Source organism: Lycium ferocissimum, chromosome 9 (assembly GCF_029784015.1).
Source record: "Lycium ferocissimum isolate CSIRO_LF1 chromosome 9, AGI_CSIRO_Lferr_CH_V1, whole genome shotgun sequence".
In the NCBI taxonomy this organism is placed as follows: domain Eukaryota; kingdom Viridiplantae; phylum Streptophyta; class Magnoliopsida; order Solanales; family Solanaceae; genus Lycium; species Lycium ferocissimum.
Genome location: NC_081350.1, coordinates 55472462 through 55544550, shown reverse-complemented (window position 1 = coordinate 55544550; position 72089 = coordinate 55472462). Strand labels below are relative to the sequence as shown.

Genomic DNA, 72089 nt, shown 5'->3' with positions numbered 1-72089 from the left:
AAAGTACTCCTAATTGGTATAGGTTTTCCTCTACTTTATCCACCATTTCATTCCAACTTGTTACTCACAAGCTTCTAAGCATATGTTGGCAGAAAGCAATGGAGGAAGAACTTTTAGGTCTTAAAGAAAATAACACACGGGACATTGTTTCATGTCCTTCAAATATCCGGCCAATTGGATGTAAATGGGTTTATTCAATTAAACGTCATTCTGATGGAACTCTTGATCGGTACAAAGCTCGCTTGGTTGTCCTTGATAACAAACAGGAGTATGGTGTAGATTATGAGGAGAGTTTTGCACTAGTAGCAAAAATGACTACAGTGCAAACTATTATTTCCATTCTTTGCATCACAAAATTGGCCTCTTCATCAAATGGATGTCAAAAATGTTTTTCTCCATGGTGATTTGAAAGAAGATATTTATATGAAACCTCCCTCTGGTTTGTTTTCATCACCTACATAGTTGAAGCGATCTTTGTATGGATTAAAACAAGCTCCCAGAGCTTGGTTTGACAAGTTTCGATCTACTTTGCTTCAATTCTCTTTTGAACAAAGTAAATATGACTCTTCTTTGTTTCTTCGAAAAATATCTACAGGTTGTGTTCTACTTTTGGTATATGTAGATGACATTATTATCATAAGAACTGATTCTTGATTAATCACTAGCCTTCAGCAGCAACTTAAGGATTCTTTTCATATGAACGATCTTGGTACTCTAAAATATTTATTGGGGTTGGAAGTTCATTATAATTCTTTAGGTGTGTTCTTAAACTAGCACAAATATACTCAGGATTTGATTGCTTTGGCTGGTCTTCAAGAATCTCCCTCTGTTCATACTCCATTGTAATTGAATGTAAAGTATCATCCGATGAAGGAGATCTTCTTCTTGATCTAACTTTGTTTCGACAATTAGTTGGGAGCCTAAATTATCTCACTTTACTTGTCCAGATATCTCTTTTGCAGTTCAATAAGTCAGCCAATTTATGCAGACCCCTCGTTATCGACATTTGGTGGTTATTCGTCGCATCATTTGATATCTTTCAGGAACATCTACTCGTGGATTATTTTTTCTTAGTGGTTCTTCCATTCAGTTTAACGCGTTTAGTGATTCTGATTGGGCAGGATATTCTGATACTAGCTGCTCTGTCATGGGATGGTGCATGTTTCTCGGAGATTCTTTGATATCTTAGAAGAGCAAGAGCAAGATCGTGTTTCAAAATCTTCAATGGAGTCTGAATATCGAGCAATGTCTACTGCTTGCTCCGAGATTATTTGGCTTCGTGGTTGACTTGCAAAAATAGGATTTCCTCTATCTAATCCTACTCCTTTCCACGCTGACAACACAAGTGTCATTTAGATTGCAACCAATCCATTTTATCACGAAAAGACCAAGCATATTGAAGTATACTGTCATTTTATCAGAGAAGCTGTAGGTAGAAGAGTTATTACTCTTCCTCATGTATCCAGTTATCTTCAAATAGCTGATGTGTTTACAAAATCCATGGCACGACAACGTTATCGGTTTCTAGTAGGCAAATTGAGATAGTCATTCTTCAATTTCTCTTGTGCTTTCTCAGTACTTGACATATAGTAGCCCAGACACGAACAACAAAATGAAGTCTAATGGATGAATCATTGTAAACTTCTTTTGCTAAAGTTGTTTTACCAATGCCCCCCTATCCCGACTATTGGGATGACATTGAGCTCACTAGATGAACCACCATATTGTGTCAGTTCTGCCAGCATCCTTTTCCTTTGATCATTAATGTCTCACTATATTCGGGGTATGTGTTCCTGAACTTGAATCTTGAATCAAGTCCTTTGATACTTGTTTGACTTTATCTTGTCTCTTTGGTAACTCATTCTATACACGATCAATCTCCTCCGCTACCTATTTTAGGCTATCAGAAAGTCTTTTATGTGACTTTTCTTTTCTACATGTCATCTTTCGCCATTACAGATTCTGTTAGTCGCACTTGAATTGTGTGTTCAATAACATTTACAACTTCTTGTATCTGTGCTTCCAAATCTGTCATTTTCCCAGAATTGTAGGTTTCCTCAGAGTTCTTGAGAAATACTTCCAAGAGCATGATTTTTTTGTGAAGAGCAAGAAATTCTTCCCTGTGGTCAGAAGCTAGAGATTTCATTGGTGACTTTGCTGCCAAGACCGATTCCATTGTTCTCATAAGAGAAGCAACACTAGCATAAGCCATATCTATTTGTTTACTCGGAAAATAGTTCAATTGAATTTGTGTTCGTGGTTAAGGACACGTGGATCAAAATGACCAGTAAATTAGTACAGTGTGCAAATAAATTAGACTGAAATGAAATAAAGTAAAGCAAGGTTAAGGATAGCCTGAGCCTCGGTTGAACCCGGTACTAGTTCCTCCGGTAACTTAGCAAAATAGAAAAGAGCTTTGAAATGGAGCAATTTTATATGGAAGCTATGTATTCTCTTGAATTTCATGTCTTTACAATTGGAATGACATTCCCTATTTATACGAAGAGCTAGGGACACATGTTCCATGTATTATGCCCGTGCCCATAATAAACATTAATTAAGTAATAATAATAATAAGAATAAAGAGGACCTTTAAGACTAATAAAACCAGAAGATAACGTTCCCCCCAATCCGTAACGGCCAATCGTTGACCTCTCCTTCGGACCTATTCCAACAACCTTCCGGACCAAGCGGTACCTCAAGTACAAAGAAATTTCTTCCGGTGACACTAAGTGCTGACTCATCCTTTAAGCCATGTGGCTTACTGGTATTGGTCCAGCTATGTTGTATGAATTTAACCGAATACAGATATTCCCCCCCACTTTTTGGGATTCGAACAGTCGTGATTGGGAAGCGGAAGAGGTTTGAACCTGGACCGATTGCGTGGGAAATGATGACGTCCAATCACCTCAATCGGCGCGCCAATCACCCAAAATGTCACTATTCATAGAAAGCGGCATCGATTAATGCTTCATGATGACGGACAACTCTTTATTTCTAAGGATACTCCATGGTCCGCACTTATCCTTTCACCATCGGGTTCTCTCTACCAGTTCCTCGTTTGATCGAGACCTTCTATCGAAGGTATCTAGGCCAACTTGCCCCTAACTATGGAGAAATGTTTAATGCATACAGAACCTTGCTGACCGTGCCGGACTTGCCTTTACCATTGACCACTTGACGCCACTTTATTCCCGATGTCTGTTCCGAGGCGGAATGGTCCACTTGTTCTCTCGGGGCTCCCGCAGGCTGATAACCAGTGATGAGGATGACTTCGACTGGGGTTGGTGTGATCGATTCATTATGATTCGAACAGATCTTCTCCACTGTGCTTCCCGGGATCCGTTACCGAAAGCCTGGAACCATACTTGTAAGACCGAATTCGCCCTTCTTTCCTTACCCGTACTTTTTATAGGCGTCGATAGATAACTTGCTTCTATTTTACAGCCGCCCTTGTAGCTCCTGACTACGTGCATGGAATGTTTGATTGGGTGATGGACCTACTACGTGCTACTTCAAGGTTAACCAGGACTTGGAAAAGCCTCACTCCTTTTCTGACGAACTTTTTTTTAATCTTGTAAAGGCATCCCCACAAGGCGATCGTCTGCCTAGAAAATCCCCTCAAAATGAAACCGTTTCTTCCAACATCATGACAACCACCACCGGAAACTCAGGCGACCGGAAGCACAAGGAACGTAACCCTTCGCAACCTTCTGGGACTTCGGCGGAAGGGATAGGTTCCCGAGTGAGGACCCGATTCCACCTTCTTAAAGCATGGAGGAAAGTGCAGGCCAGCCACAGCGTGGTGAATATTGATGATAAGGATGGGAATCCCCCTGCCCCTGAAGGAGCGGAGCCTTTTGAATTTGATCGGAAGCAGGCGAGTCCTAATCACTTGGAAATTTGCCTTAACACCAGTGATCTCGTTGAGAGCTCTGCTCAGCCTGGGTCTGTTGGTAAAAACTTGAAAACAATACTGGCATAACTTGCGTAGAAAATCCCTCAATCCATGCTATCGCCATGACTGCCATAGTTAAAGCAGGGAAGATGTCAAAAGAAAACTTAATGGTCGCGAAGAGCCGACAACTTCGCCATGAGGTAGAGACACTTCGGATAAGGTGACGTGAGTCACAATCCTTAAAGCATTCCCTGCGGTTTAGTTGTGACGAATTGAAGCAAAAACTGGACGAGAGAGAGGGAGGCCCCTTTAGGCCAAGGACTCTGACTATCAAAACCTCTAGGTAAAGGTCCATCACTTGGAGAATGATTTGAAAACTGCTCGGGAGCAACTGAAGTGCTCCGAGGCTTCTCGAGCCCAACTCTGAGAGTGATGGGCGAGGCTGCAGTAGCGTCAAGTTGCCGAACAGCAGAAAGCCAGCTTGGTTCGTGACCTTACCATTTTGAAGTCTTGCAGGGACGCCTTTCAAGAAGCTTTGGACAATAAACTGGATCTCTCCGAAGCCTTGTTGGACCCTGATGTGGACTTTGTGGCTGCTGAATCTACAATGGCGAACTTTTGATCATCTGAGGACATAAGCTCCGATATCGAGGAACTGGGGACCCTCCCCCCTGATGGGGGCGATCTGCCCACCTCTTAACCTTAAGGATTACTAATTTCTTGGTCAGTGTGCCCATGTTTAATATTTTTTGTTACATCCCGTATTTTCATGCGTTGGAAAGCATGCGAGTTAAATGACATTAGTAATGAAAATGAGGTTATCCCCCAAGCCTATAAGTGGTTAGAGCGATGATACAAATGTGTCGTAAGGATTAGAAGTTAAACAAATCGAAGAGATTAAGTTTCGTTGAGGTTTGAAATTTACTTGAATGAAATACGATCCAAGCTATAATATCCCGTATTTTTGGACTAGGAAATTGAACCTTCCAACATGAGCAAATTTACTCGAGCCGGGAGGATTTGGTCATATTTAAGCATGAAAATCAAAAACTCGGTGTATACAAGGAATGAAGTCTCGAAATGATTTAAGACGAAAAAGTGTGACAACGATGATTGCAAATAATATTTTATATGTAAGCAATTTGAGATAAGGAATTAACTAAAGTGGAAGACAAGGGATTTAACTGTTGGATAACTATAGTGGGGGACTAGACTTTAATTATGAAATTAGTGGATAATATCCATCATGAAGTCTTCCACGTGTAATTCTTATAAGAGACCAGCATATGACTTATTGGTGTGGGTATATATATCTTGTTATGGCCAATTTGGAGCCATGTCTTTATTACACATAGATAAAGGATATTCTACACTTAAATTCACTTTTGAAATATTTCACCTTGTCCAAACAAGTGTTAGCGGCTTGTAAAGCTCCATTGTTGCCTTGATTGAGTTCTTACAACTTGAACAAGCAACTATATTTGATATTTCCATTGATGGAAATTTGGGCAGAACATATCTCTTCTTACAAAACGTGAAATTTCGATTTCTCGACAGCAACGTATCTCATTCCTTAATGGGACGGGTATAATTCTTATCACGGAGCAGCATGGCGGTCTTTACCACTACTTCGATCTTGTTGTTCCGTTTCATCGTGTTGTTAAATCCGGGCTTTCTTCCAAGTGAAGTAAGATTGAAGAAGAGTAGTCTTTGGCGTATAAGGTAAGAACTATTCTCTCCTGGTATATTTAAATTCATTCAGGCCATATCTAAATTGTAAGATGAGAACTACGGAATTAATGGCGAGAAATCGTATAAGTTGTTATTGTTGTTTATTATCGTGTGGACTGATTTGGAGTATATTCTTGAGTTGTTGTGGATGGAATTCTTGAAATATAGCATGTGAATATTGTTGTTGTTGTTGTTGATGATGATGTTTTGTATATTGTGGGCTGTTTTGGAGTTGCATTGGAATAAGAATTGTAGGGAAAATGTTGCCCGAATTTCGATAAAGTTTCATTTGTACTTGAATTGGATAATAAGAGGTGTATATGGTCTAATTGTAACCTATATTATCATGGTTGTAGATTTGTGAGTTCGGGAAGTAAATGTTGGACATTTAGACAGACTTCGGGATATGATAAGGTTATCCTTTCTTTCATTTTGGCATGACCCATGATAGAACGAAACGTAAACGAATGTTGCTCCATAATGATTCTACTCTTAGAATGTTAGAGAAGTTTACTCTTTGACATTATTATGATTGAGCTTCCAAGCATATTGTTTCTTAAGTTCCTAAGTCCCGAAGGGGCATGTACGAGGTTTCATATTTCTATACATTTCTTGATTAATTCCAAGTCCCGAAGGGACGTATGATTATGATAACTAGAGAGTCACTCCGAAGGGAGTTCCGAGTTTTATAAGCTTTGTCATGCGTTATACATATATACATATTTATATACTTATGTATCATGATTTTATGGGGAAGGGGAAAGGGCTATGGCGTTATATACGTAAACCACCTGATAAGTAGGTATATGGTGATTACGATGCCCGAAGGGGCCTATATGATATGATGCCCGACAGGGCAAAGCTCGAAGGAGGGAATGGGTAAAGGTACATATACATATACATATATAAATGTTATCAAAAGTACATTATGCATATTCATGGTCCTTAGCGACAATCACATTTACAAGTTGACTCTTACATTCTTCTTATCATTGGAGTATTGATATGTTATTTCATTTCTACCTTACATACTCGGTACATTATTCGTATTGATGTCCCTTTGCCTGGGGGCGCTGTGTTTCATGCCACACAGGTGTACACAGATGAGTAAAGGACTCTTGCTGTAGGATGTTCCCGAGATATCAGCTGAATTGGTGAACTCTATTTCTATTCGGAGTATTGCCGAGTCGGAGTGCGTATGTTTATATATATGTGTCATATGCATTATGGGTACGTCGGGGCCCTGTCCCGACTTATGTTATGGTATCTTGGTCCATGTTAGAGACTTTGCAGACAGTGTCTTGTATATAGTGTGTCGAGATGTCAACAGTGTCTATAGCAGTCATGTAGATCTACACATTCATGTGGATTCTTCACGAATAGTTTTACTAAGTTTATGATAAATTGATAGCAAGTATGAAATGAATGGTTTATGGGCTCACGTAAGGGAAATAGAAAAGGAATGAATAGCATGGTGAGGCTTGGTCAGGCAGGGCATCGGGTGTCGGTCGCGGCCCTCCGCTTTGGGTCGTGACATTTTTCTTTTAATTTCAGACAAACACTTTTACTTGGATTGGTCTTTTATGAAGTCGGGCCTACCGGCTTACTTTTTTTGCTCTTTCCCTTCGGGTCCTACTAGCTTCGGGAGAATTGTAATGCAATGTACTTATCTTTATGACTTGTTTTTTAGCTCATGCATTTTTCATTTCCCTGGCTTAAACTTAGTAATCCTTGTTTCGAAGGACAAAGTGATCGATCCTGAGATTCTAATGTCTCATAGTAACCCTGAAATCTCAAAGATACTAGCTATTTGGTTCTTTTTTTTTGTCGACCTAAACTGCCAATTCGCACCAAGGCTTTTTAGAACCGATTTCGGTTATCATGTCGGACAAATTTTCGTTTGGTTGCTATTATGTCTGAACTTTAACCTTCTTTCCTTTTTCCTTTAATAATTCGAAAGAGGTTTTATTAATAAGAGAGGGCCCTTATTTCTCGATGCTTTAGAAAAGGACGTCTCCAATTTATTTCGGCACAAATTTTCGGTATGACATAAATTGCATCTGTTTAAGGTACTTGATTTCTATGGCATTTTTCAAAAGAAGGAAAATTTTATTGATTCCCGTAACTTTTTCTTGAGTTACAAAACATAAGCATGGCTTCCATTTAGTGTGGTCAGTCCGATTACATGTTTATTTCCGCTCGGGCAGTCCTCGGCTACAATTATAGTCTTAAATATTCTGAATTTTTGCTTTTTGGCCTTTTGCTCATGGCCAAGCCTTAATGCATATATACAGCCCCCCAGTGTTTGGGAGCAAAGAATGAGGTTCCAAGCACCGGTGGATGCCTCTGGGAAAATGTTCGAATAATCAAACTGTGTTGCCTCATTAAAAACCTTGCCGGGAAATCCAATTGGGACAAAAATCGAACGAAGGAATAAAAAGTGCAACACCACCGGTAACGGTCTCTTCAGTTAGACATAATACCTTTTAAGGAAGCTAACATTCTAATTTGCTTGGGACCTTGTTTCCGTCACTATCTTCTAGCTGGTACGACTCTTGCCTGTAATACCGGTTACTTTGGGGGCCTTCTTAATTTGGATCGAGCTTTTCGAGATTGGCATCTCGATTATTGTGTCACCTTTTAAAGTACCAAGTCCCTAACTTTAATTGTCGAAGGTTAGCTAGATGGTTGTAGTAACGTTCTATCCGCTGCTGTTGGGCGATCATCAAAACATACGCCAAATCTCTATGTTCTTCTAGAAAATCCAATTGCACCAACATTTCCTCTGTGTTGGGTTGCTCTTGCGCTCGATCGTACCTTGGACTGGGAGTACCGACTTCTAATGAATCAATGCCTTTTCCCCATATACTGGGGAGAACGCAGTCTCACTAATGCTGGATCTCATCGTTGTTCTATATGCCCAAAGCACCTCCAGGAGTTTTTACGGACAAGCTCCCTTGGCGTCCTCCAACTTCCTTTTCAGATTCCACCTGAACATTCCCACTAGGGTGATATAGAGTTGAGGTTATGCATTGGACGTTCAAATCCTCAAGAAACCTTGTAACCTTGGACCCAATAAATTGTGGACCATTATCACAAGTTATCTCCTTTAGGATGTCGAACCAACAGATTATGTCTTTGCCAAATGAAGTCGATCACCTTCTTTTCTCGGACGTTCTTGTATGCTGCAGCCTCGATCCATTTAGAAAAATAGTTGGTTACAATCAGTTGAAACGCACCTGACTAGGTCCTGCCGACAGCGGTCTGACTATGTCAATGCCCCACTTCATGAACGGCTAAGGGGAAATCACCGGATGCAGCTCCTCACCTGGTTGATGTAGCATTTAGGCATACCACTTACTTTGTCGCACTTGTAGACGAATGCCTTCGCATCCTGCTCCATTTTAGTCCATTAATAATTAGCCCGGAGCAACTTCTTAGTGAGTGATTCCGCGCCCAAATGACTGCCGTAAATGCCTTCATGAAACTCTTACATCACATAGTCAGACTCTTCAAGCCCTATATGTCTCGCCATTGGACCAAAGAAACATCTCCGATGGAGCAAATCGTCCACAACGCAATATCGAGCTCCCTTAGCTTGTAGGGCCCATGACACTTTTGAATCCTCCGATAACTTTCAGTGATTGAGATAGTCCAGGAATTCATTCCTCTAATCCCAAACCAGGCTTGTAGAGTTGACTTCATCATAACCTGTCTGGTCCAATGCCGAGTGTAGTAATTGGACCACTGATTCAAAACTCGAGCGTGATGACTCCGTTGAAGAGCCCAAGTTGGTGAGTGTGTCAGCTTCCACATTCTTTTCTCTAGGCACGTACACCACAGTCCATTCTTGAAACCGGGTAAGCAACTTTAGCACCTTCTTTAGGTACCGCAGCATGCGCTTCTCTTTGGCCTCGAAACACTTTGTGTACTTGATTTAAGACCAACAGGGAGTCACACTTCACCTCGATGACTTCGGCACCTAGTCTCCGGGCTAGCTCGAGACCTGTAATAAAACCTTTGTACTCTGCTTCATTGTTAATCAGGGGCACGCTATTAATTGTTTGCCTCAAGATTCCCCCGCAGGGGTGTGAAGGACCACACCCAGCCCCGTTCCCTTTACGTTGGACGCTCTATTAGTATAGAGTGTCTACACTTTGGATGTAGCCCGGTACTAAGGAGGCTTTCTTTTCTGCTTGGGGAGCTACACCCGGATTAAAATCAGCCATAAAATTCGTGAGGACTTGAGATTTAATCGCAGTATAGGGCTTATATTCAATATCAAATACATTTAACTCGACCGCCCATTTCTCCAACCACCCTGACAATTCAGGCTTGTAAAGGGTATTCCTTAAAGGGAACGTGATCACTACGATAATTGGGTGACATTATAAATACGACCGAAGCTTTCGCTAAGCCATTACTAAAGCGAAGGCTAGTCTTTCCAAGAGAGGGTACCGTGTTTTGGCCCTATACATAAATCAACTTCCATAATAGATAGAAAATTGCGCACCTTGCTCTTCTCGTACCAGGACAGCACTTACCGCTACCTCAGAGACGGCTAGATAAACCAATAAAAGCTCATCGTCTTTCGGCTTGGACATAAGCGGAGGAGAAGACAGGTATGCCTTAAGATCTCGAAGTGCCTGCCAACACTCCGACGTCCACTCGAAGTTGTTCTTCTTTTTTAGCAAAGTGAAGAACTTATGGCACTGCTCTGAAGACTAAGATATAAACTTGCTGAGTGTGGCTATGCAGCCGGTTATCCGCTGCACCGCCTTCACATCTTTCAATGTATTTGGGATGTCTTTTATAGCTTTTATCTTCTGCGGGTTTATTTCCATCCATCTTTGAGAGACAAGAAAACCCAGGAACTTCCCGGATCCGACTTTGAATGCACATTTCTCTGGATTCAACTTCATGTTATACTGCCTCAGGACCTCAAACGTTTCCTGCAAATAACTTAGATGGTTCCCAGTATGGAGACTCCTAACTAGCATATCATCAATATATACTTCCATAATTTTGCCTATTTGTTACTCAAACATTTTGTTTACAAGCCTGTGGTAAGTGGCTCCAACATCCTTCAACCCAAAGGGCATTACATTGTAACGATAAGTACCGAAATTAGTGATGAAAGAAGTTTTCTCTTGGTCCTCCGGGTGCATCCTTATTTGGTTATACCTGGAGTAAGAATCAAGAAAACTCATTACTTAATGACTGGTCGTGGCATCAATCATTTCATCGATGCTCGAAAGTGGAAATGAATCCTTTGGATACGCTTTATTAAGGTCTTTAAAATCTATACACATTCTAAATTTGTTGCCCTTTTTTGGTACTACGACTGCGTTTATAAACCAATCCGGATATTTTACTTCTCGGATAGATCCTATATTTAACAAATGAGATACCTCTTCTTTGACAACCCTGTTTTGGACTTCAGTAATGGGCCGCTTCTTCTGGTGCACCGGTGGAAAATTGAGGTCCAGACCAAGCTTGTCTGTTGTCACGTCCAAGGGTATACCTGTCATATCCTTATGGAACCAGGAATAACAGTCACGGTTGTCTCTCAAATAATTAAGTATTACCTTCCTAAGCTCGGAGGTCAGCTCCGTGCGCAGGTATACCTTTCGTTCGGGTTGATTCGAATGTAAGGCTACCTGTTCGGTGGAATGTGAGTGGTCGGGAGGCTGGAAGTATCTTGGGACTCCGTACTCATCTTCAACTTCTTCCGATCCCACATCGTTCTTGTTTTCCGACGGAATCTATTAGACTATAACTAATGTGGATTCCGGATCCTGTAATTGCTATTGAACATGTACGGCTGGACTTTTAACTGCTGCAGGTACCTCGATTGCAAACCTCTCACTCAATGTCGGCTGCTTGCCCCGGATCTTCCTGATCCCCTCTGAGGTAGGGAATTTGAGAAGCAAATGTAATGTTGAAGGGACAACCTTCATGTCGTGAAGCCAAGGCCTCCCAAAGATTGAGTTATATAACATATCGCCATCGATTACATAGAACGTTTTTACTTTGATGACCCTTCCGGCTTCCACTGGTAAGTCGATCTCACTTTTAGTAGTTTCACTAGACATATTGAAGCCAGCAAGGGTCCTTGCTGCCGGTATGATTTTCTCCAGTAGACCCATCTCCTCTACTACTTTCCAGCGGAGAATATTAGCTGAGCTCCCCGGATCTACCATCACACGCTTTACCCGATCGCAGCCAATAAACACAGTGATAACCAAGGCGTCATTATGAGGTAAAGTAATGCTCGCAGCATCCTTATCAAAGAAAGTAATCAAATCCTCCTCTGGGACGACCCGAGTCCTTCTGTCCCACGTTATCGAGATCTTCATCTTCCTGGAAGCAGTGAAGTTGGTCCCAACAATCATGGATCCACCAAAAATCATGTTAATGGCATACGGTGGAGTGCCGGCTGCACCTTTCTCTTCGTCTGATCCGACTCTACTATAGTTATTTTTCGCTCTATCACTGAGATACACCTAAAGATGACCCCTGGCGAGCATCTTAGCCACTTCCTCCCAGAGGTGTCTGCAATCTGTGGTCTTATGCCTTGGCGTTGTATGGAACTCACACCAAACTGCCTGATCTGGAGTAATAGGATTCGACCACAACGGTCTAGGAGGGCGTGATGCCGGAAGAGACTTCAGTAGGAATACAATTTAGGCTTCGCTATCCCAGATGGATTATTCTTGGGTTGCAACCCGCGACCGTTCTTCCCAAGGTTCTTCTACTTATTCACATGTGATGTGTCTAACGATCGGTAGACTGACCTGCCACTAGTCATTTCCGGAGGTAGGTATCGTTGTAAACAATTCTTTGTCGAATTTTGATCTGGCTCGAAGACTTTGTCCGTCTTGATAGGGGGATTTACCGAGAAAGCCCCTGTAAGTTGTCCTCGACCCGGATATTTGACTCATATCTATTGTGCACATCCTCTCAGGTAGTGGCTTGGAACTCCAGGAGGTTGTAACACCTCAGACCTTTAACTTAAGCTTTGACCATGATTCTAGACTTAGAAAATCAGATAAAGAATGTAGGAATTGGAAATTTCTTTACAGTTGTTAGATGGGGATTTACGCCCCAGAATACGGACCATATTTTAGTATACGACCCATATTTCAAATTGTAATTGGGTATCTAAATCACTGTACATTCTGGAAATTAGCTCATGAAATTTTATAGTTAAATACGGACCGTATTTTGAAATATGGCCCGTATTTGATGGTCGTATTTGGGAAGGAGTTTATGCAGTGTTTCTGTCCATTGAGCATGCTTAATTACGGTCTAGGTTTATGGATCGTAATTCAGAATACGGACCGTATTTTGGTCTGTATTTCTCATCCTGCACCAGAACCTATAAATACCTGGTTTTAGTTCTAATTTTATTTTTACTAGTTCCTAAAACCCTAGCACGACCTATTTCTCCTCTCCAACCCCAAGAACTCTAAGATAAGCAAGCTTTACCCATTCCAATCAAATTCTATCATGTATTTAGATAATCTAAGATAGAATTCATTGTTCTTAACCTAGGGTTTTCATGAAAACCCACAGATAAGATTTGAGACACAGGCTTTTGGGTTCTTCTCAGATTTCAGACTTTTGGATAGAGGATTGTGAAGCAAATAAGGTATGCGAGGCTAACTATCTACGTTAGGGAATGTTCATGATTCTCCCTACACCTCATTCTTCATACTTATCAGTAAATTGACTTATAATATAGTTTATCCCTAGTTTCTTGAATAAGTTGTAAAACTGTTATCTTCTAGGCTTATAGTTTCAGAATTCGTTCATGGTGATTAATCTGAATAACATGAACTCAGTATGTAATTAATATAGATTTGTGAATTGTATCTCATGAGTCTCAGTATGAACACTTAGAATTATTATGAACGGCTTACTCGCCATCTTCATAATCGCATCATGTGTTATCGCTATATCTCGCCTCGGCCGCTTGTTATCAACACCAGATAGGCATCGTGCCCAGCGATATGGACCTAAGGTCACGCTTATGTATACGTATACTTAGGCATCACGCTACGATTTTCGCATGCATATTATTATTATTAGACCTAAGGTCAGACAAGAAATGTGCATATTCATTATTAAGGACAAGGAGTATCCATATCTTTACTTCTCCGCTTCAATCCAGCCACGCATTTCCTTCGCCCGCTCACCTTATTATTTCATTCAGCTTGCTTTACATACCAAGATAATTCCAAGTGTCGACGTCCCACGCGCGGGGCCTGCATCTCATGACGTATACTAATATTGTGGTTCGGGACGCGCCCTCGCTAGAGGCTTTCGGTTTAGCTAGTCAAAGGTGAGTCCCGAGTTCTCCGAGGCCCTACCTTTATCTTTATATCTCGGGCCGGGCCAGCGTACGCATTTAGTATTAAGCTAGCGCTCGGGGCCTTGTCCCGATAGTCACGAATATTGCCTTAGTTTTATAGGAGGCCGAGACATACAACCGCCGATATTTCGTATTTTTGTTGGATTACCGAGTTAGCCCTTTGGCTACTACTATTCCGCATTGCAGATTTTTAGTATTTCTTTCGTCACGCTTATATTTCGCCCGCTATTCTTACCGATTAGTACGTGTTTATCATACTTAGATATCACTATACCAATACGTCGATCCGGTACCACCAAGCTAGTTCTCTCGGTCACATGCAGACAGGCACCGAGTGTTGTGTTACGCCCAGGCCATGGTTCGGGGCGTGATAGAGGTTCTCTTTGAGCTAGTGGGAAGCATCCGAACTTAAGGGGTTTAATCCATTAGTGAAACCTTCGGCCTGCCACTCATCCTAAGATAGTTACAAAGTACGACGTTCCTTCTGGAATCGTGTAACAAAGTCTCCGAGGTGCTCAGATTCTCCCTACGCGACGCAAAAGATGTCCAGCTATCTTGTTTTCCCCTTTCTGGCACTGGCGTGAGCTTTGATGAACGCATCGGCCAACATGGAAAAGAAGGTACCTGAATCAGCTCGAAGCAGTGAGTACCATGTCATAGCCCTCCTAGCTAGGGTCTCACCGAATTTTTTGATTAGGACTAATTCGATCTTCTTCTCTTTTAAGTCGTTGCCTTTCACCTCTTTGGCTTCAGGTTTGTACGCTTGTTGAATATACTTCCTTGCGCCAGGGCCTTCTATGACCGGGGGAGCCCGGGGATTTTGGCTCAAATGCCTTTGGAACTCCTAGCCATTCTTCTCAACCTCCTTCAAAGTTTGATATATTTTCCCAATGATCTCTCTCATGAACTGCTTGACTTCGGCTTGGAAAGGATCGTCGGGGGCGGTCTCACTGCCAGAAGCATCTCTGTTCCTTCCTATGGTTTGTGTGCTACCATTGGCGGCAGTGTTTGCACCGGTAGGGACTCCGCTGGGAGCCGTGACTTTGACCTGCAAACCAGACAGGAGGGATGTGATGGTCTATCTCATCCGATCCATCTCCTCTCTCACCGAGTAATATTGTTTCCTCACGACCTACATCGCCTCTGTGCTAGTCTCGTCTGTAGGAATATTGTCCTCGGTGGTGCCGCGATCTTGCTCCCTTCCTGTTGCATCCCTGTTTTGATCTTGAGGATGCAAACCATCCAGTGGTACTTGGAGGGGCACGCCGTCCGGACCCAGCGGAACGTTGCCTGAATTGTTTCCAGTATTCGTGTTGTCGTTTGCTCCTGTCATACCTGAAATGGATACTTAGGAAAACACAAAACTCAAGAAAAGTTAGTAAGACAAACGATGGTCACAGTGACAACCACAACTGTCCTGGCCCCACGGTGAGCGCCAAACTGTTTACCCAGAAAATGATTTAGTTGAATTTGTGTTCGTGGTCAAGGATACGTGGATCAGAATGACCAGTGAATTTGAACAATGTGCAAATAAATGAGACTGAAATGAAATAAAGCAAAGCAAGGTGAAGGATAGCCTGAGCCTCGATTGAACCCGGTACTAGTTCCTCCGGTCAATCTTGTGACAGATAACTTAGCAAACTAAAATAGAGTTTTGAAATGGAGCAATTGTATATGGAAGCTATGTATTCTCTTGAATTTCATTTCCTTACGATGGGAATGACAATCCCTATTTATACTAAGAGCTAGGGGCACATGTTCCATGTATTGTGCCCCTGCCCATAATGAGCATTAATTGACTAATAATAATAACAATAAAGAGGACCTTTAAGCCTAATAAAATCAGAGGATAACGTTTCCCCTGATCCGTAACGGCCGCCTGTTGAGGTCTCCTCCGGAGCTATTCCAACAGCCATCCCGACCAAGCGGTACCTCCGGTACAATGAAATGCCTCCGGTGACACTAAGTGCTGATTCATCCTTTAAGCCATGTGGCTTACCGGTATTGGTCCATCTGTGTTGTACGAATTTAACAGAATACACTATTGTATTCCAATGATGACCTGAAAGCTGCAAGTTTGCAAGAGTTCAATGGTGCTATTAATAACGTGATCAGCAAATTAAATTGTCACTCCTCGACCTCCTCGAACCTGTCTTAGATGAAACTTGAAGCATATCATGTCAAAATGATCACGTGGGAATGTTGTTTTAAATATTTAAGGGATGAATGAGTTCTTGGAAACAAGGAAAGTTGGAAAAATAAAGCAAACGGTAAGAGAATATCTAAGAACGAGTCATGACTCAATTTGAAGAAGGTTTTACTTTGAATCTGGAGAGAATTTGATAATGACATAAAAGAAAGCTGTAAGCCTCAAAGTCTACTTTCAAATGGTTCTAAATAGTTCGTCACTACAAAAAGTTATGGCTAATTTTTATTTTGAATAGAAAATTTTCTTTTATCAGAACAGAAAATTTTCCCAGTTAGGGACTTATTCCCATATTGGGTAGGACATATTCCAAATTGATTTTCTTGCAGAAAATGGAAACATTGTTCTGAATGGGACAAAAGGCAAAAGTATAATCAGCAGAAAATATTAACATAAGATGAACACAGATGGAAAATGTCTCGTCAACAGCACTATAGTTTTTATTGTACTTTAAGATGAAAAGCATTCTAAAGTAAGTTGATAGCAAACACTAGAAAGTATATAGCGAAGAAACACTATAGACTATTTGTCACATATTGCAACCTATGTTGTCTTTAATTGACTTTTTCAATCAATAAAATCTAGAAAGAGAACTATACTTGAATCTTCAGATCAAATTGCATCTCTAAATAGAATTAGAAAGTATTAATGTCTCGTGCCTAGTGAGGTGAATGCTTATGTTAAATCCCAGCTTGGATTCTTCCTGATTCAAGAAGTCAACTGCAAACATTAATGCAGCAACAACAACAACAACATACCCAGTTTATAAATTAATGCATAATTTATAAATAAAAAACAAACAACGATCGCTTGTTTCATGTCCACCTTTATGGATTTTCCAACTGTTCAGATCTATCCTAAAATTAGATTCATATTTGTGCAGGGAGCTAAAACTTAGATCAGCCCCTTTGTACAAGGGTGGTTTACAAAAGTTTCAAGTAATAAAATGATAAGAAGGTCAACTAAGCTTTCAATGGCTGATAAGGGAAACAGGATTGCTGAAAGGTAGCAAGTGACTACAAAAGCAAGCACGTACTGCAACATATACTTGGAGAAAATAACACAAGAAATAAATTTATGAATAACAATCAACAAATGAACAAATCAAAATATATATAGTACTGTAACCAAGAAAAAGGATCTGAGAAGACAAAGAAAAATGGATACCTCTAATAGGCTGCAATGGCATGTATGTAATCAAGTTACAAAGTAAATTGTATATAAAGCAGAAAAGAGTTGACATTATTGGGACGGGGTGGCTACATCAATTAAGGATATATATATTGTACCTTAGAGTAATGTTGGCTATATAGAACTTTCTTAGCTGGAGATCGGAGATTAATGAGTCAAAGAAAGATGGCGTACCTAGACTGGCTAACATGGTGTCTGCTGTCATGTTATCCAAGTAAATTCTATACAAAGAAAGAGTTGACTTCATAAGCTAGAATGGGATGACAACTTCAGTTAAGGAAACATAACATTGTGCCACATGGGTGTTCATATTTTAAACAATATTGGTTACATGATACATTTACATTAGTTGTTTCTTGCGGGGAGATCGGAGATCAAAGACGGATCCAGGATTTTGAGGTTCTGGGTGCCACATTATTTTAGACTTTGAATTGATATATTTTGAGCTTCGATTCGCGTTATTCATTTTTCCTGTTCGGGTTATTCGATTTTTTGGTATATATAGACAAACCCATTACTACACTATTTTGCGCTTTGACTTGATTTTTTAGCTTCAATTCAGGTTATTCATATTTTTCGATTTATATACAAGTTGACTAAACAAAATAATTTAATAATTATGATAATTTTGAACAAGTCGAAAAACTTCAATAGTATTACTATATCAGCGAAAGTGTATTATTCATTTATAATTCTCCTCGATGAATTTTCATATTCTGGAACTATCATCTGACTCGATTAAGAATAGATAATGGAAGCTAGAGCTAGAATTCATTGTAGATGCATATTTAGATACTCAAAACAATAATACTATGAACTATAAAAACAGAAGCAAGAATTAATTAAATTTAAAAAGTCAATAGTTGCTCAAACAAAAAAGAGTCAGCAGCATATAAATAAAAAGAAAAAGAAAGAGAAAGAAACGAAGAAACAAAAGAAGAAGCAAAATAGAAAACAGAGTAGTTTTAAAAAAACATGTAGTATGCCGGCTTCGATCCCGCGCATTGAGAGCTGAAAATTTGGGCCTTTGCCAGTGGCACCAGACTACCATATGTGAATCCGGGTTCCAATTTATATATTTAGCCATTTCCTATATATACACACACGTATATATACAAAACCAGAGGCGGATTCAGGATTTGGGGGTTACGGGTGCCATACCGCTTTGAACATAGATGTGTTGATCAAACTGACCAAAAGTTTACCCAATTTTCAACCTTGAAATTAGTAACTTTGGACCTCCGGTTGGTTATTTGTCTTTTCGATTTATAAAGACAAATGAATTGAAAATAAAATGAAATTATTATGACAACATGGCGGAAAAAAAAAAACTTCGAACAATATATTAGTAATTGTGTATATATATATATATATATATATATATATATATATATATATATATATATATATATATATATATACATCATTCGTTTATAATTGCACTCGATGAGTTTTCATATTCTGAAAACACTCCACGAAGGCATAGTTATTTACATTTGTAAATGTTTCACGTTTTATGTAACAAACTAAATATAAAGAGGTCAAAGAATTTCACGTACATAATTTCAGGTACAGAGAAGAAGTTTTATGTGGAAGTGTCGATTGACAACTACAAAAAAAATTTAAAAAGCCAAAGAAATCAAATAACATTTCAGTATAGTTTTCATGTCGTCCTTTGTTACAACATGCATTTTATGTTGTAAATTAAAATTTTCAACAGGATTTAAACTATTACAGTATAAACTAATTTTTCCATGTACATCCAAATGATTTATATAATAGAACAAAGAATAAGAGGAACTTACTGCCGAGTTTTTAAAGTTTTGACGAAAAGAGAAGAGAAAATTTTGGAGAAAAACTTAGTTGAAAGAAGGAAAATATTACTCCCTCTGTCTCTACTTATGTGGCACCGTTTTACTAGATACAAAGTTTAAAAAAGAAAGAAAGAAAGAAAAACTTTTGGAATTTGTGATTTAAAACAAACCTTAGACATTTGTGCGGCTATAAATCATTTCATTAAGGGTAAATAGAGAATTTTAAAGTTAAGTTATTTCTAATTACGGAAAGTGACATTCTTTTTTAGGTAGACTAAAAATAAAAGTGACTCACATAAATTGAGACGAAGAGAGTAATTGCTTAAAATAAAAGGAAGAAAAAGAAAGTCAACAAAAATTAAAACGAAATAATGTCAACAAAAATTCAAGTTAAAAACTTAGGCCCCGTTTGTCCATAGATACCAAAAAAAAATTCACTTTTTTTGGAATTTTGGAGTTGGAGTTGGAGTTGTGTTTGGCCATAGTTTTTGAAATTGTAGTTTTTGGTGAGTAAAAAAGTGAAAAAAGTGAATTTTTTTGAAAAACAAGTTTTTTGAGTTTTGGTATTCCGGAATACAACTTCAAGTTGTATTCGAAATTCTCATGGCTAAACGCTGATTCCGAAAAAAATTGAAAGAATTTCCGGAATAAAGTGAATAATTCTTATGGCCAAATGGGGGCTTAATGTGAAAAGCTATTATGGCGCCCGTGCCTAATGAATAAGGCATTTGACTTTTAATGATAGAGGCAAATTTTGGGTTCGAGTCGGTCGGCGGGAACTTTTTTTGCGAAAGAAAAGAAAAACGCAACAAAAAGGTGAAAAGGTTATTGCAAAGCGTGCCAAACAGAATTGAACTCGCGTCCATGTGATAAAAAAACTATACCCTTCACCACTGGCACCATGCCCTTCATTTTTACTGGGGGTGGCAAGTTTATTATTTCTACAGTATCTTATACATATTATACATATATACACATAATTTCAATTGAGGTGTCCGAGTGCCATGGCATCCCACCATAGTACATAGATCCGCCCCTCTATACCACGTTTTGATTGAGGTGTGCGGGTGGCATGACACACTGATAAGTTATGCTATTTCATGTTTTGATGATTTTCCAAACATACTCGAGAAAGCAGATAGGGACTAGGTGTGATCAGTTCCACAGCTGTGCTGTATGCTGATCAACTCTACGGTTTGTAAATTGCCCCGTATCGATCGGCCCGGCGAGAAGATAGGCGCTCGACATAAATTTCGGCTCGCTAGAGGCCAAACCAAAAGATGAAATGTCCCTATCTCCTCTCACATGCTCTCTCATATATAAACAACATGTTACAAGGATTAACTCAACACTTGCAAAACCTAAAATCAGATTCTCTCTCAAGTGCTAGCCGCTACTGCTCTCAAGGTCTTCTCATGAACAAAGCTGCCACAAACTTAAAGACCAGATCTCAACACTGAAGATTTCTTAAGTTCTGAGGTTTGTTGAGTCTTTGTTATATTGTTCTTTACTTGTAATCCTACACTACTTTCAAGAAGTGTCATTGTAAGATAGATTTCAACCTTTGTTGTTTTGTTTTCTTGGCTAGAGTTAGTCAAGGTTTGTAGCTTTGCAATAAAGTTATTGTAAGGGGTGAGGGATTCAGAGGTTAATTCCTAGGTTTTAATCTAAAATTGCTCAGTTTAGTGAAGATGGGAAATCCTACTCCAGTAAGTCGTGGATTTTAATCCCTTGAGTAAGGAGTTTTCCACGTAAACATCTTGTGTTATTTATCTTCTGTCTTTTACTTGAGGGAATAGATAGAGAACCTGGTTCTCTATCTTTTGTTTGGTGGACTCTTAGTTTCTATCAGTTTGTGTCAAAGCAGGTTCTTTCTAAAAGTTTAACACCTAGAAAAGATCCTTCTCATGGCTGCTCCACCAAACTTAGAGAAAGGACAATCTAGCACAAGACCACCAAGATCCAATGAAAAATATTATGGGTGGTGGAAGACAAGGATGCATGACTATATCATGGCTGAGAGGATTCTGAGTTATAAGACATCATCTATGATGGTCTTTTTGTTCCTATGAAGAAAAATGAGGTTGGTGTTGAAACAGATCCAAAGACAAGGAAGGAATATAATGAAACTGACCGGGAAGATGTGGAAAAGAACTATAGAGCCAAGAAAATTCTTGTGTGCAGTATTGGAGCTGATGAGTACAATTGAATCTTTTCATGCCAATGTGCAAAGGAGATCTGAGATGCGCTTCAAATTCTCATGAGGGAACAAATCAGGTAAAGCAGTCCAAAAATAGACATGCTTACCACTGAGTATGAACTCTTTAAGATGAAGGATGGTGAGGTCATTCATGACATGCATACAAGATTCACCTCTATAATCATTGAACTCCATTCGCTTGATGAAATCATTCCTACCAACAGACTGGTTCGTAAGTTGCTCAGTGTTTTGCCTAGTTCATGGGAAAGCAAATTTAATACTATTACTGAAGCCAAGGACTTACAAAAACTAACAATTGATGAGCTCATTGCAAATCTCAAAACTTTTGAGCTAAAAAGACAACAAGATCAGGAAAGAAGGGAGCCAAAGAAGGAGAGGAGCCTGATTCTCAAAGCTGCTGCCAAAAGTGACTCTAGTGATGATGAGTCAGACATGGCTTATCTTACTCGTAGGTTCCAAAAGATGATTAAGTGGAATGGTGGTTTCCAAAAAAAAAAGGAAACACAAGCAAAAATCCCAGAGGAAGTGATTGTTGTCATAAGTGTGGGAAACTTGGTCACTTTATCAAAGAATGTCCTCTTCACAAACAAGATTACTACAAGAACAACGCTGAAAAGTCGCTAAAGAGGAACCAGGTCCCCGATATGAAATTCAAAAGGAGAGAAGTTGCTGACAACTTGGTGAAACAGGGTCTTGAGGCCTAGGGAGATTCCTCAAGTGAGTTTGAGGATGAAGAGGATCAAATAGATGCATCCCTGATGGCTGTTGATGATGGACCCTCGAAATATGAATCAATCTTTGCACTAATGGCTAAATCTGATAGTGATGATGACAATGAAGAGGATAAGGTAAATTTTCTAGATGTTCAGAAAAACATAAAAAATTACTCTAAAAAAATTGATGTCATTAGCAAATGTATTAATTGATGCATATCATAGTCTCATTGAAGAAAAAGGTGCTCTAGCCGAAGAAATTGGTGAGTTAGAACAAGAAAGGGATGACTTAGTAGTGATCACTGTAGATTTGAAGGAATAGGTTGATGAATTAACTAGAAATAATTCCTTGTTAAATAACCAAATGAAAAAATGAATGAACACTCCTTCTAAAAGAAAAGCGAAAGCTAGAAAGATTAAGATTGAGCTTGAGAGAACCAAAATGAATCTTACTACCGAGTTAGAATAGAATAAGCAGCTCTAAGAAAGTTTGAAAATGGTAAAAAATTAAGCTTGATAAGTCACTTCAGTGGCCCTGGTCCTCTGATGTAACTGCTTCTATGTACAAGAGTAATGGTGGTGGCAGGCAAGGCATTGGTTTTCAAAAGGCAAAAATTCCCTATAATCCCCACAACAAGTATGTCACTGCAACTAAAAATTGGTTGTGCACTCACTGTGGTAAGATTGTCCATTACAAGGATACATGCAAAGCAAAATTTCAATCTCTTCAGAAAAATATGAATTTTGTTGTGAAGAAATTCAGAGAGGAGGGACCTGGTACCCGTAAATGAAAAAATATTTTGCCTGCACGGACTAAAACAAGTTTAATTCACCCGCTCTATCATTACAAGGGACCCAAACTGGTTTAGGTTCCTAAATCTAATCAGTGACTCTGTTTGCAAGCTGAAGTGAGAGGAGGCAGTAAAAAATAGTACATGGATAATGGCTGCTCAAAGCATATGACTGGAAAAATTGATGATTTCCTCTCACTCAAGGCCTTCTAAGGTAGGAGTGTGTCTTATGGAAATGGAAGAAAGGATATATTCTTTGTGTTGGCAAAATTGGCAAGACCTCTTCCATGCAATTGAGAATGTGTACTATTTGAATGTCTTGAAGTATAGTCTGTTGAATGTGTCTCAAATTTGTGATAAAGGATATGGAGTCAAGTTCTTGTGTTGTTCTTGCACTGTCACCAAGCTCAAATCTGGTGAAGTGGTGTTGATTGCAAAAATGTTCAAGAATATTTATGTAGTAGATATTGATTCATTAATTGGTGGTGATTTGAGATGCCTCAGTGCTTTGGATGATGATGTTGAGCTATGGCATAGACAACTGGGACATGCAAGCTTCTCATTGCTAAACAAGCTTGTTGTAAAGGACCTGGTTCGTGGGCTACCAAAGTCCAAGTTTAAAGAGCACAAGGCATGTGATGCGTGCATAAAACGGAAGCAGGTCAGATCCTCCTTCAAATCAAAGAAAGATATGAGTACCTCAAGGCCACTTGATCTTCTTCATATAGATCTATGTGGACCAATGAGAGTTCCTAGCAGAGGAGGAAAGAAGTACATTTTTGTTATTGTTGATGGCTATTCCAAATTCACTTGGACTCTGTTTCTAAGAACCAAGGATGAAACATTTCTTATGTTCACTGCCTTTGTGAAACAAATCCAAGTGAAACTGGGAAATCACATTGTGAGCATTAGATCTGATCATGGTAATGAGTTTGACAATGCCAAGTTCGAAGAATTCTGTGCTGAAAATGGTATAAGTCACAACTTTTTTACTCCTAGAACACCCCAGCAAAACGGCGTTGTGGAAAGGAAAAACAGGACGCTTGAAGATATGGCTAGAACAATGTTGATCGCTAGTGTTGTGTATAAAAGTTTCTAGGCTGAAGTTGTTAACACTACTTGCCACTTGATTAAGAGTTGCATGATCAGGTCCCTACTTGAGAAGACTCCCTACGAACTGCTCAATGGGAGAAAGCCCAAACTGACTTACCTGAGAGCTTGTGGATGCAAATGCTTTGTTCTCAACAATGGTAAGGAGGCCTTGGGAAATTTTGATGCAAAAAGTGATGAAGGAATCTTCCTTGGTTACTCCTCTCATAGCAAAGCATACAAGTTCTATGACAAAAGAAGTATGTAATCTTTGATAAATCAAATGATTTAGGTGATAAAGGGACACACAATGATGGCTGAAGATGGGGAATTTTCAAAAGTTCCTGATGAAGCCATAGAAATCCCAATGCAAAGACTGAATTGATGAGTCAAGTCAAGTAAAGCAGTGAAGAAGATGCACTAGAATCTCTAGAAGGCATAGAGGTACCTCATCCCTCCATTACCCCACTCAAAGCTAAACATCGGGTAGCTGATCCTGTATCAGGCACTTCTAAGGCTGGACAAAGAAGTAGAAACCATGCGTCTCTTGGTGTCAATGATAGATCCTATATGGAGGAACCCGATTCGAGTGAAGTTCAAGTATCCAACTAGAAGCACAAGGGTTCTCATCCACTTCAAAATGTGATTACTTCCTTAGACTCTGGTATTCAAATTAGGTCTAGGGCGAGAAACATGTTTGCCCTCTCAGCCTTCCTGTCTCAAATTGAACCTTAAAATATTAAGGAAACATTGAAAGATGCTGACTAGATAGCTGCTATGCCGGAAGAGCTTCATCAATTTGAGAGAAACAAGGTGTAGCACCTGGTCCCTAGGCCTTTTGATAGAACAGTGATTGGAACCAGGTGGGTGTTTCGAAATAAGGTTGATGAATTTGGAAACACAACAAGAAACAAGACAAGGCTAGTGGTTCAAGGCTACAATCAAGAAAAAGGGATTGACTATGATAAGACTATTGCTCCTGTTGCCCGCATGGAAGAAATCAGGATTCATATTGCCTTTGCATCTCATATGGAATTCAAATCGTTCCAAATGGTTGCTAAAAATACCTTTCTAAATGGATATATGAAGGAGGAAGTCTTTGTCAAGAAACCTCCTAGTTTTGAAAGTCATGAGTATCCTGAGCATGTTTTCAAGCTTGACAAGGCTCTATATGGTTTAAAGCAAGATCCTCGGGCATGGTATGAGAGATTATCAAAGTTTCTTCTTGAAAATAGCTTTACAAGAGGGAAAATTGATAACACCTTATTTCTAAAGAAAAAAGGGAGAAATTTATTGATTGTGCAAGTCTATTTTGATGACATCATTTTTGGTGCCACTAATAATTCCTTTTGTGAAGAATTTGCAAAGTTCATGGGAAGTGAATTTGAGATGAGCATGATGGGCGAACTAAATTTCTTCCTTGGGTTGCCAGTAAAGAAAACCTCAAAGGCACCATGATAAGTCAACAAAAGTACATCAAGGAGCTGCTAAAGAGATTTGAGATAGAAAATGCTAAGATACACCTATAGCCACAACTACTCAGTTAGACATAGACGAACTTAGTTCTCTTGTCAATGAAACCATGTATAAGGGTATCATTGGGTCTCTTCTATACTTAACTGCTCGCAGACCTGACATTTTCTTTAGTGTTGGGTTGTGTGCAAGGTTCCAGTCAAGTCCAAAAGAATCTCACTTGAAGGCTGCAAAAAGAATTTTGAGATATATCAAAGGGACTCAGGACCTGGTCCTCTTCTATCCTTCAGGAGATAATTTTGACTTGGTTGGATATGCTGATGCTTATTATGCTGGATATCTGGTGGATAGGAAGAGCACATCTGGAATGGCACATTTTTTGGGGTCATGCTTGATATCATGGGGTACAAAGAAGCAAAATTTTGTGGCTATTTCTACTGCTGAAGCTGAGTATGTGGCTGCTGCTTCTTGTTGTGCTCAATTGTTAATGATAAACAATAACTTGAGGATTTTGGTGTGCTTACTGATTGTGTGCCCTTTTTGTGTGACAATACAAGTGTACTTAATATGGCAAAAAATCTACGGCAACACAAGCGGACAAAGCACATTGATGTTAGGCACCATTTCTTGAGGGATAATGTTGAAAAAGGTTTGATTTGTATGAAGTTCTACAAGATTGAGGACTAGGTACCATACATCTTCACCAAGGCACTGAGTAGGGAGCACTTTGAAAGAAATCGCTTGGATTTGGGCTTGATCAAGCTCAACTAGTTGCCCTTCCACAAGTTCCCTCAATGGTTGGCTATGTTAAGAGGAAAGGAACAATGCTAAAAAGTGTTTTTTGGTGGCATCTAAATCAATTTTACACTGTTACAGGTATTCACGCCTGGCAGTTTCAGGACAACACAAGTATAAGTGACATTGCACTTCTCAGAGTTTTTGCCCTCATTTTCAAAAAATGTTAAGGAACCTGGTTCCTATGACTCAGGTTAGTAGTCTCTTCAGTACTTATGTGTTTTTGAACTACTTAGAGTGCCACGTCATTAATATCTTCCCGCCTCCAATTCTAAAATTTGAGTCTTACACGATACACCTCCTCTGAACTGACCCGATGTTCGAGAAAAGCTTTTCCTTCCACACCTAATCAGAACCGATTCCCTCTCTCCTATTTAAATCAAAATATTTTATCTCTCTCTTCACTTAAACTCTTAAAACGACCTTTCTCTCTCTCACTGAACATGCGTCCATACTCAAACACCCTGCATTCTTCTTCTTTAAACCAAAATCAGTCATCTCTCACTCGGAATCCTCCTCTCCAAATATGCCTGAAGTGAACCCATCTCTGTCACCTTCAAAAAATCCAACCCCATCTGAACCAAGAACCAAAAACCCAAGACTCACCCCCAAAAGCCTCAATCTCTACTGACTAAAACCTCACTGTCCCACCTATAAAACCCACGATTTCTGGTCCCTCTAGGATAAGAAAGAGTTAAACCCCCAAGCAATTTGTGTCCTCTTCCTCAACCTCTTCTCCTATTGAACAACTCGACTCTGTAGAAAGTGGTCAAATAATTTTTGTGTCAAAATATCTCCAAAATACAGAGGAAATCAATGAAAAGGATGACGATATCGAGGTCATTAGTCAAACTATGGTGACTGAGGTTGCAGGTACAGAGGAACAGTCTGCTATTGATGCTAAATCGATGTTTGAGGACATACACGAGGCACGTAATGTTGGTAAGGCCAAGGAACATGCAACTGTCTCTGTTGACGAAAATTTGGTAAAATCAGGTAATCTTACTCCCCATGATAGTCCTAAAGGGGTAGATGAGCCCTCTGTATATTTTGAAGGGTCTTCAACTGAAAGGGAACAGGGTAGATCTAATATTATAAAGAGTGCGGAAGAAATTATTGTTGGGTTTGTACAAGCCTTGCAGGCTGGATAATTGGATTGAAGGTTGTCAATGTGAGAGAGGGTAGGCATGGTCTTCCCTATGGGTTCTTTCTAACTAAAGTCTTTGAGCATTTTCGTGTCAAAACGGGAAAGGCCACTATGGGGACGAGGAAACAAATGTTCGCCAAGGGAACTTTGGAGGAATGTGAGTGTGTGCTAAAAAGGGGTGGTGTTGGCAGCAATTCCACTATTTCGAGCCTGATTGAAGCCCAAGAGGAGGCTATTGCTGAGATCCAAAGGCTCCAGGCTGAAAATGTTATCCTTAAAGATAAGCTCGTCAAGAAAGCATAGGAACCTGGTCCCAGTAGTGCTGTGGAAGAAGCTAACAATCAATTGAGGGTTGAAAAATGAGAAGTTGAAAGAGAAACTTGATGCCTTTCGTGAGCAAATAGTCCAGGACCAGAGGACTGCTAATGAGAGAGTGGATAGGCTTCTCAAAGTTATAGCCCCTTAGTTTCTTCCCTACCTTATCCTTCATTTCCTCAGTCCCATGTCCTTAAGCCCCTTTTAATCCAAGTTATGTCCTCTTTTGATCCCTGTTCCTAATGACATTGGTACTCTTGGCTGTTTCATTATCATATTTTTGTGTTGTTGGAACTACTATGTTTTTGCTGTAATTAATCACATATGGGCACTTACTCTGTTTATGCGATGAAATTAACTTGTTGTTCCTGTTATTGGCTATGTTGTGTTACCAAGTGGCCATGAGTTAATGCTACTAAACTTTTTTTTGCTTGTGCCACTTTTATTACTCTTTTCAATGATGCCAAAAAAGGAAAGTTCAAGGGGTCAAATAGTTCAAATTGATATGTCGTGTTCAAGGGGTAGATGATCTATGATGTTGTTGATAATAACATGTTGTTATGCTTGAAAGATAGGTCTGATCCACAAGAGGAACAAGTGGGAATCTAGTTCTCAGGAGCAATATCAATTCTGGGTTTATCATCATCAAAAAAGGGGAAATTAATAAGTTATGCTATTTCGTGTTTTGATGATTTTCCAAACATACACGAGGAACCAGATAGGGGGTGTGATCGGTTCTAAGCGTCGCATACCAACTATACAACTCCAGAAGCTACCGCACCGTACCGATCACGATAGGAGTGCAAAGCAAAGACAATCGCAACTCGCTAGAGGCCAAACCAAAAGATGAAATGTCCCTATCTCTTCTCACATGCTCTTTCAGATATAAACAACATGTTACAAGGACTAACTCAACACTTGCAAAACCTAAAATCATATTCTCTCTCAAGTGCTAGCCGCTGCTGCTCTCAAGGTTTTCTCAAGTACAAAGCTACCACAAACTTAAGGGCCAGATCCCAACACTGAAGATGTCTTAAGTCCTTAGGTTTTTTAAGTCTTTGTCATATTGTTCTTTACTTGTAATCCTACACTACTTTCAAGAAGTGTCATTGTAGGACAAATTTCAAAGTTTGTTGCTTTGTTTTCTTGGCAAGAGTCAATCAAGGTTTGTAGCTTTGCAATAGAGTTATTATAAAGGGCTTACAATAGAGTTATTGTAAGGGCTGAGGGATTAAGCGGTTAATTCTTAGGTTGCAATAGGTTTTAATCTGAAGTTGCTCAGTTTAGTGAAGTTGGGAAATCCTGCTCCTGTAGGTCATGATTTTTAACCCCTTGAGTAAGGAGTTCTCCACGTAAACATCTTGTGTTATTTACCTTCTGTCTTTTACTTGAGGGAATAGATAGAGAACCTGGTTCTCTATATTGTTTGATAGACTCTTAGTTTCTATCACACTCCCTCCCCTCTTAGTAGATCCGCCCCTAGTTGTAGGCAAGCGCCGCGGGTTTGGCGCAGCTGCCAAATACACGAAGCCGGCTACAAGCATGTGCAGCAGGTCTCTAAATTTCATCATTCAGGTATTTTGTCCAATAATCCATTTTCACAATGGATTTAAAGCTTTATCTTATCCCTTTTTTAAAAAAAGGCTCATGAATTGGGACTTTACTTTGGCAAACGGGATCATATAAGGCAAGTTAATATGTACAGTTCTTTTTCAACGTCTTGAACTGCACGTATTTGTAAAAATGTTTAGAATGTGAATGTGAGCTTGAGGGGGCAAGCGAGTGATCATTCTCCATGTCTTCCATGAATATATATATATATATATATATATATATATATATGTTTTGTTCTATCTTAAGTATTTCAGGATATATGATTATATTAAAATCCATGATGTTTGAACATCATGATTTCGATTTCGGGCATAAGTGAAAAAAAAAAAAAAAGATCCTTATAAAATTTATATGACATTTTTCGAGACTTAAGTTCATGAAATGGATGATATGTTGGACTATCAAGGTCATGTTAAAGAATATGTTTAAGGATCAATGGTGTCAAATGATATGAAAAAAAAAAATTTGGAGTATACTTGGACCTAGAATTGAGCTGGTATTTGCAAAAAGGGTCAAATGTCTGAAGCTACACGTGTTGGTGTAGAACTATGGTCATAACCATTGGTTTGGGCGACTAGATAGTTTCCCTTGGTTGGGGTTATCATACTAGCAAAGATTCATGTCTCTTCCATACGGTATTATGGTGAGGAGGATTAGCCGATAGGGCTGAGATCGGACGTCACGCTGATCGCGTGGTGGTTGGTTCTATTTTGTCAGTCCATATGTTCTCCCGCTTAAAGATGTGATCAATCCGCACATAAGACTATTCCTCTTTCTATATTCAATTACATAAGAGTCCAGCTGGCTTGTCTCTGTCTGGCAGTTTAAGCCTTGGCCCACCAGCTTCTTTTCAATCCAGGAGCTGCATGATAAGAAAGCTATTGATCTCGGCTAGCTTTAGTTTGTTAAATAGACCGGAAAAGTTGTATTGCAACTATGCCGAGAAAACTATTGATTCCAGTGCCGCGGAGGCGGGCTAAAGCCACATATTCAGCTTAAAAGAAAATTCTAAGTCTTTTAAGTATTTTGTAAGTAACGAAATGCCTTTCTTGATTTGAATAGCACATCATTTGAAAGATGTTTTCTTTAAAGTCTTTCCCGATATTAGGGAGTCGATGATACTTGATGAGTACGACGTGGATGTACTCAGCCTTGCATGACAATATTTTTGTTTTTCCCTTTCATGTGCATTTGAGATCGGCGGAAGGATAGGAGTTAGGCATTCGACTCCTCCAGCATTTTATGATGAGCTCGCTACTGTCCTTGTGGGTATGCTAGCGGGGGCGATTTTAGGCCCTATTTTTGGAGCACGTGAACACATGGTCTCGTCGTAAAACTAGATATTTTATGTATATATTTTCTAAAATTAGTATAATACTACCTACTGGAACACATACTACAAAAGACTAAATGGTGCACTTGGTTGAAAGTTGAGTTATTTACCTAGGGGACTAGGGATCAATTCCCGCTTAATACATTTTTTTTTTTTTTTAATTGTGAACCCATGCTCCAGAAATCCTAGATTCGCCTCTGTTAATGCTAGAGTCTAGTTGTTTCTTTAATGTAAGCGACAGTTAGAAACTCCATGTACATTGTGGGTCATGTGTTCATAATCAAGATAGTATCACGTGTGTCTTTATTTTCCAATTTATAGCAATATATTTCTATCCAAACTGCTTCCGGAAAAATCTTCATACAAAACAGATTTCAGTACTTAGAAATTTTTTAGTAAGATACAACTATATAAAGGTGTTTCTTAAGAAAATAACACAAATGTGAGATGGGTGATGACTCGTATTAAAAAATATTCAACAAAAAAGATAATAAAATGTTAAAATAAGTATTGCTAATTAATAAGCCATAAAGAAAATGTCTAAATAAAGTTGTAATTCCCGCTAATACGTATTAATGCATGTCAAAGAAAAAAAATTAAGCATATTTTTACACTCTAAACCAATTATACAAAACAAGATATACAACACCGTCATTCCCTATTAGAATTGAATTTCTTTGTTGGCATTAGTGGAATTGGTTTTGTCTGATTTATACTAACATCCATGGGATATAAAACTTATTGGCATTCAAAATTCTAAGTTCAAGCTTAAAATAATATGATAAAAGATAAAAAATTATGAAAAAATTTAGGAAATATTTACAAATTACATTACAAATAAATAGTATAAAATATTTTAAAATCGAATACACGTAATGTTAATACTTTTTTTTAGCTAAAACCAAACCAAACCAATTATTAGTCAAACCAAACCACATGTTCCTGGAGTTTTTAATTGCTAAATTCAAGATAGTATCACATGTGTCTTTATTTTCCAGCTTTAGCACTTCTATCCAAACTGCTTATTTATAAATCAGATTTCAGTACTTAGAAAGTGTTTTTTGTTGCTTAAAAGCTACTTAAATTCAGCCATTGCAGACGGACTCCTACACTGATTTGTACTAATTTTTTGTGTGTCTATAATGTTGTAATTCCCGCTTCATGCCGGCTCGGGCATTTCGTAGTTACTCCAGAAACCAACTACTCTGATCCCATGATAGTGTTTGGAGGTCTGATTTATACTTTGGAGGGGTGCAAGATTATTAGTGGTAAATGATTAAAGTATGTATAGATCATCTGATGTTAATAATTTTTATATTAGAAACCATGTTCCTGGAGGTTTTTAATTGCCTCTTATTGTTGTACTAGTTTCTGGACACCTACGTCGTACACTCATCAAGTAATTTATCGATATGAATTGTATTACTTTGTATTGAGTTGAAAAACCAAGTTGAAATTAATGAACACTCATCCTATTCTAATTACTTCTTAGTTGAACCACAGATAATTAGATATTGTCTAAACCTACAAAATTGAACAGCTAAATTGAGTTAGATAGATAAAATGAATAATGAGTTACATTTTAATGTTAATAAGTGCAAACATGTACTAATATACTCATATGTTAAAAGATCTTGTGGAAAATAATATAATGATTACCTCTAAATTTGTCGTGAAAAATGTATAGATTGAAGAACCTCTATTTTTCTCATAAAATACTTTATTGATTGGTTTTAGATTCTTGTAAAGACGGCTCCTTTGAGCAGTAGACATCGAAGACGAAGAGCAGAAGCTGGAGACAATACAATGGAAGAAAAACATCAGCTGAAGATAAAGAGTGCTTGGTTGTTTATAATTAGCAGTAAACATTACAAAAAGATTAATAAAATAACAATAGTGTATAACACAAATCACCAGAATGGTTTATCTACCTGTTTTTTCATCTATTTACTTCTCGTACAAACTACAAGCAAAAACGTGAATGTTTGAGACAACTTAGAGCAAAAAATCAAGCTAATGGTTCATAGGAAAACCTTGTCTCTTAACCTTTTATATTTTCTGTATGCTTGCGTCATCCAAGCCATTGAAAGTATATAGAGAAATTTTTCTGAACTAATAACAATAGATATATTGTTGTGCTTCATAAATAAAAATTTGCATAAACAATTATATATAAATAAACATGCCTGGTAAATCTGGAACTTTCGTCTACTGTGTCCTCTAACGATCATGAAGGTTTTATATATATATATATATATATATATATATATATATATTCTTGATTTATAAGTTCATATAGGAATAATTTAATGGATGAGATAAGATAATCTATTATCAATTTAATTTGATAACTGATAATTTCTTTAGGATAAGACACTATTACACTGAAGATCATCTTTAGAAGTTTACTTCTGACGCGCCTTCCTAGGTCTTCATTATCCCTAAAAACTTATTTAAAAGCAGAATATTTATATTTTAAACTTATTTAAAATAGAATATTTACCCGCCTAAGCGCTGACGTGATAAGGAAAGTGTGTTTCACTCACTTTGAGAGAGTGAAAAACATACAAAATGGGAAAACTTAATTTTTTTTTCCTTAAAAATTTGTATTTTCTTAAAATATGAAAAACTGAATTGTCTTTTAAAAAAATATGAAAAATCCATTTTTTAAGAAATTAAATATGGAAACTGAGTCTTCTTATTAAAAATTTGGACCTTTTTTAATTTGGAAAACTGATTATGTTTTTCTATATATGAAAATAAATCTAGTTTTCCAAATTTAGTTTTAAAAAAACGGGTTTTTCACATTTAAAAAATAATTAATTTTCCAAAATTTTATAAAAATTCAGTTTTTTCACATTTTGACAAGAAAAATACTTTTTCCGGATTTCACATTTCTCATTTAATGAAAATTTTGTGGGCCAAAGTATCCTTATTCAAACTGGCTTGAACCGAAGTTTTAGGTTCGATCCGACGGAAGTTAAAAAAATAAAAAAAAATAAAAAAAAAGCAAGGAAAAGTTCAATAGAAACTATGCATTGTCCGACATAGTTATGTAGAAATGACGTTATCCGGCATAAGTTGTGTAATAATTAATTAGATCAATAAGTTTATAAAACACTTGCATCGTATAAGTTATGAAGAAATGAAGTTATCTTGAGATAAGCTTAATTTCTATGAAAGGCTTTACATGACGAAAAACATCTTATCATGTTTCTTGCGACAAGATAAAGTTTCTATGCGAAATTAGGTCATAGATCCGAATTTCCTTTTTTTTTAATATGTCAAGAGTACTTTCAACCACTTTTTTGTTACATAAAGTGCCAACGGACAAAAATTAAAGACCAATGATTTGAGGGGCGTAAATTAAAGACCACCCCAAGATAGGGGCATTCGGGCAAATTGCCCAGGTGTTTCTCCCTTTATCCGGCAACATTTATGAGGGTTGGAAAACTGACAGCTAGGCCCAATATGAGCAATGTAGTCCCATTGGTGTATTACCAGAGTTTTTTTTTTTTTTTTATTTTTTATAATCCGAATGTATTTCCAGAGTTGAATAAACTTGTGACTATTTGGATGAACTTTTCAATAGGAGTCCAATGCCAAAAAATAATACGATTAATCTAATGTTATATATAATAATTTCATTTTTCTTCTATCTTCAAACTTTTCCCCCTAAGTTAACGCCCTTTCTATTTTGAATATTCTTTAAATTTTTGCTATTTTACTGGCCTGCTTCCATTGTCTCCGATCTCTTTTGCTTCATCTTCTTCTTTTATTATTTTAATAATTTAATTTTATTGATAATTTTAAAATATTTATCAAACGGGGAAAATACATCAAAATTTTTGTATTCCAACTACTGTGGTTAAATAATATCTAATGAAATTAATTTGATTATTCATCTATACAGGTTAAGACGGTATTATTTTGATCTCAAGTTTTAACAGCAATTTTTGTGCGCACTTTAAGTAGTACTACTTTATAATTCAAAACAATTACTTTTAAAGTATTTATGCAGTTTAAAGTTTTCATCTTTATGTGATCTCACACATAGCAAGATGAGCAGAGCTTCTGGAGCTAACAATGGTACTATCATCTTTATGTGATCTCACTTAAGGTTCACATTTTCTCTACCCATTTTCAACATGGGATATCACTGAATTGGCCTGGAAAGCTCTAATTTTGACAGTTCTATCGCCTTCCCAGCATGATATCAAGAGATTATATAAATACAAAATGTAGTTTTTATTAGTTCTCGCATATTAGCTGGAAATATATCTTCTTATAGGTGTCCCTGGAATTATTGACAAGCAGAGAAACTATTTGTTGACATGGTGAGTGGTTTTGTTCTGACCTTTCAGTACTCGGAAGAGCGTGTCATTTTATGGATCTCTAAATACTGCTGGTAATTTACAGCAGAAAGGAAGAGGGTATTTCCATTTTCCAGACTAGTAACTTACTGAATCCTCAAGTACAAAAGAGGATATGATATGGACTAAGTTTCAATTGATAGTTTGAGAAAGAGAGTATTTCCAGGTACAAGGGTTCATATTAAAAAAAAAAAATGGCTAACACTTTGTACAAGTATTACTCTTTCGATGGACATTTGCAGCTTTGCAATTTCTTGGCCAGCCATTGAGAAGCACGTTAAATTTGGAAAATAAAAATAAAAATTGTATGTTAGTCGTAACTGTGAGAGATCACGCTTTATGTATCATGGCCTTACAGAAAATGTTAGTCCACCAGCATCAAATTATCTTTCATAATTATTGCGATGAAGTGCAAAGGCGGATCCAGAATTTAAACTCTATGAGTTCAATCTTAAGATTCTTAGCATTGAAGCCATTATATTATTAAAGTTATGGGTTCAAATCGACTATTTATTACAGTTTTAGTAACTTTTTACACATAAATCTATACTTCGCGTCGAAAGTTAAGTGTTGAATTGAACCCTACCTACAAGGCTAGATACGCCTCTGATGAACTGACTAATTTTATATGGACCTCTGTGAAAAGGAAGAACAAGTTTTTACAGGGAATGGATCTGGAAACAGACAATCCTCCAGCCAAGAATGACAATAAGTAATAATATTGTGCAAAAAATCTCACCATCTCTTCATATGAGAATAAATTTACTGGTGCTGGGTTTTACATTTAAGTCAGCAGATAATCATTAGAGTGGAAAGTTAATCAAAAGAAAATAGCAATAAAACATCAAGTATTGTCGCAATCTAAGAATCAAAGCAGCACCATCCATGCGCAAGAAATCAAGTCCATCTAGACTAGCAGCAAGTCAAAAGTTACCTCTGGATGATATAAAAGTAATGATGCTAAAAGGGTCAAAAATGAACATGACTTGAATTTAGAAGTATTTCAGAAGATCACATGTAGGTTCTAAACAGCCCTTACATACTACATTTAGAAAGAAAAAAAAAGTAACAATACTCTGAAGTACTTTTTGAGAAATTTCACTTGGAACTTGGAAGTACTTTGGGACTGGTAGTGTGGAGGTAAAGCTCAATAGAGGTGATAGCTGCTTTAGAAATCAGAACTGGTAAAGCATATAACTATGTGACTGCAGTAAACAGTAATTTTACTTTTAATTTTAGTAAGCTTGCATCCATTAGAAATGGATGTAATTCTATAGTGAGCACTTGCCTCTTTTTTCTTTTCCAATTCTTTTCGATTGAGGATAGCCCTTAAAAAGTGGGGAGGAGAAAGGAATATTGAAGAAGTTAAGACTTCTAGTGGCATTAGAATCCTACACTTAACAGTGTAAGAGAAGTTGCAACTATTATATTGTAAATCATATCACATCACATCATCTTAGCTTTACTTTGCCACCAAGCGAAGTCAGCAAGCATGTCAATATCTGGCACTTTATTGCATAAAATATTCACAGTGAAAATGTCAGGAAACCTGATCCGCCGTTGTATCTCAAGTATATATTTCTCCACACTATTGAAACTGAAATATCTGCCCACTTACAACCTGGAGAACCAAATATTTGTAAGAATTCAGCTTTTAACATATTAGCTTAATGGAGGTAACTCTTGTGGCTTACGCGAACATCTGCGGCCGATTGCGGGAGACTTGAGGTCGTTTAATCGGCGAAAAGATGAGATTCCTAAGGGTCTTTGTGGGGTTTCCTGCTCCAGTTCCAACACCAAGCATAGAACTTGCACCTGTCCTTCTGTTTCCAGCATCTACTGGTATTGCTGATTGTCTTGCAGGGGAGCCACTAGAGATATCGAAAGGGCCAGAGTTAGAACCGTTCTGTCTTGGTGGAGGCCAAATGTCCTCTCTTGGCCCTGGAGTTTCAGGAGTGCGAACCGACCAATCTGCAGCAAATGAGTCAACTAATATATTGCTAAAAGGTTAATGCAGTTTTGAAATATTGCAAAATTAGAATACTTAGACAATCAGTATTCAAATATTGAGCGGAATACATCTTGTAAATGAAGAATTTTGACAATGTGTACTTGTAGTTGTACACTAAGAACAACAAATCTTGTTTTCCAAACTAAACCAGCCTCGGATATGTCATGCAATTATTTCCAAAAAAAAAAAAAAAAAAAAAAAAAGGAGAAAGGATTACCTTTTCCCATGTGAACTCTGTTGTCCATCATATTAGCATTATTCGCAAACAAATCTGGCTCTGTTCTTGAAAAGAAATTTTTTGGCTGAATGGCTGAGCGCTTTACTGATTCATATTCATCTCTCAACTGATCATACATTTCATCAAGTTTTCTTTTTTGCCTGATAAGGAGCAATATTAATTCTGAGATTAAGTACAACTGATAGCAGATTCTAGTAGAAAAGCACAGTGTACTCTTGCAGATTCCCCAAAAATTTAATAGATTATAGTGGATAATTAGAGCACACTTTTGCAGTTCCATTAGATTTCTTTGTTTTTGGGGGGTGGGGAGTAAATAGAACCTGGATTTCTCAGCAAATTTTTCTTGGAGTTCCTGCTTGTCTTTAGATAAGCTCTCAATCTCTTGTTCCATCATTTGGCACCTTTTACCCATTTTCTGGTATGCAGTATGCACTTGCTCCAACTTTTCAGAGAATTTTTCTTGCATCATCTCACATTTCTGACGACATTGAGCTACTATCCTGTTCATCTTGAATTGCATTTCCAATTCCTTTTGCCCTATGTAGAATGTCACACTTCTGTAGGCACTCTTCATCACTGGGTATGATTAAGGAGAAAGTAACGAACTGTATCGTTACCTTACATCTAATTCAAGAAGTAGTACGTTTATTTAAACTAACTGAAGATCACTTTGTTTCAAAAGTAAAACTCAACATTACAAATGTTGCAAAACGTGGCAGATGATGAAGGATACATATCTGTGGTGATATTCCGGCCATGGCCATCTGCATAAGAATGTGAATAAATTTTAACTAGAATGCTAACTGAGAAATGAGGGACAATGAAAAAGATTTGGTCACCAGGAATGTAGAAAGTGAGAATATAAGGAAGCAATCTATGCTTACATTTGTCCATTCATCACTTGGACTGACGTCCACAGGTTTCATGAGACTGAGAAGAAAAAGGTCAGGAACTTGGTATTATAACAGACAATTCGACAAAAGTGCCACACATTATTTTGAGTGATTAGTTAATCTTAGTAGAAGTGGAAGACCAACCACTTATTATATCAAATGTTGTAGTGCGAAACAAAACCAATGTTCAGGAAGTGTCATAACCCCATGCCCCCTCCCCGTGAAAAAAAAAAAAAAAGAATAGATAAACATATCTAAAGGAGAAAGAGACAAGCAGCTAGAGAAAGCGAAAATTTAGGATAAACCTTTCGCCAAATGAGTCATTTTTAAGTGAACTGCAAAACACTTCAACCTCAAAGATGAAAGGGGTGGGGAATAGCACTAACCTTTTAGACAATACTTGATCACAGATAGGACAAGCAGCATCATTGCTGAGAATCTTACTGGCATCGTCCTGGCCTATAAACATTGTTAAGGAATCATAGCATTTGTACACTAAAATCATGTTCCTGAGAAAATTGCGCAAATACATATGCCTATATGGAGAACCTTTTTTTTCAGAATAATAGTGGTATCTAGGCTAGCTTTCAAGCACATTGACCGATCCATCAGGTACCTGTTACCTCTCACCGGTATAGGTACCAAATACCTTTGCCACTAGGACCTGGACAGACGGAAAGAGTTCACTTACTGCCTCCTCTGCTGGATTTGAAATTTAATTCCCAAGAATGTCACTCTAGTTCTTCGACACACACAAAACAAATGCATGCCTATATGGAACACATACAAAAACTAGGATACAGAAGAGGTGGCCACAAGTGCTGGTGATGGCCTGTCCTTCCAGTTCACGCCAGCAAGCATTGCATCTCATCTCACCCTTCAGAAATGATTGTCAATTTCATAGCACATTATACAAAGTTCTGGAATCATTCAAAAGTCTTAGAACAATTTTGATTCCATTCACTCTAAAGCTGTGGACACACAGAAATATTCAATAAGAAAAGACTAATTATCCCTACAACAAAGTTGACACAGCGCTGAACAAACTTTGCTTCTCGAATGACACCAGAGAGACAATCCGCTAAACAGCCAATTGTAGCTGGTTAATCCATTTTCAAACAGGATTAATGGAAAGAAAAACGTCCTAACGGCAGACCAGAATATCCATAGCTGGAACCTCTTAACTGCTTATAAACTATTGTTCTATCAGGGTTCATATTTGGATAGTCTAAGGAAACTAACTAGAAATACAAAAAACGTGTTTTAACAACTGGAGTAGAAAAGCCAGTTAACTATCACGTTGCTTGCCAGTTAAGAATAATCGACTTCAACAAAGAAAAACGTCATGGATATGCACGAACCACAATCACTAAGTATTCAGATTAAAAGAAGTACTGGCAAAAATGCTACTGCAGTTGCAAGTTTTCTAAAAGTGATTAAAGCTTTACAGAGTGATATTATTATACACTATCAGGTACTTAATAAACACTAAAGGTAACTGTATATAAGGAATATAAATAGATAACCTGGAAAAGATGGTAACTAACCAGTTATATACCCAGCTAAATTACTCTGATAGTGTAAAACACTGCCAGTCAATACAATTTAAAGGCGGAATACATAGAGAGACACTTAAACTAGGCCTCTACAGTCAGTTGAACACTCCAACTTACGAAATAATCATCTAGACACCTCAACTCTCCACTTTATCCGTTTAATACTCCAACTTAAATATTGATCATCTAGGCACCTCCAAAATTAATGTATCATGTCAACATTGGGTGTCCAGGAGACACAATGGGGATGAGTTGAGGTGTCTATATGTGCATTCTCAACGTTGGAGTGTTCAGCTGCTAGCTGAAGCCAAGTTAAGGTGTCTATATATGTATTATGCCTAATTTAATAAACATGAATGATTTTCCAGATTCCTTCATTAGGAAAGCTAAAATAGTTAAAGGAGTCTTCCTACAAAGACAAAGTAGGAAATAGACAATTTTCAATCCTATCTTTTCCAAACCGCCAAACAGATAATAAGAATATCAGGTGCTTTGTATAATTTTTTTTTAAGAAAAAGTACTTAGGAAACAAATTTTCACCTTCAGACGAGCACAATAACTGGCTTGTTCGCACAAGTTTTGATCGGAAACCTGAAAATAAAAGGACAGCTGCTTTCAGAGGATATATTTACACAATCAACAGCTACTTCCCCTGTTCCAATTTATGTAATACTTTTCGCTTCCCGAGATTTAAATTGGATTAACTTTGACCACCAAATTGATATGAGAAAAATTGCAACTTATAGTACTTTTCATGTAATTTTCAAATATATAAATTTTATTTTTTAAAAATTGAGTTAATCTAATCCAATTCAGCTTTAAAATTTAGTCAAATTGACATTCGAAAAGCAAAAAGTATCACATAAATTGGGTTAGAGAAAATATTATTTAAAAAATATACACACAACGAAATTAATTCGTGTCGAACTTGTAGAATTTGAAATACTCTTAAATAACCGGAACATAACAAGCAAAATCGGAGTTTAGAAGATTAAATACAGACTTTGAAATACTCAGGCGAAGGAAATGCCTGAAAATCAGATAACACGAAGTAACGATTCAAAGCGATTGAAATTCAATTCCAAATAGCGAGACTCCAAAACTAACTACATAGATCTGTACAACTTCAAAATAACATCCACGATTTTGAAATCTCCACTGGATAATTGATAATGAAATGTGAGCTGTAATTTGTATTTCAGATTGAAGCTTCTCTCTCCATCATCTATTTGTATTTTTGAAATGGCGGCAACTTTCTTATTTATAACGGTTTCCTTGACCCGAACCGAACCGCGCTGTGTAAAGTGTAAATAATAATCGGGACATTTTTTTCCAAATTAACTTTTCTTTTTTGTTTTCTTATTATCCGTGTGCAAAAATAAAAACATTTTGGAGTATGTACTTTTTATGGAGAAAAGGAACGGGCAATTTCTACTCGATATACAATTGTAGTTATTAATGGTTAACATTGACCAAAAATCCATAACTTGTTTCATTTCAAGTGGTCTTATCTGCAAAAGTAATTTTGTAAGAGAGTGTCTGGTTACATTTATTTTTTAGTTAAAAAAAGTGTGTACTTATCAATTTAAGTTTTCTTATTAGGTGTTAAGTGATTAAATTTCAATATCTATTTAATTAAGGATAATTTAGTCAATTATCTATTTTTTCCTAAAAGTTAAGATTTTTATGCTTAAATCAATTGATGATATACTCTTTTCAGATTGCCCTTCGTTTGGGGTGGCAAATTTTGGTCTTTAAATTTTGCTCGATATACTATCATACGAAATTGTAGATTTCAGGGGAGTGTATGCCGGATCCAAGATAATCTTTAAGAAAAAGTTAAGTTATGTCGATCCTAAGATAACTAAAAGTTAACTTTTGGTTAAACATAACTGACCGGAGAGAAAAAATTTAAACTTTGTCTTATAAGGCAAACTTTTTTTTTTTTGAAAGTCTATTTTATTCCATTTGACAAAGACAAAAGTGGTACATGGTAAAATTCCTACTCACTAACTTGTATAAGTCAAACTAGAGCAACTATTACATTAAAAAACAAAAGAAAGCTTTAATCAACTACACTTAGTAGGGATAGCAATTCAGCGTTAAAGAAGAGCTCTCTGCCATTTGAAATTGTTCCCGCCGGGATGTGAATATGTTGTGCAATCTCTCTTAGGTATTTTGAAAGCCGAGTTAGGTCCTTTCTCTCTAAACCAATGCCACTAGCATACCAAAAATGCAGCAAGTAATGGAGCAAAGTCCGATTTGTGTCTAGCAATGTGTGAGATATGTGTTGCCAGCCCCCTATTCTTCTAGTGTTTACCACAATCTTTTTGTGATGGAGCATTCAAAATAAAGATTACGAAGATGGGAAAATATTTCTCAAGTCTATCAACTAAGTTGCTAATCTACCTTGTAATAAGCCACCAAAGTGTGAATTTGTATCCGGGATGGACATTTGGTTGTAGCATAATACTTTTCCATGTAACTTTGGTATATATGCTTGAAAAAATACATATATATTTCAAGGCAAAGTTTTAAGTATGCCCCCATCGGATAAGTTTGGTAAATCCTTAACAAGTTTATGCCGATGGGGGCATACTTTTAACGGGCAAACTTTATGCAGATCCTAAGATAAACTTGTGAAGGAATTATCAAATGAATCCTAAGATACTTATGTCAAGTTCGCCTTTTCGCATAACTTCTTAATTCCTTCGATGCCGATGGGGGCATATATATGAGCAAAATTTGAAAATGGCAAAAATTTATTTCGCGAATTGCCCTTTTTAAATCGAATGGAGTATATATGAGATGAAAATGTATTTATTTCGGAGAGGTTGATGAAAGTAATTATTATAGATGTTTGGATGTATTAATTCGTATTAGTATCAATTCCATCAGATGACTGAACATCACCACACCACTAATCAAGCCAAAATTTATCTTTTTTTATTTTTCTCATTTAGGATTGATTTTATGTATTTTCTCTATATTAGTAAATATTTCATATGTTGGTTGAGCATTAATCGTAAAATTGTTAATACTAGTTTTGCTTGCATTAGATGAAGTCCTGATCTTCCAATCAGATAACTTCTTTTGAGTTTTTCAATAATATAATCAAAATGAAAGGAATTGACCTTAGTGGTAAAAAGAGGAACACCTAGGTAGCTAATACAGTCGGATCTCTCTATGAAAGTATCCGCATATAACAATACCTCTCTATAATAGGAACACCTAGGTATAATAGTCAAATCCGCATATAACAATACCTCTCTATAATAGGAACCGATTTTTTATGTTATATTTTACTTCTCTATAATAACATTTTACCTATAACAGCAATAACCAACTTTATAACAGTACGCTCTTTGTAAAATTACCCCCCATCTAACCGTTATCTTTTTTTTTTTTTGGTAATATAATAATTAATTATCTTTATAAAAATAGAATACTTATGATTACCAATAATAAGTGTAGAGATATGACCAAATATTTGATCCTTTAATACACTATTTATGGTAAAGAGTATTATACGAATATATATCTTTTCATAATTAAAAGATTTTTCGTTGTTATATAAAGTGTAAATAAGCTTAGAATTTGGCAACTAAAATTGAAAAATTAGATTTTACGCATCTTTTTTGCATATAACAGCGAAATATTATTTAAATGTCAGTGCTATTATAGGTGTATAATAGCCATTCTGTATAACAGCCAAAAAATTTCGGATCCAATAATGCTGTTATAGAGAGGTTTGACTGTAGTGAGAACATGATTTCTAAAAATATTTGGGAACACAAATATTTTAAACTTGAGAAATTAATAGTGCCATTTAATAATCAATATGTATGGCGAACTCTTCAATTGTTGGACAAGCATCGGTGTTGCTTAGTAATAGTTCTACGGCTGTAAATATTACTAGTTTGACTACTAACTCTGTTGACTGTAATATGGTGGCTGGGCCACAACAAATTGCTCCCCTGTAGTTGTTTTGCTAAATATATATTATGGATCTGATTTATCCAAAAAAAAAAAAAGGATCGACAATCCAATTTCCGCCATGATCTTTAATTCCTCTAAATTCTAAATTTATTTCTACTGCAAACGGTAGAAAATGAGAGTTTAGGGTCTGTTTGAAAGCGACACGGGTAATTGGAATTGGTGTAATTACTATAGTAATTCAGTATTGTAATTACAATGACCTATTTGTATTATAATGTAATTACAGTAGTAATTACAAGTGTGTTGTTTGTCAGTACAAGTGTAATTACGCAGTTATTTTAATTTTAAAATAAAACTTAACTATAAAAAATTTAAAATTAATATTTAAAAAATATGTGCCTTTATAAATGCTATTAAATTAGTTCTTTAATAACACATTGTTTCTTGAAAATATGTTAATTAATAATCATATATTTGTAACTAATATTGTAAAAAATAGTTGATATATAATTTCAAATTAATAATATTTTTATTTTAATTGAGTATAAAACTTAAAAGCATACTTTTTTTGTGAGAACATCATGGGATTTGATGTTTGAAAAAAAAAAGAATATTTATAAATATAATGCCACAATATTATTTAAATGTTTATCAAAAATTCTATCAATTATAAGTTAAAAATAAACAACAAGCAATGTGAAATAACAAGTCAATAGTACTAAAGCAAATAAATTAAAGTCAAAAATATAACCTAAATTCAAAATCCAAAAGAAATTTTTTTAACATAATACTCTTATATGCCAAAATTGTTAATGAGTCATTCTTTCTAATATTAAGAGATGTAGCTTCAAAAATTAGAATAATAATACGATTATGCTAAATGAATAAAATAAAAAAAAATAAAAAATACGAGCAATTACATGGAACCACAAGAAGTAAAGGTTGGGAATGAGAAGAAAGGAAATGAAATATAAATAATATAAAAAGAAAAATATATCTTAAAAAAATAAAAATAATTAAAAAGTAAAAATAAAAAATAAATTAATTGATAGAAATAAAAAAATAAATTAGAAAAGCAAAGAAAAATAAATTAGAAAAGCAAAGAAATTAAAAATAAACTAAAAAAGAAAAGAAATAAAATAAAATAAATAAACTAAAAAGTAATCAGAATTACGGTTACACCATTCCCGAGCCCCCCCCCCCCCCACCTTGAGAATTGGAGAGTGTAATTACACCCTGTCAATTACACCCAATTCTCACCTAACCGTGTAATTACCCGGTCAAACAAAAAAATTACATCCAATTTCAATTACCTAGGTGGCTTTCCAAACAGGCCCTTAGCATTCCTTTCTTTCCTTGAAGAATCCAATTTTGTCTAGATTTACTTTTCGCCTCATTTTGTGAATTAAAAAAAAAGTACGGAAGAAACAATTATTTTTGCTCATGAAGAAACAATTATTTTTGCTCATTACCCTCTTAGCCAAAAAAAATAATTCCAGGAAAGATATTTTTAAAAATATTCTGGTTCAAAATGTTAATCTTTTCTCGAAAAAATGACATCATAATTAAGGCTACTTATCTGTAGATTCAATTCGATTTTGTATGTTATTGGTTAGATTTAGTAGTTATTGGTTTGTAGACATGCTAAACCGATAATCAAGTCAATAAGATATTCGTTATGGGTTATCGATTAGTGATTCTTAACGGTTCAGTTATCGCTTTACTTATAAGAAAAATGTCTTTTTAGGGGCTAACGACTAACCTACTCGAGTCCGTAGCATTTTGCACCCCTAACGTATGTCCTCTTTCGCGATTTGCACCCTGTCCTATTTATTTTTATGATTCGCACCCCTAACCTCTTTATTTTCCTGGTATGTCCTGAACTACGCTTGGCCTGATTCCCTTGGTGGGATACGTAGGCAGCCTTTATAAGGCTCGGTCTCGTTATTTGTAAAAGCTCGACATCCCTTATGCTTGAAACTGGGACAAATTTTAAAGGGGAGCATCGCAGAACAATCTCCTCCTACGCCAGAAACTGGGACAATTTTAAAAGGGCGTCATCACAAAACGGCATCGAAAATATGAAGAGTATATGGTCAACAGAGTCATCAAGCAAAGGAAGGACTTTGAGAGAAAGGGCATTCGCTCCGTTTCACAATGTGTCGCAGTTCCAAGTTTAATAGAATTATTTATCATCTATATATATATATTTTTTATGCATATTTCTCCGTAAAACAATATGATTTTCACTCAAATAGTTTTGCTAATTGGCCAAGACTTAGAAATAGGCGGAAGTTACAAGTCCAGGCCAAGTTGGAAGCATGAAGCGCCAAGAGCGTATCTTCAAAGCCAACGCGAATCAACCCCCCCAAAACTTACAAATTTTCTTTGGATGCAGATGTTCAAGTTCTTTGAAGTTGAAATATATAATGTTTGCGGCTTTGCGCGTCGAACGGTTTGAACATTCTTTCAAATATTAATAATTCTCGAAATCTGCGATAAATTAATGTTTAGTCTTCCAAATGAGTTTTCCAATATATCAGCGTACAAATATTATTGCTTTCAAATGCTTTGCATAAATGCTCTCAAATGCACTGCGCATGCATTACTGCCTCAAATACCCCGCACTGCATATGCACTATTGCTTTAAATTCCCCGCACTATATATGCACTATCGCTTTAAATTTCCCGCACTATATATGCACTATTGCTTTAAATGCCCCGCACTGCATATGCACTATTGCTTTAAATGCCCCGCACTGCATATGCACTACTGCTTTCAAATATCCCGCACCACAAAAGCACCGCACCTGCATTGCATTATTACTTTCAAGTACCCTGCAAAAGCACAACATCTTTGTTCGCAAAAGCACCGTATTTAGGCCAGTCCGCCTTTAATAGGACCTTTTAGGTTCGTTCACCTTTAATTGAACATTTTAGGCTCGTCCGCCTTTAATTGGACATCTTAGGCTTGTTCGCCTTTAATTGAACATTTTAGGCTCGTCCGCCTTTAATTGGACATTTTAGGCTTGTTCGCCTTTAATTGGACATTTTAGGCTTGTTCGCCTTTAATTGGACATTTTAGGCTTGTTCTCCTTTAATTGAACATTTTAGGTTTGTTCGCCTTTAATTGAACATATTAGGCTTGGTCGCCTTTAATTGAGCATTTAGGTTTGTCCACCCTATAATAGGACTTCATGTTATTAGGTTTGTCCGCCTTATAATAGGACTTAATTATTTCATCTAGTTTGTCCAACTTAAAATTGGACGCAATGTTATTAGGCACATTCTCGCCTTACAATAGGATTTAATCATTTTAATTTGGGCTCGTCCGCCTTATAATAGGACTTGGTTAATCTATTTGGGCATGTCCGCCATAAAATTGGACATATTAAGTTTTTTCGAAAACCGCACTGATATTGCACTTGCATTCGCACTATTTTCACCTTGAATGATTTTCGTACTAATCGCACACCAATACCACTTTTATCTCAAATATTTTATACTACTCTCACGCTAGCACTACTTTTATCTCAAATATTTTGTACTAATCTCGAATTTGCACAACTTTTACCTCACATATCTTGTACGAATCGCGCACTTGCACTATTCTTAGCTCAAAATAATATCGCACTGATTTTTACACCTGCATCAATTTTATCTAGGAGTAATTCCACGCTTCTTATAAAAAGAAAGAAAGTACGTAATGTTTCTGACCTTGCAAGGACTATACGTTGAAATGGTTTGAGCTTCCTTATAACAATTATGCCTCTCGAGCATCAATAATTCCGAGATTTGCAACAAATCACCGCTTGAGTCTCGCAAATGATTTTTCAAACGTGTCGATGCACAAATATTTTCTATTGCTTTCAATTGCCTCGCATAAATGCTTTCAAATACACTGTGCACGCACTATCGCTTTCAAATGCACCGCACATGCACATGCCTTCGTGCTTTCAAACGCCCCGCACATATCTCGCATCATTGCTCGCAAACACACCGCACGTGCATTGCATTCAAGTGCCTGCAAAACCTTTGCATCATTGCTCGCAAACGCACCGCACCTGCACTGCAATGTCTTGCGAATGCTCGCAAACACACCGCACCTGTATTACATATGCCTTGCGAATGCTCGCAAATGCATTGCACATCTATCGCATCGCATTATACCGGCTTAGAAAGCCTCATCTATCATTCGGCTTAAATAGCCCATCCGGTTTAAGGCCTCATTAATCATCGCCAAAGGCATCATTCTCATGAATCATCGGCCTAAAACCTCATTTGCATCAGCCTCAGCAAGGCTATCATTTTAATCACTGCAGCTCTTTTACGGATTTATTTTACATTGCTTTATTTTCGATATTTATTTTACTGACTATTTTTATCTAGTTTAAAGTTTCGCAGGAGCTTTAGCGCAACGTGGAACTATTTCTTCTAAGGAGTCGGGGCAATATGTTGGGAAGAAAATCAGACTTCCCGACAAGGGTCGAAGATCTACCTCGAACACTCATCTCCAACTAGTCCGCCTGCATTCCAGCATATCCAATTTTCAGAATTTTCAAGTCTCTACCATAATACCCAGTGTCTCCATAATTCGACACTGAGACAATATTTTGCAAAGATTTGCACCAATCGGGATTCGTCTTTCACGATGTGTGTCGTAGTTATCCCAGAACTACACGCGGCCTGATTCTCGTGAAGCCCGAGATATGTAGGCAACTCGAAGACCGGGGTTCGGCCATAACCTTCACAATCCTTTCACATCTCCTCCAAAATCCTTTAGCCGGGACAAAATAGGCCGAAGTCAACGTCTTTGCCCGAAAATTCTTTCATCATCACCGGGCAAAGAGGGACAAGTTGTTGACACCCAATTTTGTCCCGCCTTCCCTAAATATTTATAGTAATTTTGGCAATTTAAGAAATGATTATTTATATTTTTATTATAATTATTGACTTTTACTAATACTGGCATTTCATTATCTTGTTATAGTCACTACTGTTATTATCTGCTATTTTATTACCGTTACTACTACCACTATTATTATTATTATTATTATTATTATTATTATTATTTTGTTATTATTTATTACTATCAGTATTATTATTATTCGGATTTTATCATTTCAGCATTTTTACCATCTTATGCACACGCATCGCAATTACCTTCGCAAAATTAAATAATAGCATTTATTTACCGTTGATTTTCAAAATATTATTGCACGGTTATTACGACGTCATATAATTTTATCTGAGCACTAATAAATGCATATTTTATATTAGATAACATTTTAATTCAAATTTTCATTAGTCCTAAAACTATTTGGGCTAAAATCCTAATTTGTTGAATCGGGGCCCAACTAACCATTTAATACCCAGCCCATGTTTCAGCCAACCCAACCCACTAACCTACCGACCCGACTCGACCCGCCTTCACTTAACAAGGAACCATTAGGGTTCCTTTTCCATTTTTTCTCCTTCAGCCGCCGCACCCTCCCCTTCTCTCTCTTCTCTCTTCTCTGTCGCTCCTCTCTCTTTCCTCGGCCAAAAATGGCAATCTCGTAACCTCTTTCACCTCTATCAGGTCATGCGTGGCCATTTGGGGAAAGGGAATTAATGCTCGTCCTTTCCCCGTCAGTGTTCAACCATGTGTAAGTCGTCTTTTTCTTCCCGTTTCTGTTGTCGATCTGAAACATTTTTTTAATGGATTTCGTCCATTTGTGAATTCAAATCACGTTCTTCATCAGTTTTTTTTCAAGCACCGATTTTAATTGTTTTTGTCTCTTTATCTGGCGTGTTTCTGATCGATGACAGAGGATAGGGTTCTCAACGTTTTCGATTTGAAATTGTTGACCAAAGATCCCGCCCAAAAATCCGAAGTCTTAGAGAAAACCCTAAACTTTCCCTATAAATAATCGTTTTGAGGTCACAAAAGGGGAGCTTTTTTTTAGCCGCGGAAATTCCCTAAAAAATTATTAAGAAGTTCTCTTCTAGCTACCTTGGATCCTTGAAAACATTAGGTTTTAGAGCCACCTAAATTCCCTGCAATATTAGTTTGTGGGAGTAATCGTAGCATTTTTGATATCGAGTCAAAAAATCTAAATCGTCTTTTTCTCATTGTGCCCTTGATCTCTATTCTGATCCGAGTGGGTACGAACTCGGAGAATTCGAAGTGTTTCGAGGTACATCGGAAGCTCGAGCCCCACTTCGCTGCACCCGAAGAAGGTAATATTCTTACCCTTTCCTTTATTAATTTATTTGGTCAGTCTTCTCATATTTGCTTATCTTATGTGTTAATCAGTATGTGTTTAAATTTGACTGTTTTCCTGTTTATTTTAGATATTATAGTTAGTGTGTGATTAGTCTAGTTTCTTTTCTTTAGTTGCTTTGGTTAATTTAGTATAATGGTTTAGTGTGAGATTCTGATTAATGTGTTGGGTTTTATATATTAGCTTAACATGATATTGATGTAGGATTGTCTCTAATCTATTTCAATTCGATTATCTTTTGTAGCTTAGCATAGTAGTGTTGAGAACAAAGCTATGTTTGGTTTGTATAGATAACTCTGTTGGAGTTAATATTCTTTAAGATTATTCTATCCGCTATTGCTTGTCTTTAGCTTAGTTTGTTTTAAGTAGTATCTAGTTATTCAGAATAAGTTAAATGTTAGTTTACATCAATCATGTTCTACATTAACTCAAAATGAGATTAGAGATCTAGGATCCCTATGTAATCCCTTTTGATGTCTTCTGTTGGTTCAACATAACTTGTATGAACAATATGACTGAATACCTGCTTACTTCAACTTGTTTATTTTCTATTGGTCTAAAGGATGACAATTTGTCCATCTGGGGTCTAACCTGATCCATATTATTGAAAAAGAAAAGGGAGAAGGAACAAATGGTTTGGATTGTTTAGTTTGTCTTTGTCTATTTTAAATCCACATGAAGTTGTTGAGTCTTGGTCTTTGTTTTTGTTGGAATGCCCTTACCGCAAGATGAGTTTCACTACTTTAGAAAGATTTGCTATAAAGTGATAGCCCTACTCCAGATCATTATTTGAAGGCTAATGAATATGCACTGCCTCCTGTTTTGGTTGAGTTCTGTTTTTTTAAAAGGACTAATAGAGAACTAGGCTTTAACCCAAAATCCATTTCACTTTCTTTTTTTTGTGACACTGTCTAAGAGGAAGTATTTAGGCTTAATTAATATGGTCATTTCTTTTGTTTGGATCTTATGCTTGGTTTACATTTATAAAAAAAAAAAAAAAAAAAAAAGAGGTTAGACACATCTTAACATAATGGTGATCGTTTGGATTCAGAACTTACTCTTATATTCCTAGTTGCTTTTCTTTGTTTAAGTAGGCCTCTGTTTGTTGGGTGTTTAATTGGTAGTTGGTCCATGGATTTTAAACTAAAACACTCTGAATTATGTCAAAGCTGTCAAATCTTCTCTAAGTATGGTTTGTTTCTTTGTATTGATATATGATTCGATCTAATTTGATGAATGATAACTTGCTAGGTGTCTTACTTAATCGCTTTATTTGTCTTAAATGGATTCATCTATTCATTAAGGTTAAAATTAGCACTTACCCTTTATGAAATATTGGTTTTAAACCATGCTTCACTAATCCACTACAAAGATAACTAAAATTGGATATCTGTGCAGTTCATCTGAGTATATTAAGGTCTGTTTAAGTGAATGTAGCAGTCTTATTACCTTTAAAATAAATATAAACTTGTTCCCTGGGAGATTGCATATCGAGTGGCAAGGTTATCACCCTCCTACTTAGCTAAAATGTTTTCCAACAACCAAAATGTCCGCTTTCACTTTAACAATTTGTTTCGGCTTAAACTTGTTTCGCATTGCCCAGATAATGCTTGTTTGTCTTAGATTATTTATTCGCGTGTTTGTTTGATTTGCATATCTTACTTTGTTTAAATGATTAAATTATATGCTTATACGTATACTAATTCTTTTCCTTTTATTTTATGCATGACCTTCGCACACGAGTCCGAGGGACTCGTCTCCCGCATTCGATGTTGGGCCAAAGCCCAACGAAATGTCATTTCCCCCTCGATCCAGTTCTGTCCGCAACCTGTTCGAAGAAAAAATGAGTTTGGGCTAAAGCCCAATAGTTGATTGATTCGCAGCATTGGAGTCTTGGATAATGGGCCAGGCCCATTTAATTTTTTCTTCCCTTCTCCTTTATTTTATGCATTTTGATTTGTTTTGTATGACTAACACCTCTCTTATTTCATTTTCTTAGACGAATTCTAGTGAGACTAATCGTTTAGTTTTAGTATAAAGGGGTAGTTAATCCAAAGGAAACTAGTAATTAATCCCATGAGCTTCATTTTCTTCTTTTATACCTAAGTTATTTATAGTATCCATGATATTTAGTTCTAGGATAATTGATGGTATAAACTCAAATATATTTTGTAAATAACTTTCCAAGTTTGAATCAATCATGCAAACTCTTAGCTAAGTATAGTTAATATAAAATAATAAAAGGATAAAAGAAAATTCGTAAGCTATTTTGTATTTCATTTTGTATTTTTTTCAAAACGTCAAGTCAATTAATACCTCATCGTTTAATTTGTTTCAAACCTTTATTAAAACATTGCACAAGCCTGCGTTTTCTTCTACTTATATGTAAATTATCATATTTCGCGAAAATCTTATTTTGAATAATATTATTTTACTTCCATTTAAACTATTAGCAATATTTATAAACTTTATTTCAAATAGCATTCTAAAATTTCTTTTGTGCCATTTATGAGTCCCATTTTAAAAAGCACCTCTTTTACACAATTACTATATTTTCCTATAAGTCTTGTTTTAAAATAACATCATTATTCTCATTCAAAGTCTAACAGTATTTATTTCTATGAGTTTTATTCTAAATAGTACTTTCATTTAAAACCTTATTAATATTTATAAGTATTAGTTTAAACGGCATTATTACATTTTTCTTTCGAAACCTTATTAGCACTAACAAATTATTTTCTAGAATGTCAAATATTATATTTGCGTCCTTAGCCCTAATCAATTAACCTAAGTTTGACCGGTAAACCGTAGTTAGCGGATCCTAGAGGATGCCTAACCCCTTCCCTTTAGGATAATTAGAACCCTTATCTAGAATTAAAATTTAAGCAGACCATTAACGGAGGTATAGTTAGATTTTACCTTAGTTAATAAATTAGGTGCCCTAATTCACCTTAAAATTAATTAGGTGGCGACTCCTTAAAAAATAAAACAATATAGGAATCTCCAATATGTTATACTCTAAGTTAACCCGTTTAAATGGGGTATAACATTATGTATCTTAGAAGTTTGTGGTGTGTCTGATATGAAGGAAAATATTTTTCACAAAAAATATTTTTCTCGAAAATATAAAATATTTTTCACGGAAAATATTTTCCCCAAAAAATCCGCAAAAATATTTAGCAAATATTTTTCATGAAAAATGTTTTTCTGGAAAATAGATCCTTTAGAAAAATTGGGTCCAGTTGGGCGGGTCATAACCCAACACATTTTTAGGCCATTTCAACCCAACCCATTTCAGCCCAAGTAATTTTGAGCCAATATATGCTCAACCCATTTATTACCTCAGCCCATTTTGATTGGGCCAATTTCCGCCCTACTTGTCCATTTTACGGGCAATTCCGTTAATGCCCTTATTTTGGGGTGGTTTTTAATTTTCGCCCATCAAAATGAAAGTATTTAACTTTTGCCCTTCGCCTAAAATCTCAGGGTTTCGGGTTCGAACCCTGCTCAGGCGAAAATTAAAAAAAAAAAAATTAGCTAGGCAGAGGTTGCCTACAAACTCTGCCCCATCGGGCATAGTTTGCCTGCAAAACTCTACCTTAAGGTAAAGTTTTGAAGATAAAATTCTGCCTTGCGAATTCCAACCTCTGCTTTGTGAAATTTCTTCTTTTTTTTTAATAAGCGGGGATTCGAACCCAAAACTTTAGGGTATTAGTCGGAGACAAAAATTAAAGACCACCAATCTGAGAGTCAAAAATTAAAGAACCCCAAAAGAAGGACAGTCCGCCCAAAAAAATGCCATCTGACTCCGTAGACAATACAATGGGCTGCCCGACTCAAAAAGGCTCGCTCATAGCCCAAACACGCCTAGCCGCTTCGTCAGCATACTATTGACAAGCTGGCTCAGCCGAGCATCAACAGGCTGTTAGAAAAATATTAATTTTCTTAGTATCTCAAAATAATTAAAAGACCAATGGTCAATTGAATTTAATACAAAGGTTATATTAGTATTATCTCAAAAAGAATTGGTGATAAACCAATTCTAACGTTATCATATTGATTGGCATTTCTATTTCTCATTAACTATTTCAATGTTTTGATTATGTGAATTGAATAACATTAAGTGACCATCATTTCTCTCATTATAGCCTTTAATACCATAAACGACAATTACCTTTATTCTTTGACATCTTTATGGTCATTAATCATTTTGCTCTTTATTAACCTATTAATTTCTTTTATTACCACAACAAACAAATATTTCTTAACCGTTGCAAGAGGCTGAAACCCCATTCGGTTGATTACACTAATTCTACTATATATACATAGTCTATTTCTTTGGTGAGATAAGAATATGAGGAGGAAACATACACAAATATATATACTTCCTCTTATATTTTTGTGCTGGGTGTTCTGCTTTGAGAAAGCTTTGTTAGATTCTGGCCTCCTAGTTTTGTACTAGAAGAGCTTGTTGAATCTTGAGGGATACACCCATATCGGGTGAAATATCCTTAAGGACAGTGCCATTGGCATGCCTCAAGCTACGAAGAATTCTCTACAAGTGTTCGTGATCAAATATTTTAAGCAAACAAGTGTTCGTGATGAAGAGAAGTCCATACAAGTGTTCGTGATGAAGAGAAGTCCCTACATGTATTAGTGATGAAGTATTTTTCCATAAGATTTTTTTAATACAGGCCATTAGGCAACATGCAGTCTCCTAAATGACAACTGACAAGAAGTGCTGTTCTGTTAGATGGTTTCCTAATTTTCCTGCCATAATCCTCATGTGGCACTTTACATGTAAACGACTCCATGTGCGTTTGAGCTTACCATGATCTCATTTTTACTTTTTTTTTTTTTTTTCTTCTTGTTGTTTATCTTCAAATGGATATCCTTAGGATCCTTCACCACGAAGATAACCTTCAGCATTTCCCACAAGTCACCCTAACACTTGTTAGTTTACTTGAGTATGTAACACTGACAAATATCCCCTTATAGTCCGTGCCAGCTCAGCGTGTCAATTCCCCAGTAACTGACACGTGTATAACAACCTTTCTGCCAACAACCTAAAAAAAATCCAACATCTTGGAAACATAAGCATAAAGCCCGTTAAAAACATCAGTCTACACCTCTGTGACAATTCTCTTTAAACCCTTATGTTTTGGGCGGTGGTGGCAGGTACCATCGTTTTTCTTCCTGTTTTTTTTCACACACACCCTCTTTATTATTCCCACAACCCCTTTGCACCATTTCACTTGCAGATCTTTTTTTTCATGTAAAAATCAAAGATCTTAGCTTGTGTTTTTAGAGGTGGAAAGTTGTTGTTGTTGTTGTTTTTTTTTTTTTTTTTTTTTTTTTTTTAAATTAAGGATGAAAATTCAGTGTAACGCGTGTGAGATAGCAGAGGCAAAAGTATTGTGTTGTGCTGATGAAGCAGCACTTTGTTGGTCATGTGATGATAAAGTTCATGCTGCAAATAAGCTTGCTAGTAAACACCAGAGAATGCCTCTTTCTGCTTCATCTGCACCCATGCCCAAGTGTGACATTTGCCAAGTAAACTTCTTTTCAACTCTAATTGTAGTTTTATTCTATATTGAATTATTCTGTTAGTATAGCGTACTGTGTAGTGTCCTTTGTTCAATGAACTGAATATATGTCTACTTGCATTTTTTAAGCAAAGGAAACGACATGATCTTTGAAGAGGTGAAGAGGAAATGAAATTTCTTGCTCTCTTGCAATTTAAGAAAATGACCTTTTCAGATCTTTTATCTGTTTTGTTTTTCCAATAAAATATCTTTAAAGGTGGTAAAACTTAAAAAAAGAAGTTTGTAAAGGGCTACAAAACCATTTCTCCCGTTGGTTGATGCTATTTATATTTGACTTAAATTGTGGCTGCTGCAGCACTGCTTTCTTTCCTTTTCTTTTCTTTAATGCTGAATAATAATGTTTTTCATTTTACCCATTTCCATATGATTGGAAAATAAATTCAAATTTGGTTGGCATTTGCTGTGGAAAGGTTGGTTGAGGTCGTAGTAGATATAGTACTAATACACTTCATTTGTTTGCCAGTCTAGTTTGGAAGAATTAAGAATAGTCTAACATAACAGGTGTTATGAAGACAACAAAAATTCGATCAATAATAACGAAAAAGAAGAACAAACAATTTTAACGTGGAAACTTGAAGAAAACCACGATCGTCACTATTTTTATTATCTAATGAAAGATGTATTTACAAGGATATATAATTATGAAGGAAAATCATGTATATTTAGGCTGCCGCCCTCTGCAACCCCTGCAGTCGATAGGACCTAGTGCTTACATCACTCCCGGGTGGTAATTTCTGAGATCTTTCTGCTAAGATGTTTCTATATATCTATCAGAATATCACTAAAGACAGTGCACTCCCAACATATCATATATATATTTTATATAAAGGTGCTAGACTTAGCATAAAGTTTAAGATATTAATTTGATTTATATTTCTACAAATGTTATGGCTGAAGAGTCAGTTTGATAATAAAGACTATAGATCAAAATTTGAACTTGAATTCTTGAATGTTGTGAAAGTTGGTTAGAAAATGTATAGTGTGAAACATATCTGGACGTCTTAAAATAGAAATAATATCATATAGATTGAAATAAAAGGAGGATAATACGTCCCAAGATAGTCAATCACTGATTCCAAGATAGTCGACATTGATTTCAGATTACACAGCTTTATTGGAGAAAAGACCTCAAAGATACTTAAAGAACAGTCCAATACTGCAAAAGAATGAAGGAAACAACAAACAAGATGAAATAGGAAATATATCAAATCACTCCCTTATCGGAAAATAAAAGTTGAAAGAGAGATAAATCAAACACTTGTTGGGCAGAAAATGTTCTAATAGCCTATAACCGTCAACTGAAACACAGGCAAATATGCAGAAACAATTGGTACTAAATTGGTTGTTCTTTCAACTGAAATCAGAAACTTAAGGACCAAGTCAAGAACAGTAAAAAATAGACTACTCAAGTCAATTTTGAAGCACTTATTCAACAGGTTTAAATGCAGGTACAACTTGAATGTGCATTTCTTTTCTCACCTTAGTATTAGATTTTCGAAAAAATGATACTCCATTGTCCAAGTTCTTTACACCTATTGCTAGCCTGCTGATTGCTCAGCTATGAAACTGTCATATTTCCCCTTCTCTCCTTGACTAATCTTGCAGCAATGTCAAGTTCAATGTGTTACTTTAGTGTGTTCCGCCCCTGATGCCGCGTAATTCCTTTCGTTTCGAGTGACAAAGGAAGGTAGAAGGTGTCTATTCTTAATAATGGATCCCTTACTTTAGGGACCAGCTGTAGAGCATCACCATGTTGTGTTGGTTACTTTCCTTCAAACAGAGCAAGAATGGTTATCAGCTAAGGTCAATGGGATTATCGTAGCCTCTTTTTTCCTTGCAAAGTTGCAGTGCTTGGGCATTAGTTGAAGGAGGATCAATTTGTGAAAATTTCTCTGAGAGCCAGCAGGATATATATGTGGAGAAAGTGAAAAGAGGAGGAAAAATATAATAATAAGAAGCAAGTGGTGTATCATTTAGCAGGACAGAGAGTACAAAAGCTAGTGAGGGTCTATTTTACGGATTCGTAGTTTACTTTTCTTAGCTAGTATACATAATTATACGCTGATTATACAAAGTTATATACATATTTTTCATGGATACATCCTTCGGCTATTTTTAGTTTGAGCAGTTGTGTGGACGGCTATTTAGGTTAGTTCTTCTTCTTATAATTATATTAACCTATGCTTTTCCGTATGAATGATAGAGAAGGAAAGGTTGTAATGGAAAAGGAGGAGGAGGAAAAGTAGGAATGGAAAAGAAAGGGAGAGGAGGGAAGGGGCAACTTACTCTGGACAGGAAGAGAAAGCTAAAGATGAATATACCATACCTTGTCTCAAAATTATAACTGTGAAAATTTTGGTTCCTGGTAACATATGATTGAATTTTGCATATCAAAACGCTCCTTAACCTTGTTTCCCAGAGTGACTCAACTCTAAATTAAAAGCAAAAAAAATAGATGCTGAATGTTTTAGGATCATATCCGACTACATGCCGCTATGCGAATGTGTATCCATTCTTATATAAATATTCTCATCCTTTAACATTCATTAGCGACTTGATTATGTCCTTCGCAAACTGAAGTGCTGCCAAAGACTGCTCAACTTCTGCTATAGCAATAGTGCTATATTCTCATCCTTTAACATTCGTTAGCGACTTGATTATGTCATTCGCAAACTGAAGTGCTGCCAAAGACTGCTCAACTTCTGCTATAGCAATAGCACTTGTTTTTGGGAGACATCATTTCACCTGGGCTTCTTACTTACCTTTCTTTCATGGAGCCAAAGTAGTAGTCTCTCGTCAAGCAAATGCTATGCTCTATGTTTTCCAGATTCTTTATTTCACTGGTTAAGTTTTGATAATACCTTGTGGCGCCAATGCAGTTGTGTTTTATCAAATCTATCAAAAGGAAAAAGAATTATTTATCCATGCTTCATGCGTATTTCCTAGCTTTTTACCCTATCTGATAGTAAGAGATGCTATTTTGTACAGGAAACTGTTGGCTATTTCTTTTGCCTTGAGGATCGGGCTTTGCTCTGCCGAAAATGTGACATCGCTATTCACACCACCAATGCTTATGTCTCAGCTCACCAGAGATTCTTGCTGACTGGAGTCAAAGTGGGACTTGAACCTATCGATCCTGCTACATCAGCATCCTCAGGGAAGTCACATTCTATCCAGAAGGTTGTGGAGCAAGAATCTCCTCCAATTCCTAAGAGTACTACTCCTGTGTCATCAAATGCTCAGTGTGACGGCGTATTACCTGTCCAGACTAGTGGGACTGGGGATCTTGCACCTGGTAGACTTCCATCGGTTGGAGGTTCTGCAGCTGGAATCATTCCACAATGGCAGTTTGATGAACTTCTTGGAATGGGTGATTTCAATCATAATTACGGATACATGGATTACGGGTCATCTAAGGTATATGATTTACGTCTCATCCTTCCTCTTCATTTTTCCGGTAAGTACGGTCGCCAGTTCTTTTTATATTTGCTTTTCTTATACATGATGATCTTATTGTGTCTATCATCATCCAAGTGTGGCGTATTCCAACGGCTGCACATACAAGTCTCGTGCTAACTGTGAGGAGTTCTTTTTCATATGGAGACAGGGAAGTATCTGATGGCCAGTGTCTGGTCACACATTCTATTTGTTATACCAACTATATCGGATAGAGCTAAACATTATGCAGAAGGTGTGCCCCCCATATAAAATCTTGGAGTGGGAAAGACAGGTTTAGGTACAAACTTGCCGGCCTTAGGCCAAATTCGGCAATCACCAAGATCATAGAATTTGTGATTGCTAGTGTTGTATTGGTGGATAACTGTGTTGCTTTGCCAAACTCTCAGGCGGTCAGAGTTTTGACTCTTGAGAAGTGTCGAGATGAGGAGTTACAGACTTCTGGTTACAGCTGTTGGGGAAATGCGTAGCCGTTGAAGAATAAAGAATGAGGAAATATATCTGTATTTACATTTGTGGTATCATATTGGCAGATGTAGCTTACTTAAAGTGAAATATTAGTTTCATCTTACCATCACTTGGCAAGGATAAGACTGGTGAAATTGAGGGAGATGAAAACATTATCATGTATCATATTTGTTATTTCACCTATCTGTGATTTCTTGGCAGAAAACTTGTCACTTTGATGACTGCCTGTATTGTGGATTGGATTTTATGCTTGTATGAGTCAGATAGTCTTTTCAAATGGCTATCAATATAGTTTTACCGGATTAGATGGAATTCGCTGTGGTACCTAATTTTAGTTTTTCCTTCGTTGAAATTATCAGGCTGACAATGGAAAGCTTGGAGAATCAGACAACTCTCCAATCTTAAGAGATGCTCACGCAGAAGTTGAAGGTGATGAGTGCTTTAGTACGGAGGTGCCAGATACATGTTGGGCAGTGCCACAAATTCCTTCGCCGCCAACAGCTTCTGGACTATACTGGCCAACGAACACTTTCCAGAATCCATTTGATGCTGGAGTGTTGGAATCTGACCTTAGTTGCTTCCCTTCGCAGAATATCCAACATCAACAATCAAATGGTTGTGGTTTCAAAAGGAGTAGGCATTTCTAAGCACATTCTCCTTAAGTTTCTTATTAGGTAGTGAATAAAGTGTTTCAGGCACTAATCTTGTTAGATATAGCGATAAAGTGGTAGTTTATGATTTGTCTAATCCCTTCCTGGTTAAAGTTGTCTTCCTTGCGAGACCGGTGCTATAAATGATTCTGACTACTGCTGAACATTTGGATTTTACCTCAATGGATCATGTTATAGAAGACGCCAGTGGGTTTCCCAGGGTATCTGAAACCAGCTCGACATCTTCAAAAGCTCTTCACGGATGGAAGGAGGTAGTTGCTCGGACTTCATGATTAAACAAAGTGGCATACATGTGGAGGTACTGTCTGGTTTGCTATCACGTGAACGTTGGAGTTGGTCCAGTTTTTGATACCTGCAGTAGCTATCTAGGTCTATCATATGTTCAAGTGTAACAAGTTCTAGTATCAATAGTTTAGGCGCAGAAAAATAGTTTCATCGTTCACGTTAGTTACAGAATGGTGATACGGTAAGAGCTTTTTGTCTCCACTTGTAGCTACCTATAAATAACAGACACTAATCAGCTTATGAATGATATCTGTTTTGTTTCTTGTGTCTGTGTACGCTTTTTGAAACTGAAATTACTGCATTTTCTTCCATCCCATTGTTGTTTCCCTTCTCCTTCAGCTTAGACTACCTGTAATGTTAGTTATAATTAGTATGTGAGCCTCTTTCTTGGACGCTTGAATGAAGAATCGTCAAAGCTTGAAAGGAGAGCTGAAGGAGCAAGACACTTGAACTCCAGAATTACGCGATTCGAAGAAGCGGAGCTGAAGGAACAAACTGTAGGTGTTGTATCGAAATGCAGGCCAACCAGAGCTGATCAAGACTTTGGCTTTATTTGTTCTTATAAGCAGCTGTAGCTCAGGTAGGGATTTCACTTATTTTCCAGCTAAATCCCTCGATCGTTGAGGGATAGTGTTATTTCCAGTTCTTGCAAAGACTTCAACTCGCACTGCCCCGCTTCGTATTGCAAAATTTATGTTTTTGAACTTGCATAAACCCGTCCCGCTACCACTTATTCTACGCATGGAATAGTTTGAAAATTTTCGTTACTTGTGCTATTTACTCAATTATGTAAATGTTGTTATGGCTTTGAAGATCGGTTTTGGACTAAGATAACAAAAACTGACATATAGAAATAACTTTTAAAAAAATATGTCAAGCTCTTCCAATATTCAACGCTTGAATACATATATTTGATGAAGAATAATGCATTTATTCCATTTATCCTTCACTAACTGAAATTGATGTCAGGCTGACTGATAGAAACTATGAGTCCATCAAACAGTATAGAGAATCAAGTTTTCTATCTGTTCCCTTAGATAAAAGACAAAAAGTAAATGACACAAGATGTTTACGTGGAAAATTCCTTGTTCAAGGAATTAAAAATCACAACTCACCGGAGTAGGATCTCAACTTCACTAAACAAAATAACTTCAGATTACAACTTTTACAATTTAGGAATTAAACTCTTAATTCTTCACCCCTTACAATAATTTTATTGTAAGTTCCTTACAATAATTTTATTGTAACTCTATTGTAAAGCTACAGATCTTGACTAGATCTAGACAAGAAAATCAAAACAACAAAAGTTGAGATCTATCTTACAATAACACTTCTTGAAAGTAGAGTAGAATTACAAGTAAAGGACTAAATGACAAAGACTCAACGAAATGACAAAGACTCAACAAACCTAAAGACTTAAGACATCTTCAGTTGTAGGGATCTGGTCCTTGAGTTTGTAGCAGCTATGTTCTTGAAAACGCCTTGAAAGCAGTGGCGGCTAGCACTTGAGAAAATATGTGTTTGTATTTGCAAGTGTTAGGTTAAGCATTGTAACATGTTGTATATATATTGGGGACCATGTGAGAATCATGTGACAATGGATAGGGACATTTCAGCCTTTAGTTTGGCCTTTAGCAAACTGATACGCTCAAATTACACCTATTAATGGTATAACGCGGACGTTGTCAAATATAGTAACCCAACGAAGTTGGGGTCGAATCCCACAGAGAATATGGTGTGAAAAGTTTACTAAACAAGTATTGTACTAATCTTGCGGTCCTGGTGTATTCCAAAAAAGGGTTTTATAGTTGATTTGGTTTGTGGACTAATTTAAAGTACCGAAAATTTAAAGTTGTAAATATATGGGTAAAAAGAACCAAGGTTGTGTCCCCGTCAGATAAAGTGTATGATCATGGGTATCGATCTTGATATACTTCTAATGGACTGTTTGTATGGATGTACTTAACCTCTATGTGAATCTGAACTATTTCCCAATAAGAAAAGATTATTTCTTTCTATGCTTTTTCCAAAGATAAGAAAGTATGCATGAATAACGGTTAATTATGCCAAGTAAATTCTTCTTATTCCTAAGTGAATTTATTAAACAAGGTTTAAAGCCCTGAGTTCTTGTTATTTGTTCTTATCTAACCCTAGCTATTTTCCCAAATAAACTAAAGTTTATGGCGTTAGCTAATGTTTGCAACCACTAACTATATGATGAAAACGAAGAACAAATAAACCCTAACAATCTATTATGCGTATATCTTTTACGATCCCAATCACAACACACCCATCCTTGGGTTCACAACCTCGGTAAAAGGTGTTTAGCTACTCATGGCAACAAGAAAACAATAAAAGATTGAAGATTGCATAATTGAATTATTGTATTGAACTTACGAATAAAACTTGAAAGTAATGAATGTAATTGTCCGGAAATCTTCAAAAGCAATAACAACTCAAAAGTAATTTCTACAAGTCTAAAACTCTAGATGTTTGAAAAATAAAACCTAAACAGGTATTTATACAAGTCAAAACTCGGAAAAATCAATCCCGATCTGTTCCATGTCGGCTTGCACTTCGACGGGTCGTCTTTGCACTTTCGACGGTCGTCGTCGACATGCTCGATGACCAAATCGACGATCTGAATATACTTTTATCTCTGCCGGGAACTCACCGTCGAAGCACTTCGACGGACCGTCGATCATGTCGACGGTGCAAGTTGACGATACGATGATGATATGATGAATTGTCACTTCGCAGAACTTATCGACGAGGCAACTCGACGGGCCGTCGAGCATGTTGACGGTCCGTCCTTATGCTTATCGAATAGATTGTTTCTTTTCCTCGTTTTTTTTTTCGCTTCCGAGCATTCTAACTTTAAAATACCTGCACAACACACAAAACACATCAAACTAACACAAACTTGCTCGAAAACAAGTAAAACTTAGAGTTAAAAGCATTAGATGTGCCAAAATTCCCGGTACATCAACACCCCAACTTAAAGTAATTGCTTGTCCTCAAGCAAGTCAACTAATAGACTCAATCTACAAATGCCTCGATATCACAAAGCAAAGCTATCTACAGTGGTTGTGGCAATTAACTTCCGGCATATCAAGTGTATCACAATGACTCTCCCCCCAATAAAGACAAAACCAATCAAGGACTCGTTGCAACTAACCATGAGGCTTCAATTTATGACATCTAGTTATCACAGAAACCATCGCGCACACGAATCAAGACTCACGGGAAACCAGTCACTTAACAAATTCTAATGCCCTCACAAAGGCCAAAGAATGTCCCAACATATATGTAAACACAGAATGAGACAAAAGACAATGGAGAAGAGAAACACTCACACTCACAAAGAAATTCTCTAGCTATACATGCAAATACCATAAGCTTGCCCTTATTTTCAGCGCCCTCGACTTTGGACAGTTCGGCTGTGATCACACTAGGACTTTTTCAAGGTTGTAATGTAGGCTTGGGGACGGGTAGGATAGATATTTGGATAACAGTGACTCACCCTCCTTGAACACTACATCTTATTCTTCTCTTTTACCCTTTTTGCCTTTTGTTTTCTTCCCTTCTTTCTTTTTGTTGCCTCGGTGTGATTTTATTGTGATTCTACTTCTCTACACAATTTTTTTTTCTTTGGATGCGGTGTGTGTTTTTTTTTTTTCTTTTACGCTTACCACACCGCTGTCTTTTAACTAGGCACTTTACTTCAACCCCACTTTCGGCTTATGCCTCATATTCCCCTTGGTCCACCTATCACCCCCAACTTAAAATTTTAGCCTCAATCTTCTTATTTTAGTGCCCGAGGAGGGACCGGTGCAAAAAGAGATGGATATTAAGAATGGGTATCGAGCTTGTTACGGCTAATCAAAACATGTTTTCGAGTGCTCAAACTCGCTGGCTAACAAGGGATATTAATCTATGGGTACGCTTATATTCGAGCTAAACAGGGTTTCTAACACAAACAAAGCCTAAGATCATTTCACAACTTCACTTATCTTCAGAATGCAGGCACGACTAACCAGGCAAGTTCTAGATCACATATAAAACTAGAGAATATATCTAAAAAACCTCACAACACATGGCATCAGAATTGTCAACACACTAGTCTCCCCGCTAAAATTTCGCACACAAGGTAACCCAATAATCTAAATGTCGCACAAGGAAGAATACATGTCAATTAAACAACCAGGTCCATTTTTTCAAAAAATTCGGAGGGGAGTCCTTTGTTTCTCAAAATCAAAATAAGACAGCCTTGAGTTAATCAAACCACCACCACATAAGTCAACATTACTCTATTTTATCTAAACACGACCTAAACATTCCAGGTTCAGCAAGAAATAAACCCCTCAAGAAAAGAACCATGGCAAAGAAAAGCCGAGGGGGTCCTAAACGCATATATGATACATCAAATACTCCCACCCCCAATCGAAAAAGTCTGCAATGTCCCCAATGTAGAAAAAGTAATACCAGGGAGTAGGAATACCTGTGGCGCACTAGGCGTGCGCTCATCTCGCGACTCATTGGTGCGAGGCATCGGGTGGTGCAACCGCCCAACGACGGTCTGCGTAGCAACATCGGATCGGTAGCAACATCGGTGGAAAGTGGTGCCCGTAGGCACCGGCACCGGAGTAGGAAAGGGTGATAGCAATGTCTCACCACTGGGAGCACTGCTCGAGGTGGCTCCCCTAGTCCAAAACTGGACATTCTCCATGAGCGATATCTGAATGGCCTCTGTCACCGTCGCTCCTTTATACTCGGGCCCCTAGTGTGAGTTCTCTCCGTCGCACCTCCTCCTCATCACGGGCCACTCTCTTTCTCTTTCCGGACCGCTTTGTCGTAAATTTTCTAAAGTTGTCCATTGAGAAGGCATATGAATCAACTCTATTGCACCACCTGAAGCTCTTCCTCAATAGGCGGGAATAAGGTCTACTCAGAATCATCACCTCGCGTAGTTATTACCGAAATATACTCGTGATAGTACCGGCGGTATATCAACACTCACCCCTCTAATATCACCTTCGCTCGCGGGCGGTATCTCCCTCAATTTACGGCGCAATCCGGTGGTTTTCTAATCCTTTTCGATCAAAGCCTGTATGCGGTATATATCTTGTGAACCAAGATCGGGCAATACTCTCCAGGCGGCTCTCGCATGAACTCTGACTGATAGTGGCGAATGAGCTCCCTGGCTCTGGGTAAAATCTCTAGCCCCTCAAAACTGATCCGCCGCTCCTCATTTATGGTGCGGTTCTCGTCGAGTGTCGTCACCGCCCCTCTAATCTCACCCTCGCTCGGTGGCCCGGTATCTCCCTCATGGGGACTTCTTTCACAACGTTCGGCAGCCTCCCAACAACGAAGCGATCCTCAAGCCTTTTGCTTCTAAGTTCCCCGACACGGGTAAGATCTCTAGCCCTAGCCGCCCGGGTGCGGTTCTCATCGAGTGTCATCACCTTTATTCGCCCTCATCATCACCAAGGCCCCTCGCGAGCTACGCTTAAGTTCCGGTCCGGGATCTAAAATGTGAGCCCGAGAGGACTAGATGTGCGCATCCTCAGTAGACTGTGCTCGTGCGGTAGGTGAGGCATCTCCAGATGCAGCCTCTGATCCCTCCTCCTCGGATCCATCACCGGACCCAGATGTAGATGATTCCTCCTCGTCAGACTGGGAGGAACTGGGAGGTGTAGGAGCCGGTACTGTGACCTGTCTGTTCCATGGGGGAGGAGCAGCCCTATTTTTCTTCACGGGCATAACCTCAGGCTTGTCATCCGACCTCTCGTCTCTAAGTGTGGGTTGGCCACTGGGCCTCCTCCGACCCGTTGATCTTTGAGTTTGCCTCAAGCCACCCCTCGGGTGGTTGTTAACTTGGGTGGCGCCATACCTGTAATCATCAAAAACCACAATCTAGTCAATCCGTACAAGTGAAATCAACACAGTTAGTTTCAATGCATTTTTTTTTCAGTTTCAGTTCTCTGATCCTCTCTGTCTGCAGACCGTCGATGCACTTTGACGGACCGTCGAACCTGTCGACGGACCGTCAATCAGCTCTACGGGATCGTCTTTTCAACCTTTTGACGGTGCCGTCGACATGTTTACGGCCCTGCATCAGTTACCAACAGTTGACAGACATCAAAACTTGTTTCGATTTTGCGTTTTCCATTTCAATCAATCAGAGAACCAATTTTTCACTATTTTGCACATTTGGGGTTTTGGGGCTTTGGGTTACTCAGACTTCACCCTCATTTTCAACCTTTTGGACTTTAGGCCATTATCCGGGTTTCGTTTGGTGGGTATAACGATTTCAAACCGAGATTTTTAATCGAAATACCCTCCGACCCGTTGGAGTTACTCAGACTTCACTCCTTAAGCACCATGTTTCGATAGACTTTCTCTTTTTCGGACCATTGGCAGGCATAATGAACCAACAAGTTGATCAAAATGCCCGCCGACTCAATGGGAGCACGATATTCTCGTCCCCACGAGTCCATCTAACAGCAATCATACCAAAATTCCCTTCCCCCAACCACAATTTTGCCAATTCAAGAATAGATTTCATTCAACAAATACAAACCCTAAGTCATAATCTCTACCCTTAGCATTCACATATGTCACCCATGTATCCTAGTTAACAACACACCCACTTTATTTCAATGCCATCAAATACAGCCTAGGTCCCAAAATCCAATTCTTCAATTAAGTTAGGAACCCTAGGCCTCTCTTTTAGCAATTTTCGCACAACTACTAAGATTAAGACCAAGCAAAGGCCGAAATTCATGCACATACCTGATATAGAAAGAGACCTTGAAGAAAACTTGACCAAAAATAAGAAAAAAACTCAAAGAAAGGACAAGCAACCAGGCGGTACTTGAAAAATCAGTGGGTATTATGGTTTTAGGGTTCAGTGTAATGGAAGCTGATTTTATGGAGGAATTTATGGGAAGTTATGGAGGGAAGTTAGGAATTTGAAGAGGGAGGAATATAGCATCTGTTCGTATATGAATGCTCTGCCCGTTATTTTGTTTTAAAAGTCTCACGTTTGGCCTGTTATATTTTTTTTTTCGAAGTTTATGGTCGACGACTCGTCAAAGCGTAAAGACGACAAGAAAATTAAAGAAAAGGGCTGACCTGTTGACGACGTGCCGACGGTCCGTCGACATGCTCGTCGATTTACTTACCTGCAGACGAGCAATTTTTAAGCCTCAGAATCTCAGCTCTGCACATCGCCATTGCACATTGACGGTCCGTCGACATGTCGATGGCCCGTCTTTGTGCTCTGGTGTAACTTTGCTGGTTTTTTCGAGTTTCAGTTCCTGCGCTCTCGACACCTGTAAAAAAAATAAAAATCTAAAACCTACAAAAATAAAATTACAGAATTTTAAACTTGGGTTGCCTCCCGGGGAAGCACTTAATTTAACGTCGCGGCACGACGGTGTTATCGCTTACTCTTGGTCGGGATTTGCCACGTCCGTATTCGTCCCCGGTGCTTTAACCAATATCGGTCCACAATTCTATCTCCCGTAATCATACCATGGTAGTGCTTCACCCTCTCAAATATTTACCTTAAATGTCCGAGTTCCGTCTTCGGACTTCGATTCAATAGCTCTATAGGGTGAGACACTTACCACTTCAAAGGGACCTGACCACCGTGATTTCAATTTGCCCGAAAGCTGCTTCAATCTAGAATTAAACAGCAAGACGGGGTCACGCTTGTAGAATTCCCGCTTCAGGATTTTCTTATCATGATATGTACGTCATCCTCTCTTTGTATAGCGCCGCACTTTTATATGCCGATAGCGGAACTCATCCATCTCATTAATTTGAAACAACTTTGAGTTTGGTCGCTTCTTCCCAATTCATGTTCGAGCTCTTCAAGGCCCACATGGCCTTATGTTCAAGTTCAATCGGGGTGACATGCCTTCCCGAAAACTAGCTTGAAGGGTGAAGTCCCAATCGGAGTCTTCGAAGGCAATCCGGTAAGCCCACAGAGCATCACGAGCTTGCGGGCCCAATCGTTCTGTTTGCATTCACCGTCTTTGCTAAAATACTCTTTATCTCCCGATTAGAGATTTCAACTTGCCCGCTGTCCGAGGATGATACGGGTTGCCACCCATGTTGACTCCATACTTTTCCATCAATCCCGCAAAGGCTTTATTGTAAAAGTGAGAACTGCCATCACTGATTATTGCCCTTGGGGTACCAAAACGAGTAAATATGTTCTTTTTCAAGAATCCCATGACACTCTTGGCTTCATTATTAGGTAAAGCCATCGCTTCTACCCATTTGGAGACATAATCAACAACCCACCAAGATGTATTTCATGCCACAAGAGCTTATAAAGGACCCATAAAATCAATGCCCAAACATCGAACACTTCTTCCATTACAAAGTTCATAGACATCTCTTGCCTCCTACCAATATTCCCCTGCTTTTGGCTGATCACAAGAACGCACCATCGATTAGCATCATGAAAGAGAGTAGGCCAATAATAACCACATTCGAGGACCTTGCGTTGATACCGCACCACTACGATGTCCCAATCGTAGAGTCGTGGCAAGCCTTCAGTAATCTCTAATACCTCACTGGGACACAATGCCAAATAATGTTATCGGCGCAAGTTACGAATATGTATGGTTCATCCCACTAGAACTGACGAACATCCCGCAATTTTTTTTTCTGATACGATTTGATCTCATCGGGAATGATACCAGTCACCAAGTAGTTAGCAAAATCGGCAAACCAAGGTGCCACTTGCATAGACACCGCTAAAACTTGCTCATCCGGAAACGCATCTTCAATATTAAGTTCATCTGCTGGCAACCCAGTTTCCTCAAGCCTAGAGAGATGATCTGCGACTTGATTTTCAGATCCCTTTCTATCTTTGACCTCGAAATCAAACTCTTGTAACAAAAGGACCTAACGAATCAGTCGTGGCTTAGCTTCCTTCTTTGCCATCAAATACCTTAGTGCAGCATGTTCAGTGTACACCATAACCTTGGACCCTAGCAAATAGGATTGAAACTTCTCAAAAGCATATACTATTGCAAGCAGTTCTTGCTCGGTCACCGTGTAGTTCATCTGCGCCGCATTAAGTGTCCTACTAGCATAGTAGATTGGGTGCATAATTTTATTGTGCCTCTGGCCAAGCACAACACCTATCGCAAAACCACTGGCATCATACATCAGCTCAAAAGGTAAGGACCAATCCGGAGTAACAATCACAAGAGCAGTAGTGAGGCACTCCTTTAATTCATCAAATGCCTTTTGACACTTGTCATCAAATACAAACTTAGCCTTTTTTTCAAGAAGCTTGCACATCGGGTTAGCAATCTTGGAGAAATTCTTGATGAAGCGCCTGCAAAACCTAGCATGTCCCAAGAAACTTCGGACACCTTTGACTGAGATGGTGGAGGAAGTTTTGCAATCACATCTATCTTCGATTGATCGACGTCAATTCCCTTTTCAAAGATTTTGTGACCGAGGACAATCCCTTCCTTCACCATAAAGTGGCACTTCTCCCAATTTAGCACGAGATTCGTCTCCTCACATCTTTTCAAAGACTTGGACCCGGATACGGTCAAGACAATTATCAAACGAATCACCAAAAAACGTAGAAATCATCCATAAATGCCTCCAAGAAGTCCTCTACCATGTCGAAAAGATCGACATCGTATCCTCTCGAAAAGTGGTTGTTGCATTACACAACCCAAAGGGCATTCTCGGAACGCAAACGTCCCATAAGGACAAGTAAAAGTCGTCTTCTATTAATCTTCCAAGGCAATATTGATCTGATTATAACCCGAGTATCCATCTAGGAAGTAATAATAAGACCTCCCAAACCACTTCTATCCAAAGATTCGATCAATGAATGGTACGGGAAAATGGTCTTTACAAGTGGCAAGCATTCACTTCCTATAGTCCATGCAAACACGCCATCCAAAGAATCGTACGAGTGAATCACTATTCTTTGCACAGGCACCTCTGCTGATGTCTCCTTTCGTACACATTGAACAAAGACTTACCCACTAGTTGTCTGCAATCGGATACACTACCTCAGCATCTAACCACTTTATAATCTCATTTTCACGACCTCTTCGCATGTTCGGTTCAATCTCCGCTCGATGCTCAACACTCGACTTGTCATTCCTCCTCTAGCTGAATTTTATGCTCACAGATGCCAGAAAGAATACCCCGAATATATGCTATGGTCCAACCAATAGCACGTCTGTACCCCCGCAAAATCTCCACTAACCGCTCAATCGTTCGCTCAATAATGCTGAAACGACCATCGGAAATGTCTTGTTCGGAACGGAACTCATACCCTCGCCGCACCGGGAGCCGCCAAGCTCAAGCTTCTGTGGCTCGACAATCAAGGCTTAGCTGGTGGAGTAGTTCTATTTGCGAGATCAAGATCAAGCTTTCTTGGGCGGTGGGCATGTAGGAACTCAGACCCTCAAGCGCATTTAGAGTTTTCACGTAGCCCTCCATATCACACGTATCAAAATTTATCAAGACTACAGCGGAGAGCTTCGGCAGACTTTCTTCTTCCATTTTATGTTCGACATCGTCATCAATCCCACCAAACGAATCAATAACCGAGATACTCTCATAAGCGCTGGGCAACTTCATCCCCTTGCTGGAAAGTTAATTCTTCATCATTCACACTGAACTTAATTTCATTCTTTTCGCAGTCCATAAGCGCTCTTCCCGTAGCAAGGAACGTCTTCCCAAGATAATGGGAGTGTCTCTATCCATCGCATAATCCGTAATCACGAAATCGCCAGTGCAAACACGAACTTACCCACTTGTACCAACACGTCATCTATAACCCCAATCGCTTCTTAATAGAGATCCGTCCGCCATCCGTAATCGCATGACAGGCGGTCTAGGAGTCCCCAATCCGCATTATTTAAAAATAACAAGGGCCATCAAGTTAATACTTGCCCCATTATCACACAAAGCGGGCGAATGTACGAAGCCCAATATTGCACGGAATAAGCCGAATGCCCCTGCCCCTTCTTCGAATCGTGGTGGAAGCAATAATTGAACTCACACGACGAGTTAAATTCACTGTATCATGTTGAATAGACCTTTTTTTGTAAGGTGTCTTTCACAAATTTAGCAAATCCGGGAATATCTTTGACAGCATCTAAGAATGGAAAATTTATTGTTAACTGCTTCAACTGATCATAGAACTTCTGACACTTAGCATCATCATTCTTTCTTTGCCAACCTCTGAGGAAAGGGAGGCTTTGCTTTGTACATCTGAGTCAAAAGGCGAAGCGCCCCTTTTATCGAGTGCTTCGCTATATCAACAACAACTTCTCAAATATCAGCAACTTTTTCTTCACCACAGAGTTCTTCATCAATAATAGGCACTTCAGGACGCACCTCTTCTTCCTCAATAATAGGTTCTAGATCAACCATTTTCTTGTCAGTGCCTTGAAGTATTTTACCACTTCTCGTGCTAATAGAAAAAGTACGTTCCACTCCCCTACCATTCTTCGGGTTTGGAATTGTATCGCTAGAAAGTCTCTCCTTTTCACCGGATGTCAGTCGTTTCCTGAAAGATCACGCATCCGTCGTCTTCAAGATTCCGAATAGTCGCTT

The 72089-nt window shown here is 37.7% G+C and overlaps 2 protein-coding genes, 1 long non-coding RNA gene and 1 pseudogene across 14 annotated transcripts; 2 read left to right on the top strand and 2 right to left on the bottom strand.

The window, feature by feature from the left end:
• The window catches only part of LOC132032076 (putative late blight resistance protein homolog R1B-16), a 5967-nt pseudogene extending 3755 nt beyond the window's left edge, over nt 1-2212 (bottom strand).
• A 33841-nt stretch (nt 2213-36053) lies between these two features.
• Nucleotides 36054-41130, bottom strand: LOC132031324 (E3 ubiquitin-protein ligase CCNB1IP1 homolog). Of its 8 annotated transcripts, none has more exons than XM_059421241.1 (10): nt 40783-41130; nt 40320-40370; nt 39025-39143; nt 38610-38682; nt 38215-38260; nt 38064-38094; nt 37651-37906; nt 37310-37470; nt 36776-37052; nt 36054-36702 (listed from the first exon to the last, which is right to left on the bottom strand). In XM_059421241.1, the coding sequence occupies exons 3-10, from the start codon at nt 39092-39094 to the stop codon at nt 36696-36698; spliced, it is 921 nt and encodes a 306-aa protein (XP_059277224.1). In that variant the 5' UTR covers nt 39095-39143; nt 40320-40370; nt 40783-41130; the 3' UTR covers nt 36054-36695. The 8 variants fall into 8 exon arrangements, with proteins under 8 accessions (XP_059277224.1, XP_059277226.1, XP_059277218.1 ...); XM_059421243.1 differs by having other exon boundaries at nt 36776-37022; XM_059421235.1 differs by having other exon boundaries at nt 37310-37906.
• Nucleotides 41131-55100: 13970 nt separating this feature from the next.
• Nucleotides 55101-60737, top strand: LOC132031321 (B-box zinc finger protein 22-like). Of its 5 annotated transcripts, XM_059421231.1 has the most exons (5): nt 55101-55162; nt 55354-55537; nt 58579-59007; nt 59874-60147; nt 60363-60737. In XM_059421231.1, the coding sequence occupies exons 2-5, from the start codon at nt 55355-55357 to the stop codon at nt 60455-60457; spliced, it is 981 nt and encodes a 326-aa protein (XP_059277214.1). In that variant the 5' UTR covers nt 55101-55162; nt 55354; the 3' UTR covers nt 60458-60737. The 5 variants fall into 5 exon arrangements, with proteins under 5 accessions (XP_059277214.1, XP_059277213.1, XP_059277216.1 ...); XM_059421230.1 differs by lacking the exon at nt 55101-55162 and having other exon boundaries at nt 55169-55537; XM_059421233.1 differs by lacking the exon at nt 55101-55162 and having other exon boundaries at nt 55169-55537; nt 60279-60737.
• LOC132031323 (uncharacterized) lies at nt 59054-59682 on the top strand. The gene is made up of 2 exons (XR_009408235.1): nt 59054-59326; nt 59436-59682. It is a non-coding gene; the product is annotated as an uncharacterized LOC132031323 (long non-coding RNA).
• Nucleotides 60738-72089: the final 11352 nt, after the last annotated feature.

Excerpts from the sequence above, each read along its gene's own strand:
- LOC132031324 (XM_059421235.1), bottom strand. The coding sequence starts at position 39,094 with ATGAGATGCAATGCTTGCTGGCGTGAACTGGAAGGACAGGCCATCACC. Across the intron at positions 38,683-39,024 it reads CACTTGTGGCCACCTCTTCT|GCCAGGACGATGCCAGTAAG; the intron begins GTATCCTAGTTT and ends CAATGTTTATAG. Across the intron at positions 38,261-38,609 it reads GATCAAGTATTGTCTAAAAG|TCTCATGAAACCTGTGGACG; the intron begins GTTAGTGCTATT and ends TTTTCTTCTCAG.
- LOC132031321 (XM_059421231.1), top strand. The coding sequence starts at position 55,355 with ATGAAAATTCAGTGTAACGCGTGTGAGATAGCAGAGGCAAAAGTATTG. Across the intron at positions 55,538-58,578 it reads CCAAGTGTGACATTTGCCAA|GAAACTGTTGGCTATTTCTT; the intron begins GTAAACTTCTTT and ends TATTTTGTACAG. Across the intron at positions 60,148-60,362 it reads TGGTTGTGGTTTCAAAAGGA|AAGACGCCAGTGGGTTTCCC; the intron begins GTAGGCATTTCT and ends ATCATGTTATAG.